The sequence below is a fragment of the Lissotriton vulgaris genome, chromosome 10 (assembly GCF_964263255.1).
Source record: "Lissotriton vulgaris chromosome 10, aLisVul1.2, whole genome shotgun sequence".
Lineage (NCBI taxonomy): Eukaryota > Metazoa > Chordata > Amphibia > Caudata > Salamandridae > Lissotriton > Lissotriton vulgaris.
In genome coordinates, this window is record NC_141698.1 from 23,523,915 (window position 1) to 23,596,003 (window position 72,089).

Genomic DNA, 72,089 nt, shown 5'->3' on the forward strand with positions numbered 1-72,089 from the left:
TCTGTGACATTGGGCCCGATTCACAGAACTAACTTAAGACAAAATCCTAAACTTACTACTTTTGGTATTCACAGAAGTTAGGATTTTGTCTTAAGTTTGTCTTAAGACAGACTTAAGAAAGACTTAAGACAGACTTAAGTTAGGATTTTGTCTTAAGTCTGTCTTAAGTCTGTCTTAAGACAAACTTAAGACAAAATCCTAACTTCTGTGAATACCAAAAGTAATAAGTTTAGGATTTTGTCTTAAGTTAGTTCTGTGAATCGGGCCCCGGGTGCCCATCCTTGCGAAGGGTGACTCAGCAGAATCCCAGGGCTGTTTGTGAAGCTCCCCTGGGCCCTTGACATGTCCAAACACTTAGCCCACAGGCTGCAGGCAGAATAACACGGCCACATGACTACAGCCCTGGGCTCCCTCTGCAAGAAGAGGCCTGAGACAGGATGACCACCACTACAGAAGGGTGACTCAGCAGAATCCCAGGGCTGTTTGTGAAGCCTTCCAGGTCCCATGACATGCCCAAACACTCAGCCCAAATGCTGCAGGCAGAATAACACGGCCAGAGGACCACATGGCTGGACCCAGCAAGAAGTGAAGCGGGCAGTGACCGTGTCCCCAATCACTGCGAAGGGTGACTCAGCAGAATCCCAGGGCTGTTTGTGAAGCCCTCCTGGGCCCATGACATGTCCAAACACTCAGCCCACATGCTGCAGGCAGAATAACACGGCCACATGACTACAGCCCTGGGCTCTCTCTGCAAGAAGAGGCCTGAGACAGGATGACCACCACTGCAGAAGGGTGACTCAGCAGAATCCCAGGGCTGTTTGTGAAGCCCTCCTGGTCAGATGCCTTGTCCAGCTGAGGGTGTCAAACACTCAGCCCACAGACTGCTGGCAGAATAACACGACCAGATGACTTCAGGGTGGCGCCCTGCAAGAAACAGTCTGCGACAGGGTGCCTGCCACTGCGGAAGGGTGACTCAGCAGAACCTCAAGAGTGTTTGTGAAGCCCACCTGGACCCATGCCATGTCCAGCAGAGGATTCCAAATACTCAGGCTACAGGCAGAATAATACGACCGGATGACTACAGGTTTGGGCTCTGCAAGAAGTGGTCTCTGGCCTGGTGACCGCCACTATGGAAGGGTGACTCAGCATAACCGCAAGAGTGATAGTGAAGCCCCCCTGGTCCCTTGACATATCCACCAGAGGATGATAGACACTCAGCTCAGAGGCTGCAGGCAGAATAACACGACTAGATGACTGTAAAGCACTTTGTGACTGGATTTTATCTGCTTTGGATTCACTTATCCCAGCCAAATGGTCTAAGTGCCGAAGCACTAACTCCAATCCGTGGTTCAATGATTCTTTGGCCGACATGCGCAAATCCTGTAAAAACTGGAATGGGTATGGCGAAGGGATTATGACCCGGTGGCCAAAAAAGGCTACCAGGATGCCATCAAGAATTATCACAGGGCCATACACTCCGCACAGGCGGCCTATTTTACTGAGGATATTAAGTCCAGAACCCTGCCAAGTGTATTTTTAAAATATTTAACAATCTTAAAAGCAGGAAAGACTCTGTTATCTCTGTAATTTCATCTGAGCTGCAATGTGAGGACCTGGCTACTTTTTTGTGAGGAAGGTGGAAGTGATTTATAAGTCCTTTCAAGGGTACACCGCAGATTTTGCTGTTGCGCATGGCCCCCCTCCTACGCTCACTCTGGCAGCCATCCCCTCCATCTCACAGAATGAGTGTATCCTGCTAAGTAAGAAAGTTAAATCTGGTTCTCCTACGGATCCAATGAAACCAGCTCAGTTTAGGGACTCCCTACCTGTGCTTCTTGCACCATTGTGTCAGATGCTTAACATCTCGCATACCACAGCAGTTGTCCCTAGGATGTGGAAGCAAGCACGGTTAGTTCCTCTACTTAAGAAACCCTCACTGGATCCAGCTAAATTGGAAAATGTCCGCCCTATATCGTTACTGCCATGGGTAGCTAAAATTGCTGAGGCACACGTTAACAACACCGTCACGAGCTTTCTGAATAACATCGGCTTCTTGGATCTGTCCCATAATGGTTTCCGCCCTGGTCACAGCACGGAAACTGCTCTCCTAGCTGTGACCGAACATCTGCGGACCATTCTGGATGGGGGCACACCGCAGCGCTGATACTACTTGATCTTAATGCCGCTTTGACACAGTCCCACCGGATCCTTCTAGACCGTATGGAAGAGGCTGGTGTCGTAGGTCTAGCCTTGGAATGGTTTAGATCGTTTCTGTCAGACAGACCATTCCAAGCATCCCCCCCCCTTTCTCTCCTGTGCCCAGTCCATCAGGCAGGGTGTTCCTCAGGACTCTGCCCTCAGCCCCGTACTTTTCAATCTATGCGTCCAATCCTAGCCATGGTGGCCAAGGACAATGAGTAAATACAAAGAGTAGTGGAGGGCCTCAGGGGAGATTGTTTTTATAGACCTACTGGTGCCTTGTCCCCCAACTAGACAGTAAAACACACGAAAGGTACCAAAAGTCTGAATTTGTTGGTGTCCTTGATTGGAACCTATAAAGTGTCCCCTCTGGAAGACAAAACCAAAAGGTTAATGTACAAAAACAACATTAGCAAGGCGTTAATGTAGAAAAACAGGAGAGCAAGATACATAATACTAAACTAGAAAGTGTCCCCATCAGCCCACTCAATAGTGGAACTTCGTCATCTGGGTTTTGTGATTGAGATAGTGGTGTCCAATATGCCCTTCCTCGGGACAGACCCGGGCTAGCAGATCTTGGACCCCATGGTTGACCCTCAACCAAAGAGGATGACCGAGTATAGGCACGAGGGGCAAAGTTGCAGTGCTCGAAATTTGTGAAAAAGGAAAGGAAAAGAAATATAATCCAAGTGCCGAGGGGGAGGTCTCAGTTCCAGGACCGTGGCAACGACGGAGAGTGCGTGGCCTCCTTTACCCTGAGCAGATGCCAGGTGAGGTGAGGTGTTTCCTCCCTACAATTTGGGAGAAGATACACCAATTTTTTCATAGAGAAATTGGACATGTTCTGTAGATTGTCTTTCACAGCACGTTAAGTAAGTGTTGCAGTAGTGCATCATAGGTCCTGACGAAAGCCTATAAAGGCTGAAACATGTTGACCAGATTACACTCATGGTGAATAGCAATTCCTTGCATGCTATTATCACTCTGCTTTTAGCCATACCACCTTGATGGACAGACCCAATAAAGTTTTCTTATGACATCAAGATAGGTATTTTTAGACACTTGGATTATATTTCTTTTCCTTTCCTTTTTCACAAATTTCGAGCACTGCAACTTTGCCCCTCGTGCCTATACTCGGTCATCCTCTTTGGTTGAGGGTCAACCATGGGGTCCAAGATCTGCTAGCCCCGGGTCTGTCCCGAGGAAGGGCATATTGGACACCACTATCTCAATCACAAAACCCAGATGATGAAGTTCCACTATTGAGTGGGCTGATGGGGACACTTTCTAGTTTAGTATTATGTATCTTGCTCTCCTGTTTTTCTACATTAACGCCTTGCTAATGTTGTTTTTGTACATTAACCTTTTGGTTTTGTCTTCCAGAGGGGACACTTTATAGGTTCCAATCAAGTACACCAACGAATTCAGACTTCTGGTACCTTTCGTGTGTTTTACGGCCAAGGACAATGGTCTTACCATGGTCTCGTATGCTGATGATACGCAGTTGGTGGTGGCCCTCTTCGACGACCCTAGGCAGGGCGCTACCAAATTTCGGAATGGCCTAGCAGCGGCCACGGAGTGGATGACCACCAACTGCCTTGAGCTCAACGCCAATAAGTCTGAGGTGTTGTTGGTGGGGAGAGATCAGGGACTATGGAGCGAGCATTGGTGGCCCAAGACCTTGGGTTGCGCTCCCACCCCCAAGTTGGTAGTAAACAATCCTGGGGTTTGGCTGGATGCCACTCTCAGCTTTCAGGAGCACACCAAGAAAATAGCAGGTACCTGCTTTGGCCTACTCCGGGGGTTGAGGCCCTTGTTGGGGTTCTTTGATCCATCTACCCGCCAGATGATAGTACAGGTGGCCACCCTGTCCAGATTGGACTATGCTAATTTGCTCTTGTTAGGGGCAAATAAGGCAGAAACGACCTGTCTGCAGCGTGTTCAGACCACAGCAGCCTGAGTCCTGCTGAGGCTCCCAGAGCCTGCTCTGCAACGGGGGCGATTCATTGCCTACATTGGCTGCCTATGACCAAAAGGATCGAATTTAAAACCCTGTGCCTGACTTTACATTTTTTTAAACTTTCTGCCCCTGAGATCCTGTCCAATATGCTGGTACCTTACGTACCCTCGTGCCAGCTACGGCCAGCTGGCCAATATCTGGCTACGGTCCCTCGAGTGAAGCGTCTCCGAGCTGGAGGACGATCTTTTCGCTGTTTGGCAGCTAATTTGTGGAATTCCCTGCCTACGCAGATTCGCTGTTTGGATATTCTGCTGTCCTTTCGTAAGGCTGCCAAAACATATCTTTTTCCCGTGGCTTAGTCCTGTGTTTCCTTATTGACACTGCTACCAGCGCTGGGACGCCTCTTCGCTGTGGTAGCTGGGCGCTATATAAAAAGAATTAACATAACATAACAAAGGCCTGGGCCCTGCAAGAAGTGGAGCGGTCTGTGACCGGGTGCCCATCACTGCGAAGGGTGATTCAGCAGAATCCCAGGACTGTTTGTGAAGCCCTCCAGGTCCCATGACATGTCCAAACACTCGGCCCACATGCTGCAAGCAGAATAACACGACCAGCGGACTACAGGGCTGGGTCCTGCAATAAGTGAAGCGGTCTGTGACAGTGGTGCCCATCACTGCGAAGGGTGATTCAGCAGACCCCAGGACTGTTTGTGAAGCTCCCCTGGGCCCATGGCATGTCCAGCAGTGGATACCCAACCCTCAGGGCCCGATTCAGAAATAAAAGCTTGGACTTCAGGTATCTCAGTTTACCTTTGTGAATTGGGCTCATTGCACACATACTGTATGCAGAATAACACGACTGGATGTCTACAGGCATGACTCAGCAGAACCCCAGGACTGTTTGTGAAGCCCTCCTGGACCCATGGCATGTCCATCTGAGGATGCCAAACACTCAGCCCACAGGCTGCAGGCAGAATAACACGACCAGATGACTACAGGCCAGGGCCCTGCAAGAAGCGGACTGGGACAGGGTGCCCATTACTGCGAAGGGTGACTCAGCAGAACCTCAGGACTATTTGCGCAGCTCTTCTGGGCCCATAGTATGCCCAGCAGAGGATGCCAAACACTCAGTCCCCTTGCCTCAGGCAGAATAACACGACCAGATGACTTCAGGGCTGGGTTCTGCAAGAAGAGGTGTGTGTGACGCGGTGCCCATCACTGCGGAACAGTGACTCAGCAGAACCCTAAGAGTGATTTTTAACTAAAAAAAACACAGATAGAAAAGGTTTGTTTTTCTTTGTGTATGCATCTTTAAAAACGCAAAAAAGTATTTTATTAGTTGCTCTCCATGCTGTCAGCACTGGGAGGTAAAAATTAAATGTGGTCACGTTAAAAAAATGCAGATGTGCGCGTGTGTGTACTACAATGCTAATGTCCAGGTGTGAGAGCGCATCTATTTTTTAACCCTTTGCATGCTGATGACGGAACCGCTCCGTCATCAGCTGCGGGTGCGCTGTGCTGATGACGGAGCGGTTCCGTCATGGCCCAGCCGCCGCGCCTGCGCGGCGCTGATTTCGCGCCTGCGCGGGCGTTCTAAAGAGCGGGGCGGGTCATGACGGAACCGCTCCGTCACCAGCATAGCTCAACCGCGGCTGGTGACGGAGCGGTTCTGTCACCAGCATGCGGCCGCCGCACGGCCGCCCCGCCCCTTTAGCGCTGCGGCGGAATAGCCGCCGCAGCGAAGGGGTTAAATAGATGAGTAGATAGATGAGTAAATAAACCATAGATGAGTAAATAAACCAACTGCTATTTTTTGTTTTCACAGAGTTCACAAGAAATATGGATAAATTGACTTCTCAACCAGGACCATACACCACTGCCCAGCCTGCCCTCCAGCACTGAGGCCCAGTCATCCCCTTACCTCTACTGATCCAGCGGTCCTGAAGAAGACAGAGCTCATGAACCCCACCCCTCGGAGTCCTGATCACTGCTCAGTGACTGTGACCAGTAAGATATACAGGCCCCAGTACTAGTAGTGAAAACACGCCGTGCACTTCGCCAAATTGAGGTGTACATTTGTATACATCTCATGTGGTCCGTCAGCTGGATTGTCAACTTTGGTGCTGGAAACTAGGGTTCGAGCCTCGGGGTCGCGTCCACATCCTGTGATTTTGGTCAAATCACTTCATCTCCACGTGACTGAATTTGTAACGTAACCCGTGCTCATGTAAAGCGCTCCAATACTTTAGGGTCGAGTTTGCGCCATATAAAATCTGCACATTGTAAAAAAAAAATGCTTTCTTGTGTGCACTCCCCCGCTGAGTGCAGAAAATGGGCTCTATTTCCTGAAAGAACTCCAAGCATGCTCCAAGTCACAGAACTTCTTAATCCTCCCTACTATATAATACTAGTATTATACCTGTTCATAAAATAATAAAACTGCTTGGACACTGGGCCCGCTCTGAGGCCACATCACCCTCCTGGAGCGAACCTTCCCCGTCCCGGAGAGACTGTGGCAGTGTTTAGAGAAAGAAAGAAAAGTACTTGCACTGAACTGTGGTCCGTGCTCCAATCTTTGTGGCAATTCTGGCAAGCTGTGGTGGAGTACTCTGGACACATATATATATATATATATATATATATATATATATATATATATATATATATATATATATATATATATATATATATATATATATATATATATCCAAAGAGTAACGGCGTTCCTCACGAGCACTCAGACAAAGGACCACACAGCAAACCACAGGATTACCAAGACGATAGATTTATTCCTTCATAAATCTCGTGACGCGTTTCGCACTCCAGAGAGTGTGTGATCAAGCACTCTCTGGAGTGCGAAACGCGTCACGAGATTTATGAAGGAATAAATCTATCGTCTTGGTAATCCTGTGGTTTGCTGTGTGGTCCTTTGTCTGAGTGCTCGTGAGGAACGCCGTTACTCTTTGGATATTGATTCCGGCTGCTCCGCCGGCTCGAGCCACACCCACGTAGGCCAAGGGATATATATATATATATATATATATATATATATATATATATATATATATATATATATATATATATATATATATATATTGAAAGGTTATAGGGACGATATAGTTAGGCTCAGGTTTCACTCATACAAAACCAGTGAAATTCAGCAGTTAAAGTTACCTGAGCTAACTATAACTTACGCCCCCGCAATGCACTTCTTAACTTCTTATGACCTCACACATTACACCACTCATCACGTGGTCAGTGACATCACACATGGCCTCACTGATGACATCATCCACAGAACCACTCACACACCCACTCATACCCCCATACAACCTCTTGAACGCCCACCCAAACACCCACACAGCCACTCACATTCAGAAAGAGGGGGGCACCTGGCTACTGAAGAGCTGTCTGGAGCGGTAGCGGCCCCCCAGCATGAGGAGCCAGAGTACATGCAGGACTGTGGGTGCTGCTTGAGTGAAGGTCAAGTGGGGCAAGGCAAGTGACCCGTTAGTGAGGGGGTGGCCTGTCCTGGAGTAATGGCCTGGCCTGGCCTGGCCTGGCAGAGTTTCTCCCCTGCACTAATGGAAGAAACCACAGCTTTCATTTGCCTCCACCAGGACCCTCTCTACCAGACTCCTGGCGTGTTCGCTTCTCTATATGGCGTGTCAATCGAGTAATCTACGCTAATAAATAAAAAGCCTTGCGGCAGGGAGCTTTGCATTGTCACTAGCCGGCAATCTACAAGATGTCATGATAATGAAGTGCCTACATACGATAACATCTTGAGTTCCCATACAAGAATACAGAGAAGGTATATTTCGAAAAACAAAGTTCTAATCCATTTTGAAGAAGAGGTTCACCAAATTTGGAAACAAAGGAAAGTGTTTTTTTATTACCAGCATCAAAGGGTCGGGTATCATAGATAGATATCCAACATATGAAATAATATTGACAGTATTCCCAGGGTGTAGAAACCTTGTTTGGTTATCTGGTGGGTCCTGATGAAGGTGGTGGCCATCCGTTTTTATGCCACCGAAACGCGTTGACCATTGCTATTTAGATCCTGCTTTTTGCAGACGTCATAATGGTCAAAGGAGATTGTCACCATGTCTATGTCTTCGACTTTCCAGAATTATGTGTTTGTGAATGGAGTATGAGTGCAGTTGAGGAGGTATGAATGTATGAGAGATTGTGTTAACGCTTTTGTTGTAGTTTCTCTACCTGAGAGTCACAAGATGTTGAGATGTGAAATGTTATTTATATGTATATATGTTTAGAATTTTATGTAAATGTTTATTTGAGTCTAAAAATCAATAGAAAAGTAAACTTGATAAATGATACAAAGAAAGAAAATGAATTAATAAAATTATAAAGTACAATTATGTAATTAAATTGTGTTATTATTTAAATGTATCTACAGCCCATGATGAATTCTATGTAAATCGTAAAAAGAAATATAGGTCATGAGGTAGCTTTTCCAGTATGTTTGTTGATTTCCCCTCTTCTCCCTGACCTCGAGTACGCTTTCAGAGGGGGTCCCCAACTTTTTCTGCATGGCGCTCTCTAATCATTGTCAGAGCCCCACCCTGCCTTGTCATCAAAACCAATCCACTAACAGAGAGACATTTTAGGGTTCCTAACAACCCCAAGCTGTTATAGGTCCAATGCCAATAACCCAAGAGTATCCAGCAGATACCCAAGAGTGCAAGAACCATGCCAGGCTTTCCGAATAGCCCAATGAGGTACATACACATCAAGCGGTTAATTTGTAAAAAAAAAAAAAACATATGTGCCGGGGCTCTCGCCAAGAAGCAGCTGGCACCAGCCCATTTCTCCTGTTAGCGTTGCCTAAAACAGAACCAACTACTTACCATGAAAATGAGGAGATGATGTGGCGTAATCGCCAGAGCTGCTGACTTCGGAGCTGGGGAACCAGGTTTGAGTCTCAGTGTCAGTTCAACATCTTGTGATTCTGGGGAAATCACTTAATCTCCCCGTAACTGGTGCCCATGAAAAGCGCTGGTGTTGGTGATTAAGTGCCGGTGCTGAGCACTAGAAACCACCAGTTCAAATTAAGCACTGTTACATCCAACCACCCGCTCACCCTCCCTCAGTTGCTGTTGCTATAGTTACCTTTTCCCAGCCCACTATCCCTTCATTGCCACCATCCCTTTTCCCCATTCCCCCTTCCTCTGTTGCGGCTGTTCCTTAGTTCCTGCCCACCCTCCCTCTGTTTCCTCTGTTGCCTTTTCCCCCACCTACCCTCCCTCCATTGTCGCTGTTGCTTAGTGTCTGCCCACCCTCCCACTATTTCCTCCCAACCCACCCTCCCAACATTGCCACTGTTCCACCCACCAGCATCAGCCTGTCCCCTGCCAAAGTGGCGGGCGGGCCGGAGGAAGGAGCTGAAGGGCGTTCAGGGAACAAAATAAAAATAAAAATCAACGTACCTGGTCGCGGCCGCTAGCCGCTCTATCACGCTCTTCCTGCTTCTGGGACAGGCTCCCAGACTTCACTGCAGCCAATCGTGATGCTGCATGAAAGCAGCGTCAGGATTTGCCTGAGCGCTGGGACTTTGCGCTCCCAGGCAGACTGGGAGCCTGTACCCGCTTTCACCCGCCCCAGCAAGGCAGCTGGGGCTCGAGAGAGCTTCGCTCTGGATGAGGTGGCTGGCCGGCCTGAGACGGCCGGCCAAACCCTCATGCGCAGTGAAGAGACAAGGGAGTGCACTACCACTCCCCCACCACAGTGTCATGAAATGAAATGATGCGATGAAATGTCATTTATAAAGCGTGATGGCTACCCAGCGCTGCGGACGAGTACAGAAACCAATCACCCTCCCTCCATTGTGGCTTCGTGCCCACCCATCCACCCTCCTCCATTGCATTTCCCCTCTCATCCTCCGACCGCTGCTGAATAGTGCCCACCCTCCATTGCCCATATTGCTTACCCCCTCCATTGCTGGTTTCCCACCTGCTTTCATTGTTTCAAAGAGCTTTGGTAAAATTGGCTTTTGTCAGTTGATCTCAAAGACGAGACCTATCATCTTTGCCAATGCTTGTTTTATAAGGTACTTGTGCTAAAAAAAAAAAAAACCACGAGAGCAAGTCTTGACTTCTCTACCACTGGCACAGAAGGTGAGGAAAAGAAAGTAAGGTGGTAAGAGGTAACCTTCGAAGGTCATAGTATCCAGGGCACAGAGTCCTGGCACTGTGATGAAATGTGCGTTACCAGTGCTGTCCATCTGCCCATAGCCTGGAGAAAGGGCCAGAGTCACAGACATGTTGTTTTTGTACTTGTATAGCGCACAGCTACCCGCAGTGGGTTTCCCGGCGCTTGTACGAATACCACAAGGGAACCCTTCCTGGCTTTCCCTGTGAAGTGTCCACTTTTGGGCACCCCCATGGTGCAGACCAGGCATCCCTCGCGTTGTGGGGGCCGTTGTGGGGACTAAGCAAGCTATTGCCCAGAGTTGCAGCGTGGGACCCATGAGCAGAATAGGCACCGAGGCGAGAATATCCGGTCAGGGGAATTAATGAGCCCGAAACCCGCCGGGGCAGGAATCGAACCCTGGTCCCTGGCTAGAGCTCTGCATCGAGGTCTGCCTGCTCTAACCATTGAGCCAAACTTCTCCACCAGTAGTGCAAGCTTCTGTCACACACAGAACAGCCAGAGCACGTCCAGCTGTTGTGAAAACTGCACTGGTAGGCACAACATTTGTACCATGAACAGCAGGCATCAAAGCTTCCCTTGAAAGGCACAGACAGACAAAGTAAATAGGTCTGGCATTGGCTGCCAACTTTTTGGCTTTGTTAATGCTTGTTTTGTTTTGTCATGGTTTTTCCAAAACTTTATTGCTGGGAAGCTGCCAGGCCCTCGTCAGTCGAAAAAAAGTTGGCTAAAAGCAAACATTTTTTTGGGCTCAAAAAGCACAGAATGCCATAATAGTCCCTGGGACGGAAGGGAAGAGTGTTTGCGGATGGGCCTCTTGTGAAACTGCAGAATTGCATCTCTGCCCTATAATGTGTGCTTTCATGGATGGAAATAGAATGTGAATGACACAATAAGAGGCCAGTGGCTGCAGAGGGCTGGATAAAAGCCGACATTAGTATATCAGACATATACTATCAGTAAAATCAAACGTTCTTGGCTAACCTCAGACCACAAAAGGACAAATTAAAACACTGCTGCAGTGCAAGCTTCACAAAGACACACACTAGGGAGCATGCATTCGCACACACACACACACACACTGGAGAGCAGCAGCGGATGTTTGACTCACACTGAGCACAGATACAGCAGGAGCAGTGCAAGCTTCCCTCCCACACTGCACAGACACAGCAGGAGCAGGGCAAGCTTCCCTCACACATGGCATAGCCACGGCTGGAGCAAGGCAAGCCTCCCTCACACACAGAAACGACACTCCAGGAGCAGGGCAAGCTTCCCTCACACATGGCATAGCCACGGCAGGACCAGGGCAAGCTTCCCTCACACATGGCAAAGCCACGGCAGGAGCAGGGCAAGCTTCCCGCACACATGACATAGACACAGCTGGAGCAAGGCAAGCTTCCCTCACACACAGAAAATACACTCCAGGAGCAGGGCAAGCCTCCCTCACACACAGAAACGACACTCCAGGAGCAAGGCAAGCTTCCCTCACACATGGCATAGCCACGGCAGGAGCAGGGCAAGCCTCCCTCACACACAGAAACGACACTCCAGGAGCAAGGCAAGCTTCCCTCACACATGACATAGCCACGGCAGGAGCAGGGCAAGCCTCCCTCACACACAGAAACGACACTCCAGGAGCAAGGCAAGCTTCCCTCACACATGGCATAGCCACGGCAGGAGCAGGGCAAGCCTCCCTCACACACAGAAAAGACACTCCAGGAGCAGGGCAAGCTTCCCTCACACATGGCAAAGCCACGGCAGGAGCAGGGCAAGCTTCCCTCACAAATGGCAAAGCCACGGCAGGACCAGGGCAAGCTTCCCTCACACATGGTATAGCCACAGCAGGAGCAGGGCAAGCTTCCCTCACACATGGCAAAGCCACGGCAGGAGCAGGGCAAGCTTCCCGCACACATGACATAGACACAGCTGGAGCAAGGCAAGCTTCCCTCACACACAGAAAAGACACTCCAGGAGCAGGGCAAGCCTCCCTCACACACAGAAACGACACTCCAGGAGCAAGGCAAGCTTCCCTCACACATGGCATAGCCACGGCAGGAGCAGGGCAAGCCTCCCTCACACACAGAAAAGACACTCCAGGAGCAGGGCAAGCTTCCCTCACACATGGCATAGCCACGGCAGGACCAGGGCAAGCTTCCCTCACACATGGCAAAGCCACGGCAGGAGCAGGGCAAGCTTCCCTCACACATGGCATAGCCACGGCAGGAGCAGGGCAAGCCTCCCTCACACACAGAAAAGACACTCCAGGAGCAGGGCAAGCTTCCCTCACACATGGCATAGCCACGGCTGGAGCAAGGCAAGCCTCCCTCACACACAGAAAAGACACTCCAGGAGCAGGGCAAGCTTCCCTCACACATGGCAAAGCCACGGCAGGACCAGGGCAAGCTTCCCTCACACACGACATAGCCACGGCAGGAGCAGGGCAAGCTTCCCTCACACATGGCAAAGCCACGGCAGGAGCAGGGCAAGCTTCCCTCACACATGGCAAAGCCACGGCAGGAGCAGGGCAAGCTTCCCTCACACATCACATAGACACAGCAGGAGAAAGGCAAGCTTCCCTCACACATGGCACAGATGCAGCAGGAGCAGGGCAAACTTCCCTCACACATGACATAGCCACGGCAGGAGCAGGGCAAGCCTCCCTCACACACAGAAACAACACTCCAGGAGCAAGGCAAGCTTCCCTCACACATGGCATAGCCGCGGCAGGACCAGGGCAAGCTTCCCTCACACATGGCAAAGCCACGGCAGGAGCAGGGCAAGCTTCCCTCACACATGGCAAAGCCACGGCAGGAGCAGGGCAAGCTTCCCTCACACATGGCAAAGCCACGGCAGGAGCAGGGCAAGCTTCCCTCACACATGGTATAGCCACAGCAGGAGCAGGGCAAGCTTCCCTCACACATCACATAGACACAGCAGGAGAAAGGCAAGCTTCCCTCACACATGGCATAGACACAGCAGGAGCAGGGCAAACTTCCCTCACACATGACATAGCCACGGCAGGAGCAGGGCAAGCCTCCCTCACACACAGAAACAACACTCCAGGAGCAAGGCAAGCTTCCCTCACACATGGCATAGCCGCGGCAGGACCAGGGCAAGCTTCCCTCACACATGGCAAAGCCACGGCAGGAGCAGGGCAAACTTCCCTCACACATGACATAGCCACGGCAGGAGCAGGGCAAGCCTCCCTCACACACAGAAACAACACTCCAGGAGCAGGGCAAGCTTCCCTCACACGTGGCACAGATGCAGCAGGAGCAGGGCAAGCTTCCCTCACACACGGCATAGGTTCGACAAAAAGAGCAGCAATCAAAGCCTCCTTCAGACCCATACAACAGGCACAGCATAGATGGCCTCTGTGCAAGCTTCCGGCACAGGCTGAACAGATACAAGCAGCAGTGCTGTTTTTGTCACACAGAAAACAGGTGAAGCACAGTCATAGTGTTGCCAGCAGCACTGCACGCTAAACACCCTGTTCCTGCCCCAGCTCATGAATGGGCACCTCTGGGGAGTAGAGGACGCCAACTGCGTCTCCACTCCCCAACCTTTGCATGCTTATGATCCCAACACCTCATGCCAGTGGGTGCTATCTGTGAACATGGTTTCTCACCATCACATCTGCCATCTACAGCGCCCGAGGTGTCAGACTAGTCTCATGAACAAGCCAAATATGGGGCTATTCCCTTAAACTAATTCACCACTAATCCTTTTTGTGTTCTGGAGTAGCACGCTACTGGCAAAAAAGCACTTTGACCCCGCGTCAGGGGTAGTAAGCACTATATAAATACAAATACAGATAGGATATGAGACTTTATTGCATGATTCGTTAAAACCCTTGCAAACACTACAGATAAAAATGTTACAACATGTAAAATTGATTTAAAAAAACAAAACAGGTTCCTGTAGACAAAAGGACCCGACATCCTACCTTATAAAACTCTATTGTAGGTGCACTATCCATAACTCCTATAGTGGTGTTCCCATAAGGAAACTGTAGTCCTATCTTAAAATTGCGTTTGAGGCCCGGATTAGTTAACCTAAGGGTTACTGCCCTTCTGATGACAATTTTATTTTATTTTTTTCAAAAAACTGTCCATGTGCCTGTCTGCTCCGCAAAAGGAGTTCGTCCAACAACTGTTAAGGTAAGCAAGGGGTCTGGGTCTCAGGCCGAGGAAGAGTTGAACAATTCCCCTCGCTAGTTTTTTTACAACGTGATCCATGAACCTAACCAGTGCGTAACTTAGGATGGTGTTCCGGGGGTTAAAGCAGGCTAACACTTCACCTCCACACCATCTGACCTCCTTCTCGATCCAACCCTTCGTAGAAGAGCCCTTCTTTCCTTCAAGAGGTTCGGACACAAGCACAGTACATGCAGTAGATCTTCCCTACGTTGGCCGCAATGCCAGCGTGTTTCCACGGCACAGTCTCTTTTCCATTTGAGAAGATGGCAAATGAATGGAATCATCACCCCCATTCTCAGTTTTAAAAAGCGGAGCTTGGTGCGTGCACTAAAGGGGAGTTAGCTCACTATGAGGCTTAAGCTGTGCGTATGTGCTGAGAGTCATCCAACCGTGACCTCTAGCTGAGAGGCTAGCCCTGTCTTCTGCTGAGGAAAGTCCTTTTGCTGTGAGTTTTGCTAGCCTCTTAAATTCATTTTGGCTAACATTACAAAAGAATAGAGAGGTGCACTCGATAAAGTCAGCAACGCGAAAAGTTCATTGATTATATGAGTCTTCTGTTCTTTTCTTTAATGTATTCTTTATTTTCCTTAAAATACACAGGCACAGCCAACGCGTTTCATTCCCTTTCGTGCCTTTGGGAATTTCGTCAGGGCATACAATGAACGGTCATTCGAATTCAACAATCCTTAACAAAGTTCCATTGGTACTCAGGTGTAGATAGTCGCAGTACAGTTCTAGTTATTCCTGGATCAAGTTGACGTTGAATTCCAGGTAGAGTGTTTTCTGTGATGTCCCACGTATGTCGCAATGTAGGATAGAGAAACTCACCGAGTATGTATCCTGGCCCCCTTAATGGAATAGCATCGTGGTTGGGGGGCGGTATGTGCTGGATGGCGAGTAGCGTCCAGACAGGTCACAACAAAATTTGTTGGGTGCGGGACCTATAATATGGTCTCTGCAGTCCCCTGCTCCTCCCCATGGATTTGTCTTCTGCTGAGGAAAGTCCTTTTGCTGTGAGTTTTGCTAGCCTCTTAAATTCATTTTGGCTAACATGCAAGTCCCAGAGCTCGCTCAGGCCGAGGATACTGAGCCCACAGGACAAATAGCGGTGCCCCGCTGCAAATACAATTACATATTGTGGACAAGACGTGTGTGTGTGTCTGTGTACGTCTCAATTCTCCACTCACTTGTCCAACGTACGTGGACGTGGTAGTTGTGCTAAACTGCTGTAACGCTTCTGCTCCTGGTTTCAGGATTTGACTAACAGGCTGTGAGTTGTAAGACTGCATATGCACACCAACAATATCGAGATAGAAAAATATCTAAGACAGAATGTACAGGGCTCAAATATCCAAAGGTAAGTACATATAGGGAAGTATAGATTCACCATCTTTAACTCCACATCCACGTACCTTGCTGAGATATGTACCCTATAGATACAAATATATTTGGACTGAGGTATAGAAAATCTAGACTTACTTACCTGTCAGTATGTTTGTTCTTGATATACAGTCCCTCCGGGGAGAGGATGTAGCCTTATGGCTAGAGCAGCGGACCCCGAAGATGGGGAACCGGGTTCGAGCCTCGGCAACCACGCTCAACATCCTGTGATTCTGGGCAAATCACTTAATCTCCCCGTGCCTAACAAAAATGAATGTGTACTGTCCTCATGTAACACAACTGGTGCTCATGTTAAGCGCTCAAGTTCGCGCTATTTAAAATTCTAAAAATAAAATAAAATGTGATTTGAAAATACACACCCAAACTGTGTAATCCTGGGCAAACAACATTTAATTGTGCCTCAGTCAGTTCCTTGTTTGCCAAGATTGGGAGTGATTCAAAACAAGTTAAAGCGCCGAGAAACCCCCTCTGTTTGTTTGCGCGCTTTACAAGAGCAAAATCTAACTTGAGTCAGGTTGAAAACCAGCATCCTGTGCGCTTGTCCTGTCCAGACACGAGTTTGTGTGCACTGTGCAGGGCTGCACCAGCTCCTCCTTTCATTCACAGAGAGGCAGTGAGGTAGGTGTGAACGGAGTCCCAAAGCCTGCACCACAGTAGTGAACAATCGTGCCTCCGACCCTGCTCGCTCTGCACGAGGGCTGTCACTCTGAAGAGGAGCCCGCCGACCTGCACCGACACCGGACACTACCCCAGTAGGCTGCTGGCTCAAGCAGGCCTGGACAGTGCAAAGCCTGAAATGTGCCGGGCGGTACAAAAGGAGGTGGTGATGGACAGAGCATCCGAACCAATCAAACACTCACACCCAGTATGCAAATCAGTCTGACCTAGGACCGTTTTCTGGCATTCTAGCCGTCTTCAGCCATGTCTGAACTGGGGTGGCAGAGTGGGCTAAAGAACGGTGATAGATTAAACTCAGATCTGTTGACTGGGTGTGAGTGTTTGATTGGTTCAGATGCTCCGTCCATCACCACCTCCTTTTGTACCGCTTTGTTCGCCATAAGTTGGCAGGGTATGCTCAGACGTGAGTCCCTTGCTCACTTTGCCACTGGATTCAAGCAAGCCTGGCTGAAGACGGCTCTAAGCCAGAAACCGTTCCTAGGAAGCTTGTTTCAGGTCCAGGGAAGGCATGGCTTGGCAGTTCGGGCTGGACTGTTCCCATGAGGAACAGGGTCAGACTGATTTGCATATGGCCATGTCTGAACTGGGGTGGCAGAGTGGGCTAAAGAACGGTGATGGAATAAACCCAGATCTGTTGACTGGGTGTGAGGGTTTGATTGGTTCAGATGCTCTGTCCATCACCACCCCCTTTTGTACCGCTTTGTTCGCCATAAGTTTAGCAGTGTATGCTCAGACGTGAGTCCCTTGCTCACTTTGCCACTGGATTCAAGCAAGCCGGGCTGAAGATGGCTGGAATGCCAGAAAACGGTCCCAGGATGCTTGTTTCCGGTCCAGGGAAGGCATGGCTTGGCAGTTCGGGCTGGACTGTTCCCATGAGGCACAGGGTCAGACTGATTTGCATATGGCCATGTCTGAACTGGGGTGGCAGAGTGGGCTAAAGAACGGTGATAGATTAAACTCAGATCTGTTGACTGGGTGTGAGTGTTTGATTGGTTCAGATGCTCCGTCCATCACCACCTCCTTTTGTACCGCTTTGTTCGCCATAAGTTGGCAGGGTATGCTCAGACGTGAGTCCCTTGCTCACTTTGCCACTGGATTCAAGCAAGCCTGGCTGAAGACGGCTCTAAGCCAGAAACCGTTCCTAGGAAGCTTGTTTCAGGTCCAGGGAAGGCATGGCTTGGCAGTTCGGGCTGGACTGTTCCCATGAGGAACAGGGTCAGACTGATTTGCATATGGCCATGTCTGAACTGGGGTGGCAGAGTGGGCTAAAGAACGGTGATGGAATAAACCCAGATCTGTTGACTGGGTGTGAGGGTTTGATTGGTTCAGATGCTCTGTCCATCACCACCCCCTTTTGTACCGCTTTGTTCGCCATAAGTTTAGCAGTGTATGCTCAGACGTGAGTCCCTTGCTCACTTTGCCACTGGATTCAAGCAAGCCGGGCTGAAGATGGCTGGAATGCCAGAAAACGGTCCCAGGATGCTTGTTTCCGGTCCAGGGAAGGCATGGCTTGGCAGTTCGGGCTGGACTGTTCCCATGAGGCACAGGGTCAGACTGATTTGCATATGGCCATGTCTGAACTGGGGTGGCAGAGTGGGCTAAAGAACGGTGATGGATTAAACCCAGATCTTTTGACTGGGTGTGAGTGTTTGATTGATTCAGATGCTCCGTCCATCACCACCCCCTTTTGTACCGCTTTTGGCCGCCATAAGTGTGGCAGGGTATGCTCAGACGTGAGTCCCTTGCTCACTTTGCCACTGGATTCAAGCAAGCCGGGCTGAAGATGGCTGGAATGCCAGAAAACGGTCCCAGGATGCTTGTTTCCGGTCCAGGGAAGGCATGGCTTGGCAGTTCGGGCTGGACTGTTCCCATGAGGCACAGGGTCAGACTGATTTGCATATGGCCATGTCTGAACTGGGGTGGCAGAGTGGGCTAAAGAACGGTGATGGATTAAACCCAGATCTGTTGACTGGGTGTGAGTGTTTGATTGGTTCAGATGCTCCGTCCATCACCACTCCCTTTTGTGCTCTGTCCCAATTCTCCCACATACAAATATCCCACCTACATGCATACATACGCTCTGGCCTGCCTGTGGGGAAGTTTCAAGGGGCAGCTCGCTTTTGAGCTACTGGAAGAAGAAAACTCTGTCCGCAGGTGCACCATATTCTAGTCCACGCCTTTCATGATTTTGCAAACTCTTTATTTTCGAAAAATCTCAATATTTTTATGTCCATTGATGCAACAGATGCAAATTCAGACTACACCTCCCAGAATGCAAGTGGGCAGTCGGTGTAAGCCCAATGAAAGCCCAGTGAGCGTGTCCTCGATGGCATGGAGTCACCTAGTAACCCTGACATGAACCCAAGCAAAAGAAAGGCGTCCACGTGGTCACATGTGCCAGACGGGGCTCAGCCTGGACCCGGCTTCACACTGACGCAAGAGGGCAAGGGTCACCAGCCGGGCACGAGATCGCTTTCCTAACCCGTTTTTTCCGCTGACACAGACAGCTGACCCTCTCTGAGCGAGGAGGGACCCCCGACCTCAAGGCTAGGCCGCCCCAGGGGCCACAGACCTTGGAAGCCCCCGACCCCGGGCCCCTCGGGGCCGGTGCCAGCTCATTGTCTGCTCCAGAAGCAGGAAGGATGCCAACCCACAGCGCCGCGGGGAGCCCTGGCACGCGCGTCCACGTCTGGGCACGTGTCTGTCTGCAGGCCCTTGCACACTCCACTGGGTGCAAGGCCGGGGCGGCTCCTGGGGGCACCGCCCGGGGGAGGGCCCAGGCAGCCACTGACGGGAGAGAGCCGGCGCTAGGAGGGGGCTAGGCCAGCTGCTGAGCCAGCACCATCAGGGGGCGCCAAACGGACCTTTCAGGCTACACAGGGGCGCCCCGTGCCAAGGGGGCCACAGGTCACGCATGCAGAGCTTCAAAGAGGTTGAACTGTGGTATTATACACAGTCAGATAACATGATCGAACAAGCATTGGCATAGCCAATAGGTCTCGCTTTCGGGATTTTATAAATTTTTAGTTATGTTTTATATTATTGTATGTGACAGTTCTAATAAAAGTGTTAAAACTTTCACATACAATAATACAAAACATTACTAAAAAGTGAGAGCGGGGGGGCGAAGAGAGAAGAGGCAGTGTGCTGTGGCAGAGCTAAGCAGGCATAAGGTATTGGAAACATGGGCTGAGAGGGGGCATGGGGGGCAGAGAGTAGAGACAGGGATCAGGGTGCTGTGGCATCGCAACTGCGTGTTCTGGGAGGGTACCACGCAGAGCTGAGGCGTTCTAGGACCTGTGAGAGATTCACGGGCAGACTGGGACGTTCAGAGCTCTGGGAGAGGCGGCAAACGACATTAATGACAAATTTTTCTTCCCGCATGGAATCACAACGCGGTCGTTACCACAAGCGCGTTGTGATTCCGCATACCATTACTCCGCAAGTCGGAACAACGACTTGCGGAGGGGGGGGAGGGAGGTGTGTTGGATTTAAAATCCAACACCTTCCCTAGTGTCCGCAAAGACTGGAGTTGGAATAGTAAATTATACTATTCCAACATCCAGCGCCCACCCTCCGCAAGTCGTTGTTCCCACTTGCAGAGTAATGGTATGCGGAATCACAACGTGGTCGTGATAACAACTGCATTGTGATTCCATGCGGGAAGACAGACTGCGGGACAAAGAGGTATATTCGGGAGAGGCTCATTGTACTGAGCCAGCATGTGCTGCTCTCAGAGATACTTGTATAAAGCATAATAATGTTGCAGAATGAGGCAAACAAGAAGTCGAGAACAGACAGCACCAAGATAAGCTGGGAAGACCTGCGTTTAAGAACAAATTCAAACTCTGGAGGAAGAGTGTTTGGGGAGGGGTAGATGAGGGAAGAAACAAAGCAAAGTTGTCGTGGTTTACTTCAGCAGGGATGGCGAAGAGAGCGTGCAGATGCAGTGAAGGGGAGAAATGAGACAGCAGGATGTTATGTGATCAGGGAGCAGACTGTGATAAATCGCTCCTGCACAACAGCTGCACAGAAGACGCCCCATCTGGAAGGATTCTGCGCCACTCACTTGTGCAATGTGAGCCAGAGTGGATTGTCTTCTTGCTACGAGTATACCATCCTGCCCACGCCATCAGCAGAAGAGACCGTTTCCTCCCTGGTCTCAGACTCGCACCCACTTTAATGGTGATCCAGCTGACACGCGGGCTCTGAAGTGAGGCATCCTTGTAACTAAGGTGTAGTACAGTCGCGCAAACGGGGCGTCAAAAGGAAATTTCACTGATGTGCAGTATTTTTAGTTAAAGTTTGTAATCGATGAGCGATGGGTGAGCATTAAAAAAGAGACTCTCCCGACTGGCTGCAAGTCACATGCCAGCAGGCTAGGTTGCGCCTTTATGCTGGACATACTGGGAGGAGACACCCAAGGAGATGAGCAAGTGGCAGCTGTGTGCAAGCCTTTCTCGAACGTTGTTAAAAGGCACATTCCCTGCAACAATAAGCAAGGTGGAAGGAGAAAGCATCCAAGAAGACGAGCGTGCTCGTTTAAATAAGATGCGTGGAGGAGGAGGAGGCAGAGTCAGCCTAGGAGCGGAGGGTTATAAAGCACACAGGACAGCTATTAAATAAATAACAAGCATGGGCCCCGCGTGTGCCTCGCACTCAAAGGTTATAAAAAGAAAACAAGCTGCAAGACGCGCTCTGTGGTGGGGGAGGAGGAGGGGCATTGAAGCGAGGCGCGCGCTTGGCCGAGCGAGAGGAAAGCTATATGGTGCCACTGCCCATGCCTGTGCACGTGAACGCACGCAGAATGCCAGCCAAAAAGTGTGCGGTCGCACTTTTAAAAGTCCCTTTTATTAAATGTCTCGCCGAACGAAGCATGCGCTGGCTCAGGCGAGACCTAAAAATAAATAAAAATATATAACACCACCCCACCTCCCTCCATGCTTAGCCCCACACCTCCTTCTCGCTTCTGTGAGTTATAGGGCTTTGAAGAGGCATTTCTGCCAACTCACACAGTGCCACCGTGTGATACACGATATGGACTACCATCACACGGTCACCGGGCGAGGAGCCAATATCACCCGGTGGCACAGAGGACGAGATGAAACCACTGTGTAAATAGTGTTTTTCCAGCTTGCATTTGAACTGCTGATGTCCATTAAGGGGTGTGAAAACCCCCAAGGACATAGGCACCAGCCTCAGCAAGCTTTTTGTTTTTGGGGAAGAGGGAGCTTGGGAGCGGGATGGGGTTCAAAAGTGCCTCCTAGGTACTTATCAGCACAAGGCCCCACCCCCTTCAAGGCCCCACCCCCTCCCCACACTATGAGATTGTTCTTCAAGTTGGCAGGTATGAAGAGGCATAACTGTGTTATAGCACCACACAAAGACCTAACACAACATCCCCTTCCCTCCTTCAGTGCCTCTGGTGTCCCCTTTCTTGTTCCTTCTCCCAGTCTGGTATTTCTTCCGCCTCCGTTGTGTCGCCTGTGGCATTTTCGAGAGATTTAGAAGCGCAGCTAAGGTGACACAACATTTCCTCCTTCCCTGTACACTCTACCCTCCGTCTTTTTGTTTTTCCTCTATCTCCTCATGTGCACTCCTTCCCTCTTCTCACCTCTTAGCTCTGTGAAGCGACCTCAGGAGTCCGAAGCACTATATCGTAACTAGCGTTTCCGGTTTTATGGTATTTATTGTTTAAACATTTCCATCTGTATTTATCCATATTTATATTTTGTACCCATGCTAATGGTATTTATCTATATTTAGTTAGTGTTTTGGGAATAAATGGAATCGTCAAATGGTGTATTTGCCCGTTTATTTAATGGAAACATCCACTCATACTTTGACGCCTGTCGCGTTTTAGAAAATTATGCAGCCAAATTCAACAAAATACTCCACCCACATGTAAATATTAGCAATAAATACACAAATATATTAACATATGCCTGTATGTAAGGAAATTTCATCCAAGTTGTAACTCGCATGCTGTCTATCTGCTCATCTGTTGGCCTCAAATTCAGTGGCGGCTCCTGCACTAAGGCGAAGAAGCGCTGCTCCACTGCTCTCAGAGCAGAAAACATCGTTATTATCATTTTAATTTTCGTAGCTACGGGACTGGGTTAGGGCATGGCGGGGCAGGTGTCACAGCCTGGGAGGAGGTGTGGTTTGCGCACAATAAGTGCGCCTGACGGTTTGGCTGACCGTCTTGGGCCCGCCAAACAGTCATGCGCACTTAGCATGTACGCCATTAGGCTGTATTTCACAGCCTGGGTGGAGAACATGCACAGGCTCCCAGTCCCCATCTGCGCAACAAACCACAGCACTCAGACATATCACAACGCTGCATTGCAGCGTTGTGATTGGCTTAGGGGAGCCTCTATGCTTCCTGCTTCCAGGATTCGCCAGGAATAGAAGCAAAGACAGAGGGGAGATTGTGGCCATGAGGAGGTAAGCGTTTTATTTATTTTGTCAAACCCCCGGGCCACCACCCCCGTTCCCTGCCAGCGGCCACTGCTGGAATTCATGAAGGACAGCATGGAGATTCACTCACAAGAAACACAATTTTTTATATTTTTCCATTAAAAAAAAATAATACAGACAGGAAACATATTGTTTTCTCTCTGTATTTATCTGTAAGGAAAATCTGTAAAACAGAATACTGGGAGCCTTAAACATAACATAGCTCCCAGCAGATCCTCATAGTGAGAGCCACGAATCCTCACGCCCCCTACGTTCTTCTCAGACCCCTTTAGCTCTAGTATAATGGTCACCAGCCACCATTGCATGCCACTTGTCAGTATATAGGGCCATATGTATCATTCAAAATTTCGATCGCAAATGCCGAAATTCACAGAATTTCGGCGTTTGCGATTGCAATTTAGTTAAGTGGGATGTATGAAAGGAAAACAGCCTAGCAAAAAAAGGAATTGCAAAATTTGCGATTCCTTATTTTGCAATTGCATTTAAGGAATCGCAAATTGCAATTCCTTAAATGCAATGTAAGAGGCCCAGAAAAAGTGCAATTTGGCCTTAAGGAATCGCAAATTGCCACCAACTTCAAGTTTTTTGTGACTATTCCTTCCCTCACATCCTGCCTGGCTGTGTGGTCACTTAGGGCTAGATCTGGATATTAGCAGATCGTACTCCGTCCATCTCAATGGTGACGAGGTTACATCCGCCACCCTGACAGACTACAGTCCACTAAATGTAAAGATCACAGCTGGCCCAGCGGTGACTCTGTACCTTAACAAGAATCTCTGTCCTTGCGGTGCCTGTCAAGGTACCAAACAAAAGTTTGATGGACAGCCGCTCACAGTTTTGACGGTCGTACACCAAACGTTTACAAACTTTTTGATTGTCAAAAACACCCAAATTGGGTTTGAGTTAGTTAATGACCAACAAAAACAAAGGACCCGCCACCCCAAGACGTTTTCCCTGAGTATCGGGGTCTTTATTTCTTCTTTGTTATCCTCTGGGATGGACATAAAAAAAAGACGTTATGCCATCCACCCTACATTGGACGGGCAGTATGATACGGAGAAGGGGCTGTCGAAGTGAAGCTTCCTGTCAACCATGCCAACCTGGCCTCCACCGATGGAAAGCTGATGGCCCTCTTGACTCTAAACACAGTGAGTAGACTATCAGCAGATGTATCACATCATGTCTTGGACAAATGAGACGACCGCCTTCTCATCCTTCTAAGCAGCTTTACTTAGAGATGACTGCCCCGGAGCACTGCCAGGGCTTCACCGGTCCGGTCCTGAGCTGCTTCTCGGGGCTAAAGCGCCTTCTGGTCTAATGGAGGGTTTGACCGGAGCACATGCGATTCTCAGCCCGGAAGTGGTGACCGCACGACTAATCCTGAGAATGTGAGATCGTCCTTCCATCAATACATCAATGAAACACAGAACATCGACACTTGAGGATGTCGCCCATCTTTACATCTACTTGGAAGGACTCCTGATCTGGATGTCGGAAAACGTCCTGCTTCTTACTCTCAATAAAGAGAGTTCTTCCTCTTCACAGCTCCCAAGGTGTGTAAACCCGCCGTCTCACTTTCAGATCTGTTGGATCTGAGGGGCTTCCACCTCTTTCTGATGGTAGAATCCGTGAGCGCTCTCTTAGACCCCATCCTACGTCTCGCACCATACATCAGTAGGGTGGCAAAATCTGCCTACTTCTTCCTGTGCTCACTCAAGAAAGTCAAAAACCCTATTTCTACAGACCCCCTACAAACTCAAGCATTTGTCATTTCGGGACAGGGTGTTGGAAACACAACCCTAGCAGACATCTCGCAATCCGCTGTTGCACCTCTCAAGGCAGAGCTCCACTCTGCGGGCAGACATACCACCACTGTTGGAAAATATGATCACAACACCCCATACTCTGGGCCGCCTCCAGCCAGGACCACAGTCAAATGATGCTGTTATGCTTATAAAGATACCCACCGTAGCAACCATTCTTACCTAGCCACTGGTCCAGCTTGGTACTTATCAACAGTACCGCATCCCAATCCATCATTTATCGCCCTCATTTCCACCTTAGTTTGGACCCAGTCTTATGCAAATCAGCCTTGAACCTGCTCCAATCGGAGCAGTCCAGCCCGAACTGCCAGAATCAAGCTATACCTGGCAGAAGAACCCTAACTAGGGTGAAACCGATACTAGGGTGCTTGTGTTCCAGTTCAGGGAGGGCCCGACCTGGCAGTTTGGGCTTGACTGTTCCAATGAGTAACAGGGTCAAGACTGATTTGTATATGGCTGGGTCCAAATTGAGGCGGCATGTTGACTGAAAAATCATGGATAAGGATGCGGCCCCAAGCGATTGGCAGTGCCTGAGATTAATTTAGGCCCTCCATCCATCCCTTTGTTTTTACATTTAGTGCCCTAAGTGTGCTGGGTCTGCCCAGACTTGGGTCCCAGGCTCACTGTGCCACTGGACTCAAGCTATACCTAGCTGAAGAACCTTAACATGGGCGAAACCGGTCCTAAGTTGCTTGTGTTCAGGTTCAGGGAGGACCTGACCTGGCAGTTGTAATTGTAATTTGCACTTGTAAAGCGCACTAATACCCCAACTGAGGTGTCCTGGCGCTGTAACGCATACCTCTGTGGAACCCTTCCTGGCTTTTCCCTGTGAAATGTCCACTCCTGGGCACCCCCAAGGTGTAGCCAGGCATCCCAGCGCTGTTGGAGCCATGTGGAGATTATGCAAACTATTGCCCAGAGTTGCAGAGTGGGACCCATGATTAGAATAGGCACCGAGGCGAGAATTATCAGGTCCGAGGAAATTGAGCCCAAGACCCGCTGAGGCAAGAATTAAACCCTGGTCCCAGGCTAGACCTCTGCATCAGGGTCTGCCGCTCTAACCATTGAGTTGGACTGTTCCTTTAAGGAGCAGAGTAAAGACTGATTTGCATATGGCTGGGTTCAAACTGAGGGGGCATGGTGAGCGAAAAACAATGGATTGGGTTGCAGCCCGAGCAATTGTCAGTGGCTGAGATTAATAATTCAAGCATTCCATTCATCACCTTGTTGTTTTTGCATTATAAAGTTTATGTTCATTAATAGGGCCACCTATTCTTCTTCCCCACAAGTGCTTTGAAACAGCCTGTAAGCAACATCATTCATATACAAGTGCTTAATGACATAAAATGACCCAACCAAAACCCTTGTGCCTGTAAATACAAGGGGACGTTTTGATGGGTGCCTAGATCCATCCTATGCAACCCCTAGATGGAATAGTGATACCCCTGACTGAGAGGTGTGTTCCGAACACTGGCCTCCTGGCACAACTCTCAGAGCAGTCAGCTTACCAGAGTGACACGACCGTACTTAACATGCAGCAGGACGCAAGCCATGACTGTCCATCTGCACTCATTGCTGACCCCACTGTAGTTCTGGCAACCGCCTAGAAGTCCTGATTAACATGGTGATGGAGAGAAGCAAAGCAGAATCATTTTAGAAAAGAAAGCAAATCCCTGAATGAGAAGGGTGCTAGAGAACAGTTCCCACTAGTCACAATCTTTATGTCACTGAAGGATGATGATGACACAGACACACTGAAATCATCCACAAGCAAGTTAATTATTCAGTAATTATCAGTACCTACAATGGCACAAGAGCTTGAGTGGAAATCGCTGGAGAAATCATCCGCAGACTTGTGGTCGGGAAGAGTGCAGAATATTCTGACCACTGAGAAAACTTCCATCAAAAAGGGAATGCACAAGTGTACATGAACATAAAACCTCTTCCTGGGCTCTGTCCAGGTAACTGATGTCCGAACCACAACATTCAGATCAATGGCTAATTTCTTTTCAAATTGAGAATGTAAGGGATGCTTGGCCTCGAGAGGCGGGCCATCCTCCTCATTGAGGAAGGATGGGGACTAGGAAGGGGGTAGGAGTATAATTTGTAGGGTGGTTCTCATAGACCCCAAGAACATCAATGCTGGAGTCGCTGGATGTCCACAAAAGATCAATTTACATATGAATAATTTAAAAGAAACTCATTTCCATTGCATAATCAATGCAAATCTTACAAGTCAGGCATGGATCCGCGTCTGAAGCCCCCACAAATTGAGGTTGGATTTTCCTGCATAACTTACATGTCTGTTGCTCATGTTTGTACATGCTGAGGTTCTGTCACATCTTGCTCGACATTTTGCCAGGATTTGTCAGACATTTCTTTCTTCCCATGTATTTTCCATCTTGTAATTTATTGAGCCTGTACACTTCCTTCCCCAGATCCGGTTTCTCTTTGGATAAGGAAGTTATCCTGAGTACGAGCCAATTTTCTCGAGCCTTGCTTCATGTTCCCTGTGCGGGGCGGCCACTGCCTGGTTTGCACATAATAAAAATGTTCACTTTTATCCAAATAAAATAGCGATTAATAAGTGTTAAAGTCCACCAGTTTCCGTCTTTGTAGATTTGACCATGATTACGTAACAAACTCCTCTTGATCTGCAAAACAGGTTTTTACCCTTTGATTTAGAAAATAATCAAGTACTTTAAGCAGGGAAAGAAATACCTTTCTAGGCCATTAATCCTGCCAAGGCACGGTGCCTCTAGTTTCACTTCATTTTTATAAGTTAGACAGTAAGGGCCGGATTCACAGAACTAATTTAAGACAAAATCCTAAACTTACTACCATTTTGGTATTCACAGAAGTTAGGAGTCCTAACTTTAGGACTCCTAAATGCCTTCTGTGAATACCGAAAGTCTTAAAGTTAGGATTTTTCGCAGTTTAGGAGTAGTAAAGTGAGAACTCCTACCTTTAGGACTCCTAAACTGAGAAAAATCCTAACTTTAAGACTTTCGGTGTTCACAGAAAGTATTTAGGAGTCCTAAGGTTAGGAGTCCTAACTTCTGTGAATACCAAAATGGTAGTAAGTTTAGGATTTTGTCTTAAGTTAGTTCTGTGAATCGGGCCCTAGGATCTCCTGGGACGCGGCGTTATCCTGCTTGGTTCGAGCTTCAGCTCTGTTGACTCCCGGATTTTGGTTTTTATGTTTTTCCACCTAAACCTGAATGCGTCACTTAATGATCTTCTGACCAGAGCACGGTCCATTATGCTGAAGGGTCTCAAGTTGACATACTTATTACTGAGTGTAGTATTCCTTTTACATTCTTCTAGTTCTTCCAACAACTTTGGGAAGGTAATGGTTGAACCCCCTAGGAGGGATAGCTCATTGACCACAAAGAATGCTGGTTAATGTTGGATTCGGCACATGGCCACACTTAATCTCTGTTCTTATACTCCTCGATCTATCAGCGGTCTTAGACACAGTTGATCATCGAACGCTTATTCGAACCTTGGAGTGCTGTATGGATGTCCTTGGCCAGGTTCTGAGTTGGTTCTCCTCACTTCTCACCTTCCGTCCTCTAGTGATGAAGATGTGAAAGAAACCTCTAAACGTGCTGCGGTATCACGTGGTGGTTCCCAGGGCTGGATTCTAGCCCCTGCTCAGGTCAAACTCTACCAAGAGCATCTGAGTTTACTGTTTAATGGTTTGGGGGTCTCTATAAACTAAATGTACCTAAGATCATCTACTCTCAAGGACATCCTCACCCTTTGTATCAGCTTTGAGAAAGTCTACACTCAGAGTTCAAAGTACTTCCTAATACTCAACCCTCCTCCTCAAGTCTAAACACAGAAACAAATGCTGCTACTGGATTAAGTGGGGTTAAAAGTTTATCGATCACTAGTCTCCATTTTATAATCCCTGAGTTTTACTCTAGACTCATCTCTAACCCTCTCCATTTACCTCAAGCTGGTGGTTGAGCCTGCCTTAGCTCTCACCTCTTCAGGGCACGTGAGATCAGCAGTTCAAGCTCTTTCTCTCCCCAGGCTAGAGCGTGGCAATGCCATCCAACTGGCGCTCCCCAATTTTCGCTTGCCCCGATCAAGGACTTTTCCATTTCTGCAGCCACACGGCTAACATCTTTCATCAAATTACTCCCAAACTTTGTGATGTACTCTGGTTACCAGCCATGGGCAGAATCTACTTCCAGTGATTTACCTCACATGCAAAGTGAGTCCCCTGAGTAAGACACCAGGCGTAGCTAAGTCTGTGTTCTTTGTCACCCGTCTAGAAGGACTTACAAGGTAAGCTTCGCGAAAGCTAGAAGCACGGAGAATCAAAACCTCCTTAGCTGAAAAAACGGCTTTCACCGGTACCTCAGCTGCTGCTAGGACAACATCCCCATGGTTATTAGAACTCAACCCACTCTACTCACGTCAAGGAAACTCTTAAACATCCACCTCTTCCGCAACTTGTCGGATTAACCTTCGCATCTTAAATACCTCATATAGTTTGTTCAAATCCTGACTACACCAGGTGTGTTTTCCCTCTTCACCCATTGATTTATTCAAATGATTTCTGTGTAAAACACACTGTGTGAGTCATTGTGTGTTGTATTCAAATATGTTCCATGTTCCTTGTGCTAGTCCTGTGGGTGGAGCAGCGGGTACATAACGAGCTACGTAGTAATGTGAGCTTTCTATCTTCTCCCCTGGGTCGTGGCCCAATGGTGAAGACAAATATTCACAAGAAACTGGAGAGCCGTACTATTGACAAGAGCAGGGTAAACACTTTGATCAACTTTAGTTTATATTGTGAAGCTTGAAGACGGATGGATGTCTAGAGTGTGAGTATATTTTAATGAAGCTCACCTGCCAAGAGTTGGCATGTTCCAGGCCACCAGTGCGTTGAAACTACACGTCAACAAAGGTGTAGGTGCAGTAGAGTAGCAAGGATGTCGTGGCCATGGGGCAAGAAAGGGAAATGGCCCCTTTGACGGCTGTTGAGGTACTAAATGTATCAATTTTCAGGGTTCAATAGGCCCCAGTGCCACTGCACCTGCTGCACCAATGGTAGCTATGTCTCTGAGCAGGTGTCAGAGGGCACCAAGCTTGGGGTCTTCGCCTTGCTTTCCCACTGGGGTCAGAATAGGGCCCATCACTCCAGCCATCAACTACTGAGTAGCAAGAAAAGAGTTACAGGCCATGGGGAGGAGGCGGCCTATACAATGTTAAAAAGATTTTTAAACTGATGCAGAAAGGTCACTAGGGGTCAGGGTCTTGCTGCTTGTGAGAGACACAGGGCCTCATTTAGAGGTGGACAGCTGTCAAACACTGGTGGCGGCCCACTCCCGGCTCTCGCATCCCCACCTCGTTTAGCAGTCAGGGGATGCCGGCTTCCCCACTTATTGAGCCACCAGCAGTTCCGCCATCAGGAAAAAGTCTTGCGGTGGCTTGAATACTAATGCACATCACAGTGTCAAGGCCTTCCTATGTAGGCGGGGCCTTCAGATACCCCGCCCACTAGCTGTTTATCTCTCAGGAACCACCATCCAATCCGCACCAGTCCTGGTCACCTGAAATGGTGAGATGTCCCTGTGTGCTGGTGGAGAACTCCCAGAGGAGCAGGAACATGTTGGTGGGAGCAGCTTTGACAAACAAGCATTGGCAAAGCCAATAGGTCTCGCCTATATGAGCCATTGGCTTTGGCAATGTTTAGTAGCCATGCTGTACAGCAGCGCTGGTGCTTTGCAGGGTGACTACAAATTATTTTAATAAGTCTAACAGGAAGGGGGACGCAGGTCGGGAGGTCCCACCTCCCAGCGTCTCAGACCCGCCAAAACCTACAGGAGAGTCGTGGCTTTCCAGGCTGGTGTCTCCCTGGTGCCACACTGAGTCCCCTTGATAAGGGAGCAAGAGGGGACGGAAATGCACAAAACATTGGGTATATATATTTTTTCAGCTTCCATGTTTTTGTTTCTGCGCTAGACTATAAGAGCATGCGTCAGAAATCTCTGAAAAAAGGGGAAAAGGTGAAGCAAGGAAACGTTTTTATGCACAAGCTGACCTAGCAAAACGATTGGGCCCCCTTGTAAGGAACATAAGTAAGAGGTGGGGCTTCTGGGAATGCTACTATTACATTTCAAGGCGTACCTTAGAGCCAAAGAAACTATGCGTGTGGGCATATACGAGAAATATAACCCCAGAGTATTAGTCTGCGAGAGACGCGAAAGAGACAAAAGTACCTAAGAAAGAGCTGGGAAACAAACACCCGAAGCTAGACTCTGCTTAGAAGAGCTTAACTTGACCTCATTTATCTATTTATTTACCTACTTTTATTTGTTTAACCCCTCCCCTGCTGATGACGGAACCGCTCCGTCATCAGCTACGGTTGGGCTGTGCTGATGACGGAGCGGTTCCGTCATGGCCCGGCCTCCGCGCCTGCGCGGCGCTGATTTCGCGTCTGCGCGGCAGGTTTAATGAGCGGGGCGGGTCATGACGGAACCGCTCCGTCACCAGCACAGCTCAACCGCGGCTGGTGACGGAGCGGTTCTGTCACCAGCATGCGGCCGCCGAGCGGCCGCCCGCTGACTTAGCGCTGCGGCGGAATAGCCGCCGCAGAGAAAGGGTTAATTGACACCATGTTTTATTTTTCCAAAGGACTGGTGGGAAGCCCTCCTGCTACCGTCCTCCTGACTTTAAAGAAAGAAAGAAAAGACTCCTAAGAAGCTCAGGAAGGGAGAACTACCACGAAAACATCTAAATTCCAAGACGGAGTGAATAAAAGTCGTCTTGATAACTTCTCAACTCAGTCTCTGCTCCGAGTCTTTATTCCCTCATCTCACGGTCACCAATGTGTTGAGTAATTTAATGTCCCATCACGCGCAGCCTACGAACCAAAAGTCAAAGTGGTTACTTTTGTTGTGATAAAAGTTACTCTCTTCACAACAGTCGATGTCCAATCATTTGGTCATCTAAGATTTATGGTAAAGTATTCAAGTTTACAGCTCTGTTTACCTGGACTGTGCATGTATTTATGTATTCATGTGTATGGTATTTCTATAGCACAAACCTGGCCGGAAGGCAGCGGAGTGTTGTACATGAGCAAAGAGAAACATAAGGGCAACGAGTAAGAGGAGGTGAAGCTGGGTTGTGGATGGATAACGAAATGTGATGTTGTGTTCTTTAACTCTTTCCTAAATTGGAGCAGTGCTGGAGCAGTCCTGGTGGATATGGGGGTGTTGCTGCAGAACCTGGATGCATTGATGGAAAAGGCCTGCTGTCCTGTTTTTTCTTTGTGACACTTCTGAGTCTGCCGTCTGATGGCGTGCTGGCTGCAGATGTGCCGAGAGCCACCAGAGATGGTGAATTTGTTGAAGCATACAATACTCATGGATATGCTATTTGATCTGCACATCTACTATTTTACGGTATTGTAATTCTTTTAACAGTACTAAATATACACATGTCCTAGAGGTGCTCTCATGGTGTCACAATACCCGCCCACTTGGGTATAAGTCGATTCGAACTGTGCACATTTCAAAATCAAAGTCCAGCAATGACACCGAAGCACGCCACTTTTATGTTACTCTTCTCCTTTGAAAGTAATCCGAGGCACAGTCAGTCATGAGGGTTTCCTTGGAAGAAGTTCACGACAATTGATGACTCAGGTCACTGTTGATGTTTTAATTCATTCCATTACAGACAAAAACAGCAGTCGATGCGCGTTTCGTCCTCCCATGGACCTTCTCAAGGCTGAAAAATCATATATACAAACTATTTGTAACATAATACATATTGTACACTTTCAAAAAACATGTTTCTTGGTTTTTTTGTAGAAAAAAAGATACAATTATTCATAATTATAGAGCCAATTAGAAATAAGTGAACTGAGCAAATGCAGCAATAACCGCGTGTCAATAAAAACACAGGAAGAAATCGTCCAAAACATGGTGGAAACCAGGCCACCCGTGTAGAAAGAACACCCATAAAAAGGAAAACATATATTCCAATTCGTGATTACAAAATGTATTTAATAAAGAGGTCATTTCTTTTAAACGAGTGATAGTTAGTGTGATTAAAAACCATATATCTTAAGTGCCATTGTCCAACCTAAAGTGCCTAATTTAAAATGAAGGTTTGCCAATTGTAAGTAAGCCTCCCCTACAATTCGAATTCTTTGAATAGATAGTGTATTGTGTAATTCATGCAAAAAATATATATGATAAAATGTTCCAATGGAATCTGAGTCGAAACCTGTAAATCCTATATTAAAGAGCTGTTAGCAGGTAATCTTTACTTCTTTGGCAGTGTGTTCCTTCAGGGTGAGGTTGGTGTCCAGGCTGAATCCAAGTGTCTTGGCGTTCAATGAAAGCTGGGGTTCAAAGGCATCAAGGTGGTTCATGGCATTGAGTCGAGTTTGTTGTTCTTGGCAAATAGCAGGAATTCTGTCTGGTTGAGTTGGGCTTCAGGTAGGTGCTGGACTTCCAGGTCTGGATGAGGTGCGGGCAGTGGTTGAGGCACTGCATATCTGGAGTAGAGGACTCTTTCCGGCAACGTTGTGTATCGTGGGTGTACTGGTGAACCTTAATACTGTCCCCTGTGAGTCGAGCCCCGAAGGGCTCCACGTAGAGGCTGAAGAGGACACTCCTCAGGCGATAGGGACCTCTTAAGTGCTGATGTGAACAAAGTGGTATTGACTGGACACTGCTCAGGGTAGGTGACCACACCGGTGTCACCAACGCACTCCAGAAATGTCCACTAGCAATACCATCCGTTAAAAGCGAACTAGATGGCATGGATAATTTTGCTTCACGGTAGCGCTACTCCAACTGGGAATAGCGTCCCCAAATGCACACAGAAAGAACTTCCTTTGTTTGTTTGATGTTTTTCGAAATAAAGTTTTATTGAAATTTCTTTTCAAAGCTCATTTGTATTATTTCAACAATTCTGAACAATTGTGCTCTCTTATAACTCAAAAACGATGGACATGAATGACCTTTTATCTCTGTTTGCGCATTCATATTAGTATCTATGCCGCAATATAAAATGAGACTTTGACCCAATATAAGAGAGTATAATTGTTCAGACCGTTTTTCAGTTGTGTATATTTTTCCTCAACAGCGTGAAATGCCCCTGATGAAGGGCGAACTGCCCGAAATGCATTGGGCCATGTTAAAAAGTGTGTGAAGATAATATTAAAACCGATGTGAAATCAACATTGAAATAATACAAATGAGCTTTGAAAAGAAATTTCAATAAAACTTTATTTCGAAAAAATCAAACAAACAAAGGAAGTTCTTTCTGTGTGCATTTGGGGACGCTATTCCCAGTTGGAGTAGCGCTACAGTGAACTATTTACATCTTCCTTGACCCAGAAGTAGGTACTCAAATAGCACCAGCATACATTGGATTACCTGACTACCTAGGATTAACCAGGAGTGGGATTGTTCTTTTTCCTTTTCAAATCAAGGATAATTTTGCAACATATTCTACAACAAGGGAGAAATTGTGCTCACTATCAAATGGCTTTATTGTCTAGATAAAATGGAATCTCTGTCTTACTGATAATACTGAGGTGTTTTAAGAAAGAAAACTATAGGCATTTAGCAGATACTACTCAAAATAATACTTATGAGAAATTAAGTATTTTGTTTTTTCATGGAAGCACACAATACCATTTTATTAACATTTCCTTTCCACCCCCCAGAGTTACTTTGTATTAAAGATATGCAGTGTTGCATAACGTAGAAAACCTGCCTACATGTGAGCACTTTCTGCAATAAAAGGTGTTTTCTTCACTCCATGCATACAAGTTAATGTTTTAAATATATATTCCCTTTCGGGTTTGCCCTGTGTTCACACCGAGGGGCCCCTTGAAGATGTTGCTTTGAGAAAAACGTCTGTGATGCAAACATGAATTTGCATGAATAGTTTAACAAAGAATTTCCATGAGAAAGAAGAAACCATACTTTCCACCCTGTTTGAGTTACATTTCAATATTTAATGTCTTTGTTTTGTGCTACAAAAACAGTCCCTTCTTCAGTCTATTAACTGGTGATATTAGCACCATTTTGTCAAGATTTGCCACCTCCATACATTGCTAAATACAGCAATAAACAGATTAAACATCCCTAGTATTTGGTGCAGTGTTCCCACAGTGTGCGGTCTACTTTCATACATTTTTTTTTCCAATTGAGTTAAAAATACAGTAATGGTTGAAATCCACAGCAGAGTTTGGAAATTTGACAAGTGTGGAAAACCCATATTTGTTAAAAACCTGGCAGCAGCCAGAATCTGGAACTCCACCCCCTCCCCCCCCATATAAGACTGACTCCCTCCACTACCACCTTCAAGAAAACTCCTGTTAATGAACAAATTATTGATACAGATCATCAGAATTCTGCCTCTTCAGTTGATTGTTCTCCTATCCCATATGTGCTTTGACTTTGCTTAAAGATCTGTACGTCATTGCCACATTTACTTTTAAAGTGCTCTGATACCGGCAAGGGTCATGTTCACGCTATATAAAACTTTTCAAATAAATAAAAAATAAATAAGCCAAATAACGCAATATCAGTGGCGCTGACGATGACCCAGAACGATGTTTCTCCGTTGCCTAGCACAGCTGGCACCACCTCACCTGGCAATCCTGGCATACCTGGGATGCCACAGGCCTCACGGCATGGACATGCCAAGGTGATGAGAGGCCTGCTGGTATGAGCGGCTTGGACCTAGGCTGATGGCATTACAGCGTGACCGTTAGTCACAAGTGACGGTCCAGTTTCGGCGCAAGCGGTGACTCAGCTTGGAGAGAGGATGCAGGTCACAGGGAACAAACTCGAGATGCACCCTCCCGACAGGGTGTCGGCTCTGTCCCGTCTCCACCCAAACTCTGCAACCTCTGAGCCTCTCTTCCATGGCCATCAGGGCGCCACACTGCTGTCCCTGGGGCCAGGCCTTTGCCACCGTAAGCAATGCTTTAAATGGGCCGGTACTGTCCGGTACGGAGTACAGGCAATTTTTTTATTTTGAGTACCGGCACTTCTCAAGAGAAATTGAATACTTTTAATTGGAGAGTACCGCCACTTCTCGAGAAAAATTTTATACTTTTAATTGGAGAGTACCAGCACTTCCCAAGAGAAATGCTATACTTTGAATTGGAGAGTACCAGCACTTCTCAAGAGAAATACTATACTTTTAATTGGGGAGTACCGGCACTTCTCAGAAACAAGCAGGTACTCTGTACAGAGTGCGCTTCTATTTTACCGTAAGTAATCCGCGAATCTTGAAAAGACCCAATGCCCCTTGAGCATACATACAAATAGACCCCATTAAGGAGGGAAACTCCCAATTTTGGTTGTCTCGCTCCTGAAATTGCCTCTGCTCCAATAGAAGTAAATGGGAAAAATATATTTCCCCTGGTTTTTGTTCGAAATCACCCACTTTCCAGTTGTAAAATGTTGGAATGTGAACTCGAGTGGCCCGGTGTGCCTAGCAGTGGCTTACACAAGGTATCGGGTACATTTCGTCTGGGTGGGTCCCTTTTTAGGGCGTCACCAGGTGGACACCGATGGACTCGGATTAAACAATGTTCCTTATAAGAGCTTTGGCATTTTAAATGAGGTCTATTTTTGTGCCGCTGTTGAGCAATGAGGGACATTTTCCTGGAGCCGATGCGCGAATTCCCTGGTTAGAAGTCTCGGTGATCGCTGTGTAACATCTCATACCAGACATACCTTTGTGTAACAGGCTCCGCGTCATTGTCAGATGTAAATAAAGAGCTACCTGGCTGATCAGGTGAACCACGTGAACCACGGGGCCAGCATGCCAATCTACTAGGTTAAGCGCCTTACACACGTAAACAAGGGCTTGACGGCGAGCATCAGCCCAGGTCCTAGATCAGAATTCAGGTCACTATAGAACTCAGGTGATAGTTCTAAGCTTTGGCCTGTTGGAATGCACTTACAGGGTTCTCCACAGATGGTTTATGTTCACCCCATCTATGAGTTTCAATTGCTATGGGGTCAAAGGTCAGGTAGTGATGCTGTGGTCTGCAGATGTTGCCCTGTTGTAAGTTTGCTTAATACCTTATACTGAATTACAATCAGTTTCTGCCCTTGTGTCTTTCATTGTAGAAGAAAAGTGTTTCTTACACAGAACCTGGCTCCCGGCCTCTAGAAGGGTGCCGGATTGCCTCTGACCAGGAATATGTTTCCTCATTAGGTTCACTTTAAGTGCATTTAGTTTTCTGATTATCTAGAATATCTGGATTTGCTGAAGCCCTCCTGGAACAATGCTGGACACCCCTGGTGTAGCTCGTTGATTCCTGGTGCAATGGAAAGTTGCACGAATGCAGCGCCCCGCATTTACTTGTTTCTTTTCACAAGTGTCACAAAGTGGTTCGACCAGATGCAGGGCAGCCTTTAAACAGGGGGAGAGGGTTGGCAGGTGGGGGGGGACAAAAGACTGTCGGAGTACTCTCAGACCATGCATGAGTGAACCTACCCAATAACGACCTTTCAACCTGTCTCGCTGGAAAGGGATTGAATGTTCTCCATAGCCTTTCATTTCATAATCAAAACACACCAGCTGCTAACTGGAACCAGTTGCAATCATTTGTAACTGGCCCTCTGGAAGTCCTTCTCTTCCAATGGACACCACTCCTTATAAAGCACTGACCATAACCCCTCCACCAGCCGACCCCTGCAGTGACCCTTTCATACCCAACACCCAAAGCCTGGACTGCCCACCCTAACCCCGCAGGGACCGCTCAATCACCCTAAACCTACAGTGACTTGTCCACCGCTCTGACCCTGAAGGTAAGACCCACCACTCTAACCCAGCAGGGACCGCTCCACGACCCTAACCCAGCAGTGACCACTCCACCACCCTAACCCTGCAGGGACCGCTCCACCACTGTAACCCTGCAGGGACCGCTCCACCACCCTAACCCAGCAGGGACCGCTCCACGACCCTAACCCAGCAGTGACCGCTCCACCACCCTAACCCTGCAGGGACCGCTCCACCACCCTAACCCTGCAAGGACCGCTCCACCACCCTAACCCTGCAGGGACCGCTCCACCACCCTAACCCAGCAGGGACCGCTCCACCACCCGAAACCCTGCAGGGACCGCTCCACCACCCTAAACCTGCAGGGACCGCTCCACCACCCTAACCCAGCAGTGACCGCTCCACCACCCTAACCCAGCAGGGACCGCTCCACCACCCGAAACCCTGCAGGGACCGCTCCACCACCTTAAACCTGCAGGGACCGCTCCACCACCCTAACCCAGCAGTGACCGCTCCACCACCCTAACCCAGCAGTGACCGCTCCACCACCCTAACCCAGCAGTGACCGCTCCACCACCCTAACCCTGAAGGTACGCTCCACCACCCTAACCCTGAAGGTACGCTCCACCACCCTAACCCTGAAGGTACGCTCCACCACCCTAACCCTGAAGGTACGCTCCACCACCCTAACCCAGCAGTGACCGCTCCACCACCCTAACCCTGCAGTGACCGCTCCACCACCCTAACCCTGCAAGGACCGCTCCACCACCCTAACCCAGCAGTGACCGCTCCACCACCCTAACCCTGCAGGGACCGCTCCACCACCCTAACCCTGCAGGGACCGCTCCACCACTCTAACCCTGCAGGGACCGCTCCACCACCCTAACCCTGAAGGTACGCTCCACCACCTAACCCTGCAGGGACCGCTCCACCACCCTAACCCTGCAGGGACCGCTCCACCACCCTAACCCTGCAGGGACCTCTCCACCACTCTAACCCTGCAGGGACCGCTCCACCACTCTAACCCTGCAGGGACCGCTACACCACCCTAACCCTGAAGGTACGCTCCACCACCCTAACCCTGAAGGTACGCTCCACCACCCTAACCCAGCAGGGACCGCTCCACCACCCTAACCCTGCAGTGACCGCTCCACCACCCTAAACCTGCAGGGACCGCTCCACCACTCTAAACCTGCAGGGACCGCTCCACCACCCTAACCCTGAAGGTACGCTCCACCACCCTAACCCTGAAGGTACGCTCCACCACCCTAACCCAGCAGGGACCGCTCCACCACCCTAACCCAGCAGTGACCGCTCCACCACCCTAACCCTGCAGTGACCACTCCACCACTCTAACCCTGCAGTGACCGCTCCACCACCCTAACCCTGAAGGGACCGCTCCCCCTCTCTAATCCTGCAGTGACCGCTCCACCACCCTAACCCTGCAGGGACCGCTCCACCACCCTAACCCTGCAGGGACCGCTCCACCACCCTAACCATGCAGGGACCGCTCCACCACTCTAACCCAGAAGGGACCGCTCCACCTCTCTAACCCTGCAGGGACCGCTCCACCACCCTAACCATGCAGGGACCGCTCCACCACTCTAACCCTGCAGGGACTGCTCCGCCACCCTAACCCTGAAGGTACGCTCCACCACCCTAACCCAGCAGGGACTGCTCCACCACCCTAACCCTGAAGGTACGCTCCACCACCCTAACCCTGCAGGGACTGCTCCACCACCCTAACCCTGAAGGTACGCTCCACCACCCTAACCCTGCAGGGACCGCTCCACCACCCTAACCCTGCAGGGACCGCTCCACCACCCTAACCCTGCAGGGACCGCTCCACCACCCTAACCCTGCAGGGACCTCTCCACCACCCTAACCCTGCAGGGACCGCTCCACCAGCCTAACCCAGCAGGGACCGCTCCACCACCCTAACCCAGCAGGGACCGCTCCACCACCCTAACCCAGCAGGGACCGCTCCACCACCCTAACCCTGCAGGGACCGCTCCACCACCCTAACCCTGCAGGGACCGCTCCACCACTCTAACCCTGAAGGGACCGCTCCACCACTCTAACCCTGCAGGGACCGCTCCACCACCCTAACCCTGAAGGTACGCTCCACCACCCTAATCCTGCAGTGACCGCTCCACCACTCTAACCCTGAAGGGACCGCTCCACCTCTCTAACCCTGCAGGGACCGCTCCACCACCCTAACCCTGCAGGGACCGCTCCACCACCCTAACCATGCAGGGACCGCTCCACCACTCTAACCCAGAAGGGACCGCTCCACCTCTCTAACCCTGCAGGGACCGCTCCACCACCCTAACCATGCAGGGACCGCTCCACCACTCTAACCCTGCAGGGACTGCTCCACCACCCTAACCCTGAAGGTACGCTCCACCACCCTAACCCAGCAGGGACTGCTCCACCACCCTAACCCTGAAGGTACGCTCCACCACCCTAACCCTGCAGGGACTGCTCCACCACCCTAACCCTGAAGGTACGCTCCACCACCCTAACCCTGCAGGGACCGCTCCACCACCCTAACCCTGCAGAGACCGCTCCACCACCCTAACCCTGCAGGGACCGCTCCACCACCCTAACCCAGCAGGGACCGCCCCACCACCCTAACCCTGCAGGGACCTCTCCACCACCCTAACCCTGCAGGGACCGCTCCACCAGCCTAACCCAGCAGGGACCGCTCCACCACCCTAACCCAGCAGGGACCGCTCCACCACCCTAACCCAGCAGGGACCGCTCCACCACCCTAACCCTGCAGGGACCGCTCCACCACCCTAACCCTGCAGGGACCGCTCCACCACTCTAACCCTGAAGGGACCGCTCCACCACTCTAACCCTGCAGGGACTGCTCCACCACCCTAACCCTGAAGGTACGCTCCACCACCCTAATCCTGCAGTGACCGCTCCACCACTCTAACCCTGAAGGGACCACTCCACCACTCTAACCCTGCAGGGACCGCTCCACGACGCTAACCCTGCAGGGATCGCTCCACCTCTCTAATCCTGCAGTGACCGCTCCACCACCCTAACCCTGCAGGGACCGCTCCACCACCCTAACCCTGCAGGGACCGCTCCACCACCCTAACCCTGCAGGGACCGCTCCACCACTCTAACCCTGCAGGGACCGCTCCACCACCCTAACCCTGCAGGGACTGCTCCACCACCCTAACCCTGCAGGGACCGCTCCACCACTCTAACCCTGCAGGGACCGCTCCACCACCCTAACCCTGCAGGGACCGCTCCACCACTCTAACCCTGCAGGGACCGCTCCACCACCCTAACCCTGCAGGGACCGCTCCACCACCCTAACCCTGCAGGGACCGCTCCACCACCCTAACCCTGAAGGTACGCTCCACCACCCTAACCCTGCAGGGACCGCTCCACCACCCTAACCCTGAAGGGACCGCTCCACCACTCTAATCCTGCAGTGACCGCTCCACCACCCTAACCCTGCAGGGACCGCTCCACCACCCTAACCCTGAAGGGACCGCTCCACCACTCTAACCCTGCAGGGACCGCTCCACCACCCTAACCCTGAAGGGACCGCTCCACCACCCTAACCCTGAAGGGACCGCTCCACCACTCTAACCCTGCAGGGACCGCTCCACCTCTCTAATCCTGCAGTGACCGCTCCACCACCCTAACCCTGCAGGGACCGCTCCACCACCCTAACCCGGCAGGGACCGCTCCACCACTCTAACCCTGCAGGGACCGCTCCACCACTCTAACCCTGCAGGGACCGCTCCACCACCCTAACCCTGCAGGGACCGCTCCACCACTCCAACCCTGCAGGGACCGCTCCACCACTCTAACCCTGCAGGGACCGCTCCACCACCCTAACCCTGCAGGGACCGCTCCACCACCCTAACCCTGCAGGGACCGCTCCACCACCCTAACCCTGCAGGGACCGCTCCACCACCCTAACCCTGCAGGGACCGCTCCACCACCCTAACCCTGCAGGGACCGCTCCACCACCCTAACCCTGCAGGGACCGCTCCACCACGCTAACCCTGCAGGGACCGCTCCACCACGCTAACCCTGCAGGGACCGCTCCACCACCCTAACCCTGCAGGGACCGCTCCACCACTCTAACCCTGAAGGGACCGCTCCACCACCCTAACCCTGCAGGGACCGCTCCACCACCCTAACCCTGCAGGGACCGCTCCACCACCCTAACCCAGCAGTGACCGCTCCACCACCCTAACCCTGCAGGGACCGCTCCACCACCCTAACCCTGCAGGGACCGCTCCACCACCCTAACCCTGCAGGGACCGCTCCACCACCCTAACCCAGCAGGGACCCCTCCACCACCCTAACCCTGAAGGTACGCTCCACCACCTAACCCTGCAGGGACCGCTCCAACACCCTAACCCAGCAGTGACCGCTCCACCACCCTAACCCTGCAGTGACCGCTCCACCACCCTAACCCTGCAAGGACCGCTCCACCACCCTAACCCTGCAGGGACCGCTCCACCACTCTAACCCTGCAGGGACCGCTCCACCACCCTAACCCAGCAGTGACCGCTCCACCACCCTAACCCTGCAGTGACCGCTCCACCACCCTAACCCTGCAAGGACCGCTCCACCACCCTAACCCTGCAGGGACCGCTCCACCACTCTAACCCTGCAGGGACCGCTCCACCACCCTAACCCTGCAGGGACCGCTCCACCACTCTAACCCTGCAGTGACCGCTCCACCACCCTAACCCTGCAAGGACCGCTCCACCACCCTAACCCTGCAGGGACCGCTCCACCACTCTAACCCTGAAGGTACGCTCCACCACTCCAACCCTGCAGGGACCGCTCCACCACCCTAACCCTGCAGGGACCGCTCCACCACCCTAACCCTGCAGGGACCGCTCCACCACCCTAACCCTGCAGGGACCGCTCCACCACCCTAACCCAGCAGTGACCGCTCCACCACCCTAACCCTGCAGTGACCGCTCCACCACCCTAACCCTGCAAGGACCGCTCCACCACCCTAACCCTGCAGGGACCGCTCCACCACTCTAACCCTGCAGGGACCGCTCCACCACCCTAACCCTGCAGGGACCGCTCCACCTCTCTAATCCTGCAGTGACCGCTGCACCACCCTAACCCTGCAGGGACCGCTCCACCACCCTAACCCTGCAGGGACCGCTCCACCACTCTAACCCTGCAGGGACCGCTCCACCACCCTAACCCTGCAGGGACCGCTCCACCACCCGAACCCTGCAGGGACCGCTCCACCATCCTAACCCTGCAGGGACCGCTCCACCACCCTAACCCGGCAGGGACCGCTCCACCACCCTAACCATGAAGGGACCGATCCACCACTGAAATCATGCAGTGACCCCATCAAGCACCCTAAAAATGCATTTGCCCGTTCCATCCACCAACACCACCACCCTTCTGTGACCAGACCACACCGCCGCACACACATCACCCCGCCTCCAAGGCTGCCGTGCAGGACAAAGGTGGAGTACAAGAAAACCTCTGCCAGATGTAAACACCACCCAGAAACTGAAACTGACGATGACTCAGGTCACTATTAAAAGTCCGCGTGCAGCGCCTGTGAGTACACGAAAGGCATGGCCGCCGCCCATGCTGCACCTGTTCTGTGCGAGAGGAACGCTTGCACTGTTGCTTTCAATGTAGGGTGTGTACTACCTGTGAGGAAAGCTTACGCTACTGCTGTCAGTGTTGGGAATGTCTGCCTGTTAGGGAAGCTTGCAATGCTTCTGCCCATACTGAGCTCACTCTGCGGATGTGATGGAAGCTTGCACTCCTGCTGCCTGTACTGCACCGGTTCTGTGAGTGTGATGGAAGCTTGCACTCCGGCTGCCTGTGTTGCACCTGTTCTGCGAGTGTGATGGAAGCTTGCACTCCTGTTGTCTGTGCCGCACCTGTTCTGTGAGTGTGATGGAAGCTTGCACTCCTGCTGCCTGTGCCGCACCTGTTCTGTGAGTGTGATGGAAGCATGCACTCCGGCTGCCTGTGTTGCACCTGTTCTGCGAGTGTGATGGAAGCTTGCACTCCTGCTACCTGTGCTGCACCTGCTCTGTGAGTGTGATGGAAGCTTGCACTCCTGTTGTCTGTGCCGCACCTGTTCTGTGAGTGTGATGGAAGCTTGCACTCCTGCTGCCTGTGCCGCACCTGTTCTGTGAGTGTGATGGAAGCTTGTACTCCTGCTGCCTGAGCTGCACCTGCCCTGTGAGTGTGATGGAAGCTTGCACTCCGGCTGCCTGTGTTGCACCTGTTCTGCAAGTGTGATGGAAGCTTGCACTCCTGCTGCCTGTGACGCACCTCTTCTGCGAGTGTGATGGAAGCTTGCACTCCTGCTGCCTGTGCCGCACCTGTTCTGTGAGTGTGATGGAAGCTTGCACTCCTGCTGCCTGTGTTGCACCTACTCTGTGAGGTTGATGGAAGCTTGCACTCCTGCCACCTAAGCTGCGCCTGCTCTGTGAGTATGGTGGAAGCTTGCACTCCTACCTGAGCTGCACCTGTTCGGTTAGTGTGATGGAAGCTTGCACCACTGCTGCCTGTGCTGCGTCTGCTCTGTGAATGTGGTGGAAGCTTGCACTCCTGCTGCCTGCGTTGCACCTCCACTGCGAGTGTGATGGAAGCTTGCACTTCTGTTGCCTGTGCCGCACCTGTTCTGTGAGGGTGATGGAAGCTTGAACTTCTGCTACCTGTGCTGCGTCTGCTCTGTGAGTGTGATAGAAGCTTGCACTTATGCTACCTGTGCTACACCTGTTCTGTGAGTGTGATGGAAGCTTGAACGCCTTCTGCCTGTGCTGTACCTGTTCTGTGAGTGTAATGGATGCTTGCACTCCTGCTACCTGTGCTGCACCTGTTCTGTGAGCATGACGGAAGCTTGAAGGCCTTCTGCCTGTGCTGCACCTGTTCTGTGAGTGTAATGGATGCTTGCACTCCTGCTACCTGTGCTGCACCTGTTCTGTGAGCATGATGGAAGCTTGAACTTCTGCTACCTGTGCTGCGTCTGCTCTGTGAGTGTGGTGGAAGTTTGCACTCCTGCTGCCTGTGCTGCACCAGTTCTGTGAGTGTGATGGAAGCGTGCACTCCTGCTACCTGTGCTGCACCTGCTCTGTGAGTGTGATGGAAGCTTGCACTCCTGCTACCTGTGCTGCACCTGTTCTGTGAGTGTGATGGAAGCTTGGGCTTATGCTGCCTGTGCTGCACCAGTTCTGTGAGTGTGATGGAAGCTTGCACTGCTGCTGCCTGTGCTGCGCCTGCTCTGTGAGTGTGATGGAAGCTTGCACTCCTGCTACCTGTGCTGCACCTGCTCTGTGAGTGTGATGGAAGCTTGAAGGCCTTCTGCCTGTGCTGCACCTGTTCTGTGAGTGTAATGGAAGCTTGTACTGCTGCTGCCTGTGCTGCACCAGTTCTGTGAGCATGATGGAAGCTTGGGCTCCTGCTACCTGTGCTGCACCTGCTCTGTGAGTGTGATGGAAGCTTGCACTCCTGCTACCTGTGCTGCACCTGTTCTGTGAGCATGATGGAAGCTTGGGCTCCTGCTACCTGTGCTGCACGTGTTCTGTGAGCATGATGGAAGCTTGAACTTCTGCTACCTGTGCTGCGTCTGCTCTGTGAGTGTAGTGGAAGTTTGCACTCCTGCTGCCTGTGCTGCACCAGTTCTGTGAGTGTGATGGAAGCTTGCACTCCTGCTACCTGTGCTGCACCTGCTCTGTGAGTGTGATGGAAGCTTGCACTCCTGCTACCTGTGCTGCACCTGTTCTGTGAGTGTGATGGAAGCTTGGGCTTATGCTGCCTGTGCTGCACCAGTTCTGTGAGTGTGATGGAAGCTTGCACTGCTGCTGCCTGTGCTGCGCCTGCTCTGTGAGTGTGATGGAAGCTTGCACTCCTGCTACCTGTGCTGCACCTGCTCTGTGAGTGTGATGGAAGCTTGAAGGCCTTCTGCCTGTGCTGCACCTGTTCTGTGAGTGTAATGGAAGCTTGTACTGCTGCTGCCTGTGCTGCACCAGTTCTGTGAGTGTGATGGAAGCTTGAAGGCCTTCTGCCTGTGCTGCACCTGTTCTGTGAGTGTGATGCAAGCTTGGACTTATGCTGCCTGTGCTGCGTCTGCTCTGTGAGCATGATGGAAGCTTGCACTCCTGCTGCCTGTGCAGGACCTGTTCTATGTGTGTGTGACTGAAGCTTGCACTTGCATAGAAAGCATCTTCTAGCTAAGACAAGTGATTGGCATGGAGTGGCGGGTGTAGCACCGCCTGCATAGTTCAAGGGATGTAGCAGTGTATTGGACACCCCTTGAATCCTGCCCCTCTGGGCCCAGTCAGTTACCCCCATCCAACTTTACTTGTAACATAGCTCCCTTTACTCATTCGTTCATTGGTTTTAGGTTGAAGCCTGTCGGACAGTACCGCTGTCTGGCTGCAACAACATATGAGGGACACGCTGAAAGCTTAGCTCGAAATGTATCACGCCCATTGTTTACCATTGGCTTTGTGGTTTGTAACTCACATTTGCTTCCTTTCTATTTGCTGGCTTTATTAGTCCACCAAGTCTTTGTCCCTCTCGAGGAGCATAGCCCATTTACCACCTCTCTGACTTGCTCGTTGTATCCTTCCACAATTGCACACTTTCTGGAAACTCTTTTTTTTCCGGGTGTACATGTTTTCACTTGTCTCCCTTATATGCTTGCTCAGGAAGCAGTAAACATGCGGTACTTCTTAAAAAAGATTTCCTGCCTCCTATCTTTCTGCTTCACTGATTCCACGTATCTCTGGTACCACCAGTTCATCTTCATCAATCTCACATGCCAGTGAGAATAAAAGTTCTGTGGTGGAGCTTGTTGATTTCGGTCAGTGCTCTTTACCAATAGCATCGTTTAAACAAGCCTCTTTCTCAATTTCTCGGCCATGCCACAGGCACTGGGAGTAGGAGAGTGGGGGGTATTGTGCACCCCCAGAATTATCATACTGGACTTCAGAAGTGAATGAGCAATAAACAGGCCTTTAAATGTTGTTCTTATCTTGTCACATTTGCTGTGCAAAGGCAGAGGTCAGATGTCAGGTTCTGTCTTCCAGGGAGCTTGGTGTTTACTTTTCTTTCTCTGACTGCAAAGTGAGAGGATTTATCTGACAATCTTGCAGGCTACTGCAAGCCTGAATAGAAAGGCTTCGGGGTGTTATTTTTTCTAGACACAACAACATTTAAATGTTTATAAATCAACTGTACAAATATTTCAGAATATATCAGAATTAGGAAAGCACAAATGAAGCACATTCATTGTCACTCTGAAGTGTGGTGGAAACAAACATTTTAATACAATCAAAACAAATCAAAATACTAGGTGATGCCGATTTCCACGCGTTACCACATTATCGTTTGTGTGCTGTATAGTTTTACCAGTAAAACTGCATGTCTGCAAATGTAATGGTCATTTCAATTAAAATGTGTTGTCTGTAATGGCACTACGCTACCACACCATGCATACTCCACTCTATGCCACTCTTTTCCACTCAATGCCACTCCACTCTACAACACTCTAAGTCACTCTATGCCCCTTTACTCTACACCACTTCACTCTACTCCACTGTACCCCACTCTACGCTACTGCACTCCATGCCACTCTAGTCACCTCAACTCTATGCAGCTCCACTCTATACCACTATGCCACTCCACTGCACCCTATGCCACTCTATTCCACTCCCCTCTATGCCCCTCCACTCCACTCTATTCTACGATATCTACTCGACTCTACACCACTTTACACTATTACAGTCGAATCCACTCTGCACCACTCCACGACATTCCATGCCACTTTAATCCACTCTACACCACTCCACTCTACGACACTACTCCACTCTATGCTTCTCCACCACTCTACAACACTCTGCTCTATGACAGTCTACTCCACTCTATGCCGTTCCACTCTATGACACTCTACTCCACTTCATGTCACTCCACTCTACCACTCCACGGCAAGCCACTCTACTCCACTCTACAGGATTCTACTGTATGCCATCCTAGTCTACGACACTCCACTCTATGCTACTGTCCTCTAAGCCACTAACTTTTAGCCACGCTGACCATCAGCCACGATATTGGCAAAGCGAATAGGTTTTGCATATACTATACCCATTTGCATTGCCATGGACCCTGGTAGTTTAAGCATCGAAGTTCCTTATCAATTTATTATTAAAAGATTACCTTCAATAAAGGAAAACATTTCATTTATATCAAAGACGGAGTTCTGCATGAATCCGTATCTCATTAACATATATATAAACACCTGGTGACATACGTACTACATATGCAGATGTGCAGAGAGTAATATGCTATTTATTGTGGTGTTTGAGAGTGGGGCGGGGCCATGATTCATCAGGGGTGAAGCCTGGAGTGAGTCATGAAGCCCTGCCCTCTCTCAACAAGGGGAATAAATAGCTTCCATAAGCTAGTTAATTGGTACTGCGCAACACATTTAAACTATTTAAAATGTAGGATCTTAGGTATGGCTCTTCTCAGACACTTGACAATTTACTTGAACTCATAGGGGCTAGGAATGCAGGCTGAGGTTCAATGTATATACAGGCATAGCATGCCTTGGACAATGTACCACCTAACTCTGGGTGATTTACAAAAGGCGTGTCTTCTAGGGTCAGAAACCTCAGTGTTTGTAAGTAATAGATTCTATCAAAAGGCCGTGAGCATTTTAATAAGACTTCTACGAAGGGTGATGCTCTGAAGGCAACGGTTCACCAGGTGGGGACATTTCTTTATCATTGCAATATCTGGGAGATGAAAGAAAATCTTTCTCCCGATAGCAAAGATCAGGAAGATCAAAGCGGCTTAAACTGTTTAAACTTTGTAAAGCAGGGATGGTTTTTGTTGGAATTTTACAATACATTCTCTTAAATCCTATCTACAATGCAGAGTCAGGTTTATTCTGAAACCCTTCACAGCTGCGTGAAACCACTTTCATTGAACTCGGCTCTAGTTAGACCTACAGCCAAAAACCGCGAAGGACCCTCCTGAATCTAAACGCGACATACCGAGCACCTCATTATATGTGGGCCTTGAAACGTGAAGTCACCACTCGATTTAGGATATGATTCAAAGGAATATGCACCCATCTTAGAATTGCTTTATTTGGATTCATTTTCGTCAATAAATATTGAGTCACTAATTTTGATTATTAGTCTCGGTAGACTTAGCGACACACAGAATGTTTGCCGTTGAACGAGTAAATTGGCTTTCTCTGCAGAGATGTCTTGGGAAGTTTGGGTTTGCTGATCCATTTGTCAACCTGATTCAAAATCTTTACTTTGGTGCAAGAGCCCAAGTTGTGTCTCACAGGATTCTTTCTGATTTGTTTTTGTCAGCTGGGTGACAGGCTATGGCTTTGCTTTTGAAATACACATAGATTAATTAGTACCTCATTTAAAGGTAATGAGTCTAACACAGGAGATTCTGTTTTGGGAGAAGATCATCAATTTTTATTTCAATTGCATAGTTTATCTATTCCCTTACCCCAAAGAATCTCTGTGTTGAGAATTATTGAGGATTACGGAATTCTCTTGGGATATAACTTGAGTGTACATAGGTATACACCGTTCCCTGTTTAATATATCTGCCTTACACACTCTGCAACTAAATGGTGATTTAGGTTCTTAAAATTCTAAAGAAGATCGCTAAAAAGTAATTTATTTTAATAAATACTAGCAAAAATCAAGGCGTTTGTGATTCATTCACTCTTAAGAATTTTGAATTGTGGGGAAAAAATGAATTTATTGCAAATGAACATACTACCTAAATATATGTATATATTTTCAGAGCACCAGCAAATTTGTTTCTAATAGTCCTGAAAGTAGGAAATAAAGTATTTCAGAATTGCTGGTTTTGTGTAGGTGACAAGCCTGGTTACTTCTGGTTTACACTTGGGTCTGACGTGCAGCTTAGGAGCCTTCGTTTCCAGGACCTATTTCAAAACGAAGAGAACTTTAAAATCCATTTAAGCGTAATCATATTTCATTTGTGAATAAATTATAATTCAATTCGCTTACGAAGGCGGATGTGAATGAGTGATTACGCCACAGAGCTACTTGCATGAAAACAGGTTTTGTTTCCGGATTGCCAATAGAAATTACTTCTGTTTCCAAATTCTGGAGTTATATTGCTTAAACCATGGCCCCATTTCTCTTAATATCAATTTTGGAGCACAGGTTTTCATCCAGAGAGGACAGTGTGGGTTAAAATCATTATATCCTGCCTGGAAAATGGCTTTGTTTGAAATAGGGGATATAGTTTCCATTCAGCAGCAGGTGCAAGGTTTGCGACATCGTCTTCTTGTCAACGTCCAAGAGAGAGTTTGTTGGAAGATTTCCACGCAAGCTCTATTCTTTAACAAGACTTTTCAGAAGCAGTCTTGAATAATGGGCGTGGCTTATTTTTTTTAAAGCTTGCTGGAGATTTTGCTGAGGTTTTGCAGGTGACCTATTTTTATAGATATAGGTTTTTATAGCTCCAAGAAGCCATGTGAGGTTGCTCAATGTAACAATAAGGTAAGACGGCGTGGGCGGAGGGAAAGGAGTCCAACGGCTCATTATTTTTTATAAACTGGTCCTCGCCATTCCGTAGACTTGGGGTTGAACCTTTCCCAACAGTGAAACAGTGGGTTGGTGAATGTCACACTCCTTTCTGCTCGCGCCGCTGGCTCTCCTGGACAGTGGTGTGTGGAGCGCTTGCAAGAGGCGACTTGAGCTTCTGAGCACTTTTCTTGGATTCGTGTTTCAAAGAGATGCGTTCTTTTTTGAACCACATGAAACACAGCCTATCAAGCTGTTACTCCGTTGTGGCTTCAGACGGGGGCTTCAGATGGGGTCTTCAGACGGGGGTCTTCAGATGGGGGCTTCAGACGGGGGTCTTCAGATGGGGGCTTCAGATGGGGGCTTCAGATGGAGGGCTTCAGATGGGGGCTTCAGATGGAGGGCTTCAGATGGGGGCTTCAGATGGGTGCTTCAGACGGGGGCTTCAGACGGGGGGCTTCAGATGGGGGTCTTCAGATGGGGGGCTTCAGATGGGGGCTTCAGATGGGGGATTCACATGGGGAGCTTCAGATGGAGCACTTCAGATGGGGGGCTTCAGATGGGCGGCTTCAGATGGGGGGCTTCAGATGGGGGTCTTCAGATGGGGGGCTTCAGATGAGGGCTTCAGACGGGGGCTTCAGACGGGGGCTTCAGATGGGGGCTTCAGACGGGGGCTTCAGATGGGGGGCTTCAGATGGAGGGCTTCAGATGGAGGCTTCAGATGGGGCCTTCAGATGGGGCCTTCAGACGGGGGCTTCAGATGGGGGGCTTCAGATGGGTGCTTCAGACGGGGGCTTCAGACGGGGGCTTCAGATGGGGTCTTCAGATGGGGGCTTCAGATGGGGGTTTCAGACGGGGGCTTCAGATGGGGGTTTCAGACGGGGGCTTCAGATGGGGGGTTTCAGATGGGGGGCTTCAGATGGGGGGCTTCAGACGGGGGGCTTCAGATGGGGGCTTCAGACGGGGGCTTCAGATAGGGGGCTTCATATGGGGGGCTTCAGATGGGGGCTTCAGATGGAGCGCTTCAGATGGGGGTCTTCAGATGGGCGGCTTCAGATGGGGGGCTTCAGATGGGGGCTTCAGATGGGGAGCTTCAGATGAAGCGCTTCAGATGGGGGGCTTCAGATGGGGGACTTCAGATGGGGTCTTCAGATTGGGGGCTTCAGATGGGGAGCTTCAGATGGAGCGCTTCAGATGGGGGGCTTCAGATGGGGGACTTCAGATGGGGTCTTCAGATTGGGGGCTTCAGATGGGGGGCTTCAGATGGGGGACTTCAGATGGGGCTTCAGATGGGAGCTTCAGATGGGAGCTTCAGATGGGGGTCTTCAGATGGGGGCTTCAGATGGGAGGCTTCAGATGGGAGGCCTTCAGATGGGCGCTTCAGATGGGGGTCTTCAGATGGGGAGCTTCAGATGGGGTCTTCAGAGGGGGAGCTTCACATGGGGGGGGCTTCAGATGGGGAGCTTCACATGGGGGGTCTTCAGATGGGGGTCTTCAGATGGGGTCTTCAGATGGGAGCTTCAGATGGGGGTCTTCAGATGGGGGCTTCAGATGGGGGTCTTCAGATGGGGGTCTTCAGATGGGGGCTTCAGATGGGGAGCTTCAGATGGGGTCTTCAGATGGGGAGCTTCACATGGGGGGGTCTTCAGATGGGAGCTTCAGATGGGGGTCTTCAGATGGGGTCTTCAGATGGGAGCTTCAGATGGGGGTCTTCAGATGGGGGCTTCAGATGGGGGTCTTCAGATGGGGGCTTCAGGTGGGGAGCTTCAGATGGGTGCTTCAGATGCAGCCAAAGGGTCTTTCTTATTCATTCTTTCCTTTTAGGGCAAAGGGAGTTGCTGCAAAATTGGAAACAGGCACATTCAGCGTCACTCCAGACAGGATCAACTTTGTATGTAAATCAGCAGTCTCTGCAAAGTCTGTGTGTCGAGTCTGTGTGTCGAGTCTGTGTGTCGAGTCTGTGTGTCGAGTCTGTGTGTCGAGTCAGTGTGTCGAGTCAGTGTGTCGAGTCTGTGTGTCGAGTCTGTGTGTCGAGTCTGTGTGTCGAGTCTGTGTGTCGAGTCTGTGTATCGAGTCTGCGTGTCGAGTCTGTGTGTCGAGTCTGTGTGTCGAGTCTGTGTATCGAGTCTGTGTGTCGAGTCTGTGTGTTGAGTCTATGTGTCGAGTCTATGTGTCGAGTCTGTGTGTCAAGTCTGTGTGTTCTGTCTGTGTGTTGAGTCTGTGTGTCATGTCTGTGTGTCGAGTCTGTCTGTCAAGTCTGCGTGTCGAGTCTGTGTGTCAAGTCTGTGCGTTGAGTCTGTGTGTTGAGTCTGTGTGTCGAGTCTGTGTGTTGAGTCTGTGTGTCAAGTCTGCGTGTCGAGTCTGTGTGTTGAGTCTGTGTGTTGAGTCTGTGTGTCCAGTCTGTGTGTCGAGTCTGTATGTCAAGTATGCGTGTCGAGTTTGTGTGTCGAGTCTGTGTGTCAAGAATGCGTGTCGAGTTTGTGTGTTGAGTCTGTGTGTCAAGTCTGGGTGTCGAGTCTGGGTGTCGAGTCTGTGTGTCAAGTCTGTGTGCCGCTGTTGGAGTAGTCCAGGTATATATGAATCCACCTGGGGTGAGCTTGATGTACTGTAGTAAGACCATACGACCATCAGTAATACATTCATTCAGTGCTTGTTCTCTTTCACTGTAAACAATGGTCAAGGCGAAAATGTAGACATATTGAATAAAGAAATAATAAAGATTAAAAAAGAATGACTGCCATTACCGTAAAGGTACGTACAAATGGAAAAATAAAGAGGAAAAAAGAATTTTCGAAAAGAACATTCCTTACTGCGCAAGTGATAAAAGAAGAACTACAAATTAAGCCTCTATGTATTTTGTGTCATGGTGAACTTTTTGGTATATTTTCTATTTTTACTAACACCAATACAATGAACACTAATTATGTGACTGCAGTTATTCCAAGATTATGACATTCTTCTGAGCCCTGATGCTCTGTTACTCTTTATTGCCCCACCTGTTTATACATAGCCCACCCTCTAAAGTGTGTGAGCTATACTGACAATGGACCCTTAGTTTCATTTAGAAACTTTCCAATTTGCAAATATGGCCCTGCGCATGCTGGCAAATTCTGGAAGGTCTGGCAAATAGCCAAGGAATTTGAATGTGTGAAAAGGTACATTTTTAGCTTTGTCTAGGTAGTTCCTTGACTGGCAGAAGTTTCTCAAACGCGGAAGAGCGGGTTTCACTCTGTAAAGGGAGCACCTTTGGGTGGGGGTTAAACCTGCTTAACACAAACACTGAAGGCAGGAGATGTAGGTTCATACATTTCAAATAGATGTATTTTTACACATTTTATGCAATAATTGTGCTTGTAACAATTAATTTCAAAACAGAAGACAAAGAAAGATGTCTCCAGGTTCAACTGGTTCTGGACAAACAATGACACATTTTTAAACCAATTTACTTTAAACTTAAGAAGGCAGGCGCTTAACCCTCTGAGCTGTAGTAAGAGCCTGACCCCTCCAGTCACAGGGTTAATACTGAGCGTGAGAAAGCTGTATGTGTTTTGAGAGTTGAAGATGCTGCAGCGGCTCATGCTATGTGTGGAGGAAGCTTGCCATGCTGCAGCTCATGCTATGTGTGGAGGAAGCTTGCGCTGCTGCAGCTCATGCTATGTGTGGAGGAAGCTTGCGCTGCTGCAGCTCATACTATATGTGGAGGAAGCTTGCCCTGCTGCAGCTCAAGCTATGTGTGGAGGAAGCTTGTCCCGCTGCTGCAGCTCAAGCTATGTGTGGAGGAGGCTTGCCCTGCTGCAGCTCAAGCTATGTGTGGAGGAAGCTTGCCCTGCTGCAGCTCAAGCCTTGTGTGGAGGAAGCTTGCCCTGCTGCAGCTCATGCTATGTGTGGAGGAAGCTTGTCCCGCTGCTGCAGCTCAAGCTATGTGTGGAGGAGGCTTGCCCTGCTGCAGCTCAAGCTATGTGTGGAGGAAGCTTGCCCTGCTGCAGCTCAAGCTATGTGTGGAGGAAGCTTGCGCTGCTGCTGCCCATGCTATGTGTGGAGGAAGCTTGCGCTGCTGCAGCTCATACTATATGTGGAGGAAGCTTGCCCTGCTGCAGCTCAAGCTATGTGTGGAGGAAGCTTGTCCCGCTGCTGCAGCTCAAGCTATGTGTGGAGGAGGCTTGCCCTGCTGCAGCTCAAGCTATGTGTGGAGGAAGCTTGCCCTGCTGCAGCTCAAGCTATGTGTGGAGGAAGCTTGCCCTGCTGCAGCTCATGCTATGTGTGGAGGAAGCTTGTCCCGCTGCTGCAGCTCAAGCTATGTGTGGAGGAGGCTTGCCCTGCTGCAGCTCAAGCTATGTGTGGAGGAAGCTTGCCCTGCTGCAGCTCAAGCTTTGTGTGGAGGAGGCTTGCCCTGCTGCAGCTCAAGCTATGTGTGGAGGAAGCTTGCCCTGCTGCAGCTCAAGCTATGTGTGGAGGAAGCTTGCCCTGCTGTAGCTCATACTATATGTGGAGGAAGCTTACACTGCTGCAGCTCATGCTATGTGTGGAGGAAGCTTGTCCCGCTGCTGCAACTCAAGCTATGTGTGGAGGAAACTTACACTGCTGCAGCTCATGCTATGTGTGGAGGAAGCTTGCACTGCTGCAGCTCATGCAATGTGTGGAGGAAACTTACACAGCTCCAGCTCAAGCTATGTGTGGAGGAAGCTTGCACTGCTGCAGCTCATGCTATATGTGGAGGAGGCTTGCCCTGCTGCAGCTCAAGCTATGTGTGGAGGAGGCTTGCCCTGCTGCAGCTCAAGCTATGTGTGGAGGAAGCTTGCCCTGCTGCAGCTCAAGCTATGTGTGGAGGAGGCTTGCCCTGCTGCAGCTCAAGCTATGTGTGGAGGAGGCTTGCCCTGCTGCAGCTCAAGCTATGTGTGGAGGAAACTTACACTGCTGCAGCTCAAGCTATGTGTGGAGGAAGCTTGTCCTGATGCAGCTGATGCTATATGTGGAGGAGGTTTGCACTGCTGCAGCTCATGCTATGTATGGAGGAGGCTTGCCCTGCTGCAGCTCATACTATATGTGGAGGAAGCTTGCCCTGCTGCTGCTCAGGCTATGTGTGGAGGAAGCTTGCCCTGCTGCAGCTCATGCTATATGTGGAGGAGGCTTGCCCTGCTGCAGCTCATGCTATGTGTGGAGGAGGCTTGCCCTGCTGCAGCTCATACTATATGTGGAGGAAGCTTGCCCCGCTGCTGCTCAGGCTATGTGTGGAGGAAGCTTGCCCTGCTGCAGCTCATGCTATATGTGGAGGAGGCTTGACCTGCTGCAGCTCAAGCTATGTGTGGAGGAGGCTTGCCCTGCTGCAGCTCAAGCTATGTGTGGAGGAAGCTTGTCCTGCTGCAGCTCAAGCTATATGTGGAGGAAGCTTGCCCTGCTGCTGCTCAGGCTATGTGTGGAGGAAGCTTGCCCTGCTGCAGCTCATGCTATATGTGGAGGAGGCTTGCCCTGCTGCAGCTCATGCTATGTGTGGAGGAGGCTTGCCCTGCTGCAGCTCATACTATATGTGGAGGAAGCTTGCCCCGCTGCTGCTCAGGCTATGTGTGGAGGAAGCTTGCCCTGCTGCAGCTCATGCTATATGTGGAGGAGGCTTGCCCTGCTGCAGCTCAAGCTATGTGTGGAGGAGGCTTGCCCTGCTGCAGCTCAAGCTATGTGTGGAGGAAGCTTGTCCTGCTGCAGCTCAAGCTATGTGTGGAGAAAGCTTGCCCTGCTGCAGCTCAAGCTATGTGTGGAGGAAGCTTGCCCGGCTGCAGCTCAAGCTATGTGTGGAGGAGGCTTGCCCTGCTGCAGCTCAAGCTATGTGTGGAGGAGGCTTGCCCTGCTGCTGCTCATGCTATGTGTGGAGGAGGCTTGTCCTGCTGCAGCTCAAGCTATGTGAGGAGGAAGCTTACACTGCTGCAGCTCATGCAATGTGTGGAGGAAACTTATCCTACTGCAGCTCAAGCTATGTGTGGAGGAAGCTTGCCCTGCTGCAGCTCAAGCTATGTGTGGAGGAAGCTTGCCCTGCTGCAGCTCAAGCTATGTGTGGAGGAGGCTTGCCCCGCTGCTGCTCAGGCTATGTGTGGAGGAAGCTTGTCCTGCTGCAGCTCATACTATATGTGGAGGAACCTTGCCCCGCTGCTGCTCAGGCTATGTGTGGAGGAAGCTTGCCCTGCTGCAGCTCATGCTATGTGTGGAGGAAGCTTGCCCTGCTGCAGCTCATGCTATGTGTGGAGGAAGCTTGCCCTGCTGCAGCTCAAGCTATGTGTGGAGAAGGCTTGTCCTGCTGCAGCTCAAGCTATGTGTGGAGGAGGCTTGTCCTGCTGCAGCTCAAGCTATGTGCGGAGGAGGCTTGTCCTGCTGCAGCTCAAGCTATGTGTGGAGGAAGCTTGTCCCGCTGCTGCAGCTCAAGCTATGTGTGGAGGAGGCTTGCCCTGCTGCAGCTCAAGCTATGTGTGGAGGAGGCTTGCGCTGCTGCAGCTGATGCTATATGTGGAGGAGGCTTGCCCTGCTGCAGCTCAAGCTATGTGTGGAGGAGGCTTGCCCTGCTGCAGCTCAAGCTATGTGTGGAGGAAGCTTGCCCTGCTGCAGCTCAAGCTATGTGTGGAGGAGGCTTGTCCTGCTGCAGCTCAAGCTATGTGTGGAGGAGGCTTGCCCCGCTGCAGCTCAAGCTATGTGTGGAGGAGGCTTGTCCTGCTGCAGCTCAAGCTATGTGTGGAGGAGGCTTGTCCTGCTGCAGCTCAAGCTATGTGTGGAGGAAGCTTGCCCTGCTGCAGCTCAAGCTATGTGTGGAGGAAGCTTGCCCGGCTGCAGCTCAAGCTATGTGTGGAGGAAGCTTGCCCTGCTGCAGCTCAAGCTATGTGTGGAGGAAGCTTGCCCTGCTGCAGCTCAAGCTATGTGAGGAGGAAGCTTGCCCTGCTGCAGCTCATGCAATGTGTGGAGGAAACTTGTCCTGCTGCAGCTGATGCTATATGTGGAGGAGGCTTGCCCTGCTGCTCATGCTATGCATGGAGGAAGCGTGCCCTGCTGCTGCTCATGCTATGTGAGGAGTAAGCTTGTCCCGCTGCTGCTCAGGCTATGTGTGGAGAAAGCTGCACTGCAGCTGCTCATGCTATGCATGGATGACGCTTGTTCTACTGATGCTGTGTGTGGAGGAAGCTTGCACTGCTGATGTTCATGATATGGGCGCAGGAAGCTTGCACTGCTGCTGTTCCCGCTATGCATGGATGATGCTTGTGCTGCTGCAGCTCATGCTATGTGTGAAGGAAGCTTGTGCTGCAGCTGCTCATGCCATGCATGGATGACCCTTGCACTGCTGCAGCTCAAGCTATGGTAGGGGACGCTTGCACTGCAGCTGCTCATGATGCGTGTGAAGGAAGCTTGGGCTGCAGCTGGTCGTGCTATGCATATATGAGGCTGCTGCAGCTCATGCTGTGTGACGGAAGCTTGCACTGCAGCTGCTCGCGCTATGCATGGATGGTGCTTGTCCTTCTGATGCTATGTGGGAAGGAAGCTTGCGCTGCAGCTGCTCGTGCTATGCATGGATGACGCTTGCGCTGCTGCAGCTCATGCTGTGTGAAGGAAGCTTGCGCTGCAGCTGCTCGTGCTATGCATGGATGGTGCTTGTCCTCCTGATGCTATGTGTAAAGGAAGCTTGTGCTGCAGCTGCTCGTGCTATGCATGGATGGTGCTTGTCCTGCTGATGCTATGTGTAAAGGAAGCTTGCGCTGCAGCTGCTCGTTTTATGCATGGATGGTGCTTGTCCTGCTGATGCAGCTCATTCTATGTGTGAAGGAAGCTTGCGCTGCAGCTGCTCGTGCTATGCATGGATGACGCTTGCGCTGCTGCAGCTCATGCTGTGTGAAGGAAGCTTGCGCTGCAGCTGCTCGTGCTATGCATGGATGACGCTTGCGCTGCTGCAGCTCATGCTGTGTGAAGGAAGCTTGCGCTGCAGCTGCTCGTGCTATGCTTGGATGGTGCTTGTCCTGCTGATGCAGCTCATTCTATGTGTGAAGGAAGCTTGCGCTGCAGCTGCTCGTGCTATGCATGGATGGTGCTTGTCCTCCTGATGCTATGTGTAAAGGAAGCTTGTGCTGCAGCTGCTCGTGCTATGCATGGATGGTGCTTGTCCTCCTGATGCTATGTGTAAAGGAAGCTTGTGCTGCAGCTGCTCGTGCTATGCATGGATGGTGCTTGTCCTGCTGATGCTATGTGTGAAGGAAGCTTGCGCTGCAGCTGCTCGTGCTATGCATGGATGACGCTTGCGCTGCTGCAGCTCATGCTGTGTGAAGGAAGCTTGCGCTGCAGCTGCTCGTGCTATGCATGGATGACGCTTGCGCTGCTGCAGCTCATGCTGTGTGAAGGAAGCTTGCGCTGCAGCTGCTTGTGCTATGCATGGATGGTGCTTGTCCTGCTGATGCTATGTGTGAAGGAAGCTTGCGCTGCAGCTGCTCGTGCTATGCATGGATGACGCTTGCACTGCTGCAGCTCATGCTGTGTGAAAGAAGCTTGCGCTGCAGCTGCTCGTGCTATGCATGGATGGTGCTTGTCCTGCTGATGCTATGTGTGAAGGAAGCTTGCGCTGCAGCTGCTCGTGCTATGCATGGATGACGCTTGCGCTGCTGCAGCTCATTCTATGTGTGAAGGAAGCTTGCGCTGCAGCTGCTCGTGCTATGCATGGATGGTGCTTGTCCTGCTGATGTTATGTGTGAAGGAAGCTTGCGCTGCAGCTGCTCGTGCTATGCATGGATGGTGCTTGTCCTCCTGATGCTATGTGTAAAGGAAGCTTGTGCTGCAGCTGCTCGTGCTATGCATGGATGGTGCTTGTCCTCCTGATGCTATGTGTAAAGGAAGCTTGTGCTGCAGCTGCTCGTGCTATGCATGGATGGTGCTTGTCCTGCTGATGCTATGTGTGAAGGAAGCTTGCGCTGCAGCTGCTCGTGCTATGCATGGATGACGCTTGCGCTGCTGCAGCTCATGCTGTGTGAAGGAAGCTTGCGCCGCAGCTGCTCGTGCTATGCATGGATGACGCTTGCGCTGCTGCAGCTCATGCTGTGTGAAGGAAGCTTGCGCTGCAGCTGCTCGTGCTATGCATGGATGGTGCTTGTCCTGCTGATGCTATGTGTGAAGGAAGCTTGCGCTGCAGCTGCTCGTGCTATGCATGGATGACGCTTGCGCTGCTGCAGCTCATGCTGTGTGAAGGAAGCTTGCGCTGCAGCTGCTCGTGCTATGCATGGATGGTGCTTGTCCTGCTGATGCTATGTGTGAAGGAAGCTTGCGCTGCAGCTGCTCGTGCTATGCATGGATGACGCTTGCGCTGCTGCAGCTCATGCTGTGTGAAGGAAGCTTGCGCTGCAGCTGCTTGTGCTATGCATGGATGGTGCTTGTCCTGCTGATGCTATGTGTGAAGGAAGCTTGCGCTGCAGCTGCTCGTGCTATGCATGGATGACGCTTGTCCTGCTGATGCTATGTGTGAAGGAAGCTTGCGCTGCAGCTGCTCGTGCTATGCATGGATGACGCTTGTCCTGCTGATGCTATGTGTTAAGGAAGCTTGCAATGCTGCTGCTCGCTCTATAGGTGAAGCTCACCCCCCAGCTATCCCGGATGTGCAGAGAGTGGAACGCACTCTGCGGGCTCTGCACATGCGGGGGCGGCTGCACAGACACACCCTGTTCTGTCCCGGCGCTGTACAAAGGCCCCCGGCGGGGCCCGGCCCAGAGGAGCCGGGAAAGAGCTGACTGGAGCCCCTCGGCCGATGGGCGAGGCCCGGAGCCATGCACCTGGACAGGGCGGCGCTGCAGGAAGTGGGAGGCCCGCACAGCTCTCATTATTAGCAGAAACGAAAGCCAGCGGCAATTAAATAATGTATTAAATAATGTCTGAGTCAGGATTGCAAGCGGAAGAGCCGGCTGTGTAGTAAGAGTCCTTCCGGTCCACGCATGGACGTGCTGCTCGCAGCATCCCTGAGCCCTGCCCTGGCAGGGTACAGGCCCCGGGCACAGGGCGAGCCCCAAGACAGGGACAGAGGAGCGGGAAGGCGCCTGGGCGGGAGCAAGCCTCGAAACTGTCTTGTAAAGAGCTTTGCAGAGCGAGCTGTTGTTTCCCGCCAGTTCTCACGTTTGCCCAGGGCCAACCACTGGTACTCACCAGCTACGGTGCCTGTTTTGGTTTCTCATCATACTCTCCTATTAAATGCATTGCAGCAGTGCTGAGAAGTGCAGGTTCTCTCCCTTTCAAATTAAAGAAGTGCGGGTACTCAGTTCCAGACAGTAATACCGACTGCTTTTACGCGCTTTCTGTGCTAGAAACAGAGGGGTAGAAAGTGATGCGTCTGCAGAGAGGCGTCATTTTCCCTGCGCCACCCTGAGAAACCCTTGCGCCACCATGGATGAATTCTGACGCATCGGTCGGCCCAAAAGTCACGCATGCTGGAGTCGTGTTGCAAGCACGACGCAACGCCAGCAATGCATGGAGAGGCCTATCCTCATTGTGCTGCGTCACCCCTTACGCCTGCTCCAAGCAGGCGTAAGGTTTTGAGGCAGTGGCGTCCTAGAAGTGGCGCAGGGAAAACTTGTAGATTTCACTGCGTCACTTCTACAAGGCTTTTTTTGCGTGGGAACGCCCCCCTGCATACATTATACCTGACGCAGGTTTGATGTGATGCAGCGCTTTACAATGTGACACATCAACCTAGATGCGCCACTTTGTAAATGGGGCAGATTTTCACGCCGCCACTGCGTCACAAAAAGTGATGCAATAGCGACCCAAAAATTACGCAAGTGGCTTGTCAATCTGCCCCAGAGTATCGGCTTTTGCGGCTCTTTTCGTTCTTAAGATTGTGTTTCAGAGGTTATTAGTTTTTTAGCTGAACAGAGGAGCAGCCGCCCTTGGTTGCCCCTAGATGGGCATTCGCCCCTGGGGCTTGTACAACACCGGTCTCTTGGTGGCAGATAGCGACACTTGGGCAGCGTTAAGGAGCTATGTAGTCCAGGTGCATCGTGGCGTTGCAAGAACTGCAGTGCACAACAGTCATTTATTGCCCGCGTTTGAGGCACCATGTTTACAGGGGAGCAAATACTTAAATAAAAAAGTGATTACCTTAGGCTTTACGTCAATAACACAACATCAAACACGAGAGTCAGATACTATCTGTTACCTAAGAGATCAAATCCTGCAGAACACACAGCTATTCCAAGACAATCTACACCTTCACACCAGTGCGCCCGTTAATGCCCTTGCATAATCCCAGTGCTTTCATGATTTAATCCTGAGATAATTTGTAGGAATGTAGCCCCCAGCTCGATTCATAGTTTAATATCTACAGGTACAAATGCATTCTTCAGTATTGATAGTTCCATGTCTGCTTTCATTTTTGTAAATAAATGTTATATTTCCATAGTCCAATCCCTGACGAACATGTTTCGCACCGGAATGCTTAATTCCACAGAACTTCATCAGGATTTTTTTATAATTAAGAAAATCTTATAATTCAGTTCACAATATAGTAAACGGTTCCATCACTCCTTTCATACATGTAACATGGAGGCCGCATACCTGTAGCTTTCACCTGGCTGTAACCAAGTTGCAGAATGCCCTAATGGCAGAACCTCAAGTAACGGTGATCCACCCGTTACACAAGATTCAAAGTATGAATTGATCCTTGGACTACATTACAGATGGTCTGAGGACTGAATTGAGAAAGAGCTGGGTCTTCCCCTGGACACTAAAGGGCGTGCTGGACTGAAGACTTTCTTATGAGCAGTGAACGAAGACGCGTTGAGCAATGCTGAGAGCAGGACAGACTGTGCCCCAAATAATGTCCGCCCAAGTAACGGTGGCCATGCCGAGAGCCGCACCCCTACTTCACAGCCCAACGCTGTCCAAACTACGACATGGGCTATGGTGCCGCCGGAGCATGTTGGAGTGCATGGGTGACGATGCACATGCTGATACTGAATTTAGTGCAGTTCCACTGTGCTATCAGAGTAAAACTTCTATTTTTAGGTCTGGTTATGACAGCACAGCTGTCAAACAGATCTTTTGCTCACAGCAGAATATTAGATTCTGGGTCCGCCCCTTTCACCTATTGGTTTTCTTTCACCAGCCTCTTTCAAGCCATTAGCATGAGACTTTGTCAATCACCTTTGGCTCAGCCAATGGGGTATTAATCTTTCACCAGTTTCTATTGGCTGTTTGGATGTATCCTTCTTCCTCCTCTCAAGTGTCTGAATTGAACGGCATGAGGGACTACTTTACAACTTGAGAGATTTCAATAAAGTCGTCTTTTATTTCTTGTCTGATTTATTGTGCTTATTTTGAACGTGCTGGCACATTAACCCCAGGTTATTGCCTTTGCCAATTCTTGTTGCAGATATGCTATTGAATTCTCCGCTCTCTGCTAACCACGTGCGCAGCTGAAGAAATCGAAGAAACAATTCTTTGGTTCTTAACGTGTTGTCCAGGGACCGCTAGGGACCCGCAAAGCCTACTCAGGGGGTTTGCAACTACTTAGAAAACTAAATAATATTAACAGATTAATACATTTCATCTAAATAAATAGAAAAATGTAACATTAAAATGTTAAAACGTTTTGTAAATGGGAAGGAATTTGAAATTGTAGGTTAAAATAAAGTTAGTATCCTCAGAATGATTTGTGGGAGCAGTGCAGGTGCATCAAACAGAATGTAGTATGGACAATGCATGGCCCCAATTGAATTTAGAAAAGCTCCAAACTTACATTTAAAAGTACAATTCTGATTTTGTATTCTTAGATTTAAATTAAATAAAAATATATATAATCATTCATGTATTTGTTTGATGAATGCTTGTTTCTGTATTTTTGTGTTGTGTTTTGTGGTTCAATCTTCGAAAACGCTCAGGCCGTGGTTTCCTGTGATGACTCAGTGGGGGCCGCCGTGTTCCTTCAATGATTTTGTGGGGGTCCCTTGGTTCCAGAAATGATTTAGTGGGGATTTCCAGAATGTAAAAGGTTATGGTTATGATGAACAACTGCACTAGATTATTACATCCTCCTTTCTCTTGGTCTTATTAGGGTTGTTCTGAGCCGCGACTGGCTCTATAGTGTTGTCTCCTGGCTAGAAGTGGCCGAGCCATTGAAAGCTCGAGCCAGGCTCGAGACTGGTGTCTGGCTCTGGCTCAGCTCGAGGTCCTCTTGGACTCTCGAACCCAAAACAAGCCAAGCTTTTATGGGGGATCATATGGTTTTGTTGCTAAAAAAGTCGGCCATGTAACTTGGGGACCCACATTTGATTCCCGCCCTGGGCTCCGCATCCTCTGAATCCTGGCAAATCTCGCTGTGCCATCACAAAAATCGAACTATTATTAGCCCTCCACAACTCACACCCCATTAAGAGTATCACGGACGTACCCCATGCTCTCTCTCCAGGCTCTTTGCCCACCCCATGGCTGAACTTTTGCCCCGTACAAGAAACGGAGATAATCTCGTTGATCTCCACCGCCAAACCATCAGCGCATATCTCAGATCCCATTCCTCCCCTGCTAATCAAAAAAATGAAACACGCTTTTGCACCGCTTTGGGGCAAAATCATAAACAGCTCCTTAAAAAATGGAGTAGTTCCCGACTGCCTTAAAATGGGGCACGTCAACCCCCTGCTGAAAAAACCCTGTCTAGATGCAACTGATTTGAACAATTTCAGACCTGTATCAAACCTCCCCTTGCTCTCAAAAACACTCGAACGTTGTGTACTTCATCAATTAACACAGCACCTGGATAACATCAACCTATTGGACCCTCTCCAGTCTGGTTTTAGAAAAGGCTGCAACACAAAAACTGTGATTCTGAACATCATGGATGACATCCATGGACTACTAGACTCTGACAAATGCTGCCTCCTCATTCTCCTTGACCTCTCGGCAGCATTCGATACGGTGGACCACAAACTCCTCATCGGGGCTCTTAAAGAAAGAGCTGGTCTCGGCGAGGTAGTTCTCAAGTGGTTTTCCTCCTTTATACACAATCGCACACAAAAAAATCAAAATCAAGAACTTCACCTCCGAAACGCAGCAAGTCAACAAGGGCGTCCCCCAAGGTTCGGTGCTCTCTACACAACTCTTTAACATCTACATGGAACCGTTATCCAAACTACTCAGAAAAGCCAACATCTACTTCCACCTCTACGCGGACGATACACAGATCTATCTGGAAACTACCTCGCTCAAAGACATCCAAAGATTAAACGACGTCTTGAAAGATGTGCAAGAATGGCTGACAAACAATCACTTGAAACTAAATCCAGACAAAACTGAGACACTCCTCATCACGAACAAGGAGGATAACCCACAAATCGCTGAATGGTTAAAGGCTATCGATGCGCTCAAAGGGAATCATACTCTATCAGACTCTGTCAAATCTCTAGGCATCACCTTAGACCCAAAACTGAACATGATGAAACACATTAAAAACTCGGCCAAAAGTGCATTCCTTAACCTGAGACTTCTGAACAAAATCAAACCCTATAGTCCAACAAAGGATCTCAAACTGGCCACACAATCTCTGGTACTGTCCAGACTGTACTATGGGAACGCAGTCCTAACAGGAATTCCTAAATCGCACCTGGCGCCGATCAAAACAACACTACATACGGCAGCCAGAATGATCACAGCCATCAAAAAATCGGATCATATCTCCCCTGCACTTAAAGAACTCAAATGGCTTCCAGTAGAAATGCGAAGTAACTTCAGAACGGCCTGCCTAACCCACAAAGCCCTCCATACAGGCAAACCCGAATACCTGGCAAAAAAACTCAAAAAGGCAGTCCAGGCCAGAAATATAAGAAGCTCTAACTCCCTCCTACTCATGCCACCTAAAACTAGAAGGAAAAGAACAGCGGACTGCTCTTTCACTCTAAACGCCCCTCAAAATTTGGAATTCCATCCCTTCGGCACAGCAGAACCATACCCTCCTTTTTGGAATTCAAAAGTCAACTCAAATCCTTATTCCTGACCCGTTCCCTTGGATGTGGACAACACGGGACAGATAGCAAGCATAGAGCTACATGATCCCTAAGATCCTTGAAACCAAAGAAGCTCCACAGGACAATTATGATGTTCTATACTATGCAAGTTGTTTATTGTACATCGCTCACTTGTCATGTTTCTGTTGATTATATACGTTGGGGCACATGCATCAACCTATTTAGGAAGTGCAAACGGTGCAAATCGGTAAATTCGGCCGTTTGCGCTTCCTAAATACGTTTTTGGGATGCATGAAACATTTTTTCAAAAATCGTTTTTTTTTGCATTTCCTAAAAATGAGAATGCATTTAAGGAATCGCATTTGTGCGATTCCTTAAATGCAATGCATCATTTTTTTTAAAAATGCAAATTTTGAAAAAAGGAAGTGCAAATTAACACGAGGTTAACCCTCGTGTTAATTTGCGAAATTGTTTCAAAAAGCACAAAAATGCATTTTGAAAAGTGTCATGTTACAGACACACATGTCCATAGGACATGTGTGTGTGAAACATGCACTTTAAAATACATTTCAGGGGTGCGGGGGTCCTTTGGACCCCCCTCTGCACCCTTGCAATGCATCAACAAATTGTGATTTCCTAAAAAAAGAAATGCAAAACGGCATTGATTCCTATGGGCCTCTAGGCCCATCGGATTCAATGTAATGCCATTCCTTAATTGCGATTCGCAATTAAGGAATCGCAAATTCCGAAATTTAAGAAATCCAAAAAAAATTTAGGATTTCTTGATGCATAGTATTTTGCAATTCCTAAATAGCGATTCCTTAATTTTCGCTATTTAGGAAATGCAAAATCCTAGATTGATGCATATGGCCCTATGCTCCTACTGTAAAGCGCTCTGATACCTCTGGGTCTTGACAGCGCTATAGAAAACTTCTAAAGTAAAATAAAATAAAATAAAATAAATAAAAAACCGTGTTGCATACTTTGTGTCTGTTGTGAAGAGCTCTTATGTCCTTGGGCACATTTTCCTGCGTGCGAACCTGCCAAAAATGAAATATGGATTCTGCCCGTCACCCACACTCTAATCTCATCTTCCAGGAATTTAAGACAAAGCATTAGCATTTAATGTCAGAAGGAAATACCCATTTAATGACTGGCTTGCAAAGTGCAAAGCTGGAAAGCCTGGGATTCATTCTGGCTTTGCTAAGTGGCCACATTGTGTGATCCTAAGTAAATGCTTTGTCACCAAGCCTTCCTTTTGTTCATTATTACACAGGAGCACCTTCAAATATGTGAGTTCAGGATGTGTACTGTACACAAATATTGTTTGTGTTCGGTTTAATAAACTATACATTTGTCCTATGTATAATAAGAATCTAGGTTACATATAGGGCACTCATGACAACTGACTTGCCTCTCAGTTCACTAATACCCTTGTCATCAGGGTGGAGGCAGGAATGTTCCTCAGTTTCTGTTTAAAAAACGATCCCTTTGCATAAATACTTCTCGAAGCAGCGATATAATCGGATGTACTAAAATGAACTCTTCAGTGTGTTAAAGAAATATGCTTTTTTGAATTTTGAAGACACCCTAGCATTTTGTAACATGATGTTTGTTGCATGATTTACATTCCAAATATTTTCAGAGGTCGATTGTACGCAAACTCTTAGAACCTGACCCGACCCTTGGCTCGCCTCTTGCTCGGCTGACCCAGTTAGTTATCTCTTGGTAGCTGAATCCCTCCCATCCAACATAAAAGATTTTGGGGGAAGGACACACATACAATTCATAACAGATAGACACACTCTTATTTGGTTGTTTCCTCCTTTAGACCCTAAAAGATCTTAAGAGAAGGACACACAAATAATAAATGTCAAGTAGAAAATTGTGAACTCCTACACTATGTAACAGGCAGACACCTCTTGCCAGCTAATCCCTCTTACCCGCCATCAAATATCCTAAGGGAAGGACACACAAATAATATGTGTAATAAATTCTGTACTCCTACACTACGTAACGGGCCAAGGCTCTCGCAGTACCTCTATCCCTCGCAGCCATCGGTACAACATCTTTAAGGAAGGCTGTCTGACCGCATAGTCATTCAACATCTGTGCAGTTTATGTTCGATTGGGTGGAAAAGAGACAATTGCCTTAGATTTGACGTAAGAGAGACCGCTATAGGTTGTACATGTCCCTCAATACTTTTTGTCTTGGTTAACAATATAATCCGCCAGTGTTTTCTTAACAATCGAGTTAGTTTGGCTCATAGTTGTCAATATGAAACAACCACTATCCTGAGCACTTAAGCATGGAAGGGCAAACTTCACATTTTTTTGAAAGCTGTAAGAACCAAATATGTTGGAACTAATTTCTGTTTAAACTAATTCACCAAAATAATTGATTGGTCCGTGGTAAGCCGACCGGTCCATCTCAGTGTCGCCCCTGGCGTTTTAGGGTGCCCAACCTCTATTCCCAAGGACTGTACCAACAATTACAGGCATAGGGAGAAGATAGTTTTTAAAATCTTGCCCTCTGTTTTATTCAATATTTTAATTAATCATGTGGAAGGCATTCTGCCCCACATACGAGAGTCGAAGGACCCTTACCTGATATACTATTAGCGGGTGGTCTCGGTGGCATCGTTGAGTCGTTGAAGATTAGCTCCATACGCAGAGGTTTTCACTGCAGTTCTTTTAAATGGGCCAAGCTGGAGATGTTCTGAGATACCATCACCACCAGATCACTCTAGTTTTTTACTCTCTGCGTTTCAGTAGGTAGATCCAACAGGCCACGTGGCTTGTCCTTTTTCAACAGGCTACGTGAGTTGTCCGTTTTCATTATACCTTGAAAACATTTAAGTTGCTGCTGTATCCTGACTGCTATCTCCTGCTTGGAAGCTTTCGGCCGCTGAAAGGGGGCAATGTTAACTGCTCAGGTGTTATTGAAGCACACCTATATAGCGAAATGATCCACATAAGGGCACAGGTGCTTTGAGTGGAAGGGTTAGTCTTGTGCAAAAAAGACGTGGTCAGCCTTCCCGCGTGTCCCATGTGCAGTATATAATACAACAGAATTATTTTTACTGTGGTCACAACATGAGAGTAAACACACAGCAGTAATATAATTCCCCCATGTACCTCTTGTAAACGTTATCACATAACATGTAAAGCACTCTGATACCTTCGGGTCTAGCTAGAGCTATATAAAACTCATATTAATAATAATATACAACATCTCTGGGATATCTGGGAACTACTGCTGGAATACCTGAGAGAACAATCTGACTAAAACTCACCGTCAGGATAAAGAAGGTTGGGACGGGCACCTGGGAGATTGGCCTACTATGGGGCGCAAAGGTCTATAAGAAATACGTCCATTTATACCCAAACTGCCAATGTGAATCACTGAAACCCTGAGACAGAAATTTAAACTACTCCAACATGTTTCGTCTGCCTTTCACAGGACTTTATATATGAACCTCTACGGGGGTAATGCAATAATGTAATAAGCGATTTGCAATGTGATACTATTACCAGCAGACATTCAGATGTGGAAAGACGTTGATGATATGCGACAAACTGTAAAAGTAATGCATGCAATGATGTCTGTAAGATGGAAACGTTCTTAAAAAAAGAGATTGGATCCTAATTGCAAACAAGTGCTAGCTGTGAACCAGAAGTGGAGGGAGATACCAGTTAAGTTGCAAAGGAGTATCAAATAATATTTCCAATGCATTGGGTAGACTGTAGGCTTTTGTGCATAGAACAGTTCTGAAGGAGCATGTCCTGTCTAGTGTAAATAGAGCCCAAAACAGTTGAGTTGCCATAAGAGGAGGACTAATTGAGGTTTTCTACAAATTGGAGGGACAGGTTTGCGACTGATGCACTGACAACACCATTTTGGACGTCTCCTCTGGTTGTAGCCAGAAAGAGCACTGGTAAGGTTAAGCTATGTGTAAATTGGATGGGCTGAATTCAAAAACCACCTGGGTAGAGAGTTACCCTTTACCTATATGTAAGATTTTAGTGTTAAATTGTGAGGCCATACTTTTCAGCATGATCGATCTGCTAGCCGCATATCATCAGATGTGGCTGCACCAAGATTCCAGATCATATAAGGCATTCACCATGCGTGTTGCAGTTTCTTTTCCAAAGAATGCCTTTCATTGTAGCTTACACTACAAAGTTGCTGTCCAATATGTAAAAAGGAAGTAACTGATGTTATGTGTTTCCATGACAATATCCTAGTGATGTGGGCCAAAATGGAAGCATTGGGCATCCTGCAGGAAAAGAGAGGTGTGGGCTGGCCCATCTTATGATGATCCGCTTGGGCTACCAGATCAGGGGTGGAGGTTTCAAATCAAAGAAGATGGTGGAGGCAGTGAACTTTGTTTCAGCACTGGGGAGGTTGGGTTGGCTCCAGTGCCAATGTGTAAGATCAACTGATGCCAAACCTGGGTTTCAATTAACAATTTTCTAGGTTTGTTCAACTTTTGCATCATTGACAAGTACAGTGTATTAACTAATCAGTAAATATGTGCCCTTCGAGTATGGGAGGCAGCTAAGAATTAGTTTAAGGGGGTAGAATGTGCCATCGTATTGCTGTCCCATTAATTGACTTGGACCGATGCTTGAGAGTACTTTGACAACTGATGTCAGTGGGAAGGGGCTCGTCTCTTCTGCTGCTGGGATCCTACAGACCAATTTCGCTTCTTAATTGCGATGTGAAAATCTATGCTACGGTTCTAAAAATAGACTGAGCAAGGTAATCTCTCCTCTAGTCTCATATCGACAACATGGGTTTATTCCCAGTGGAAGTAGATCATATCAGGAGAGAGATCACGCTATTTGATTTAGCTGAAGTACAAAAGACGTCTTTAGGGTTGATTTTATTAGACGCTGAAAAGGCATTTGACCGGGCGTCATGGGACTTTTAATGGTCAGTTCTGGATTGGAAAGGGTTTGGGAAAAGTTTTACAGGGACAGTTAGATCTCTTTATAAGACCCCCAATCCTAGAATCTGAGGAATAGGTCTGGAGTCAGGTATATAATAAGTATTTCCGGAGGAACAAGACAGGGCTGACCCTGCTCACCTTTATTATTTGCACTTTATATAGATCCATTTTTAGTTATGCTTGAGAGAAATACTGCTATTAAGTCTGTTTTTCACAAGAAAATTGAATACAGGGTCTTTGCGTACACAGATGATGTAGCAGTAGTAACAACAGACCCTGCAACTGCTATTCCCGAGATTAAAGGGCTGACAAAACAATACGGGCTACACTCCGGACACAAGTTAAATGAGCCTAAAACCCAGATATTGTACAGTTGCCAAGAAGATTTTAGGGATCAAAGGGTGGTCCCTGATGTGTTGTACCTGGGTGTTCGAATGTCTGCTAATTTAGATCGAATTGTGGAGTTAAACGTAGTCCCCATGTTGGGTAAGATTACACAGGATCTTAGCAGAATTGATCACTTACATCTTTCCTTATATGGAAGGTGAAATCTGTTAAAAATGAATATCTTGCCCAAAATGTTATACCTTTTTCGATCTATCCCGATCGAGTTTACTAAGGTATGGCCAGGCAAACTTAAATCACTATGTACTAGTTTTCTTTGGAGTTATAAAAAACAGAGCAGAACAATACAAGATATGACTGCCAAAACTATGGGGTGAATGGTCAGTACCTAACTTTACTTTATATTACTGGCCATGTTGTTTACAAGATATTACAATATTGATAAATGGAGAGCCATCTAGCAATGAAATATCAGAAACCCAGGCGATCTACGAAAGGGAGTTGGGTATTGAAGCTATTGGCTGCTTACTGAAAGAATATAAAACCACACTATTTTAACAGAAGAAAAACAGGTTCAAGGTACTGATTGCAGCACAAAAGCTATGCTGGCACATGCATCAAGGAAGGCTTTTGCGATTCCTTAATTGCGATTATTAAGGAATCGCAATTAAGGAGTCGCAAAAGCCTATGCATGTAGGAATCGCTAAAAAAATGGTGATTCCTAAGCATTTCTTAATTGCGACACGCAAATTGCGAGTTGCAAATAAGGAATGCCTTTCCATTTATTCCTATGGGCCTAGAGGCCCATAGGAATGAATGAGAATTGCATGCTCAATTTGCGAGTACCAATAGGTACTCCTAAATTGCGCATGCAATTTTAAGGGTGCCAAAAGGACACCCTGTTGCACCCTGTCCACCCATGTTGCACACACACATGCCCCAAGGGCATGTGTGTGTGTAACATGTAACTTTGAAAAATGCGCTTTAGTGCATTTTTCAAAATTTTTGCAAATTACCGACCAGTTTTATTTTTCGGTAATTTGCGGACCCCTAATAGCGAAATTGCTATTTTAAATTGCTTCTAGCTTTGCATTTGAGTAATCGCATTTTGAGATTCCTTAAATGCAATCGCTATTTGCGAGTTTTGCATTTGGGATCATGCATCCCAAATGCAAAAATACCTGTTGCAAAGGGGCAGATTCTGAGAATCTGCCCGTTTGAGACCGGTTTTTAGTTCGATGCATGGGGCCCATGGAGTCACAGTAGACGGCGCTTAGGGATGCCAAAGATTAACTTTTATACTCCCACCTCTGCATCACCATGCTACCTTACATTTTTCAGGGAACCTTGATGGAAAGATGGAACCAAAAAAGGTATTTCAAAAATTGGAGATTTTATACCGATTCCCAGATTAGCTCTCTTTCTGAATTACAGGAATCTTGTTACATTCCTAGGCAAGACAATTAATTTTTTTTACAAATCCTAGATTTTTTGTCCAGAAGGGAAAAAGATTTAGAAAATACGACTAGGATTCCCTTAAAGGCAGTCAGCCATGGATATAAGAT